General features: G+C 42.7%; 1 protein-coding gene across 5 annotated transcripts; it reads right to left on the bottom strand.

Moving 5' to 3' along the window:
- Positions 1–36648: 36648 nt before the first annotated feature.
- LOC147631500 (uncharacterized) lies at positions 36649–66542 on the bottom strand. 5 transcript variants are annotated; one of them, XM_086809893.1, is made up of 32 exons: positions 66003–66542; positions 65587–65652; positions 65459–65491; positions 65320–65355; positions 65131–65200; positions 64953–65028; positions 64681–64745; positions 54715–54759; positions 54496–54596; positions 54260–54401; positions 51936–51997; positions 51356–51435; positions 51197–51267; positions 50989–51076; positions 50814–50886; positions 50622–50717; positions 50407–50515; positions 50039–50132; positions 41787–41870; positions 41444–41600; positions 41144–41343; positions 41019–41063; positions 40611–40639; positions 40392–40513; positions 40195–40242; positions 39979–40103; positions 39063–39169; positions 37804–38965; positions 37653–37712; positions 37398–37499; positions 37185–37253; positions 36649–36786 (listed from the first exon to the last, which is right to left on the bottom strand). In XM_086809893.1, exons 1-31 carry the CDS (start codon positions 66379–66381, stop codon positions 37230–37232), a joined length of 3951 nt encoding a protein of 1316 aa, XP_086666019.1. In that variant the 5' UTR covers positions 66382–66542; the 3' UTR covers positions 36649–36786; positions 37185–37229. The 5 variants fall into 5 exon arrangements, with proteins under 5 accessions (XP_086666019.1, XP_086666018.1, XP_086666020.1 ...); XM_086809892.1 differs by lacking the exon at positions 36649–36786 and having other exon boundaries at positions 36837–37253; XM_086809894.1 differs by lacking the exons at positions 36649–36786; positions 37185–37253 and having other exon boundaries at positions 37398–37514.
- Positions 66543–72089: the final 5547 nt, after the last annotated feature.

Below are 72089 nucleotides of genomic sequence, written 5' to 3'. Positions count from 1 at the left end.
AGAGAAAAAACAGGTCTCTCATGGAAATGGCAAGATGTATGGTTAAGAGTCAAAGTCTACCACATGGTTTTTGGCTTGAGGCTGTCATGTGTGCCACTTATGTACTAAACAGGTGTCCCACCAAAGCATTACAGGTTGTCACTCCATATGAGGCTTGGCATAGCCGCAAGCCATCTGTTGGCCATTTACGTGTTTTTGGTTGCCTGGCATATGCATTAGTGCCTGTGCAACATCGCAGAAAATTGGATGACAAAGCTGTCAAATGTATTTTTGTTGGATATAGTGCTGAGAGCAAAGGCTATCGTTTGTATCATCCACAGACAAAGCGCATTTTGGTTAGCCGTGATGTTGTATTTGTGGAAGATGCAGTTCAGCCCTTGGTTTCATGTACTAAGGAGACAAATATCAGCTCACGTGATGTCTATGATACATTGTTGCCTCTTTTCAGTGGTGCACAGTCAAGTGCAATACCTCATGAGGCAGTTTTTCAGCCTATGCAGGTTTTAAATGATGGCACAGATCAGCCTATATCTGATGCAGATGTGCATGATGCACTTGAGGATGAGAGACAAGAGATTGAGGGCTCTAGGAATATGCCTAGATGGCTGGTGCAGACTTTGCGTGACAGCAAGTTGGATGCCCCTTTGTCTAGTCGCACTCGTTCTGGCTCTCATGGTGCCTCTTATGCGTCAGATTGTTATGCATTGGCTGTTTCTAGTATGTGCGATGAAAGTGAGCCTGTTTCATTTGATGAGGCACAAAGTTCAGAAAATTGGATGGCTGCTATGCAAGCAGAATACGATGCTATTATGAAGAATAGTACATGGTCTTTATGTGACTTGCCCCCTGGCAAGAAGGCCATTGGCACTAAGTGGGTTTACAAATTGAAGCGTAAGCCTGATGGCACAGTGGATCGCCATAAGGCTAGGCTTGTTGCAAAAGGTTATGCTCAAGAGAAGGGCATTGATTTTGATGAGACTTTTGCTCCCACATGTCGTATGACCACTGTTCGTAGCATCTGTGCATTAGCAGCTCATAATGGTTGGAATGTACATCAGCTGGACATAAAGACTGCGTTCTTAAATGGAGATTTGCATGAGGAGGTGTATATATCGCAGCCTCGTGGTTTTGTTCAAAGAGGGCAGGAAAACAAAGTGTGCAGGTTAAAAAAGGCTTTATATGGTTTAAAGCAAGCTCCACGAGCTTGGTATGAAAAAATACATGCATATTTGACTGCACATGGGTTTCAGAATAGTCCAACAGAAAGCACTTTGTATGTTAAACGTGTGGATGGTGTACATCTAATCATTGCTCTCTATGTCGATGACATGCTGCTCACAGGACCAAATGAGAGTCATATTGCTGATTTTAAGGCTGATTTGAATGCCTCTTTTGAGATGTCAGATTTGGGGCATTTGCATCATTATTTGGGGATACAATTTAAGCAGTGTGATGGAGGTATTGCTTTGTGTCAGACAAAGTATATTGAAACATTGTTGCGGAGATTTGGCCTTGAAGACTGCAAGCCTATTGCTACTCCAATGGAGACAGGTTTGAAGTTGAGTCTTCATGATGCTGGAGATCACTTTGATGTCACACTCTATCAGACAGCTGTTGGTTGCCTCATTTATGTATGCATTACCAGGCCAGACATTCAGTTTGCAGTCTCATAGGTGAGCAGATTTATGCATAGCCCAGGCATTAAGCATTGGCAGGCAGTGAAGCGTATCTTTCGCTATTTGAGTGGTACTCGGCATCTTGGGTTGTTTTATCCCAAGGGGGGATCATTGTCGCCAGATTTACATGTTTTTTCAGATTCTGACTGGGCTGGTTGTTATGACACACGCGTGTCCACGAGTGGTTTTTGCTTCATGCTTGGAAGCTCATGCATATCATGGTTGAGCAAGAAGCAGCCTACTGTGGCCACTTCTAGTTGTGAAGCTGAGTACAGGGCAGCTTTCACAGCTACGGTTGAGTGTGTGTGGCTCAGATGCCTTATGGCTGATTTGGGTGTTGGGCAGCCATCTGCCACCACCATCTTCACTGACAGTCAGAGCGCATTGGCAGTTGCGCGGAACCCAGTGTTCCATGCTCGTACGAAGCACATTGAGGTGCACTACCATTATGTCAGGGAGAGACTCTCTGCAGGAGAGATCAGTTTGGCTTATGTGCCAACACAGGATAACCTTGCAGACCTTTTCACAAAGGCTCTGCCTCGTGAGAAGTTCGAAGCTTTTCGCAAAGCTTTGGGCTTACTCCCTTTTGTGGATTCGTCCACATAGCTAGACACTTCCCTATACATGAGTGCTAGCTCTTGTTCACCGCATCACTCCAGGGGGGATTTGTTACCATATTATAGTAGTGATGTGTGTGAACACACTTAGGACCGCCGGGGCACTTTTTCCCTCACTAGGAGGTTTTTTCCCCCGTGCATTGTATATACGCCCATTATCTTCTAGGGCTTGTTATCTTTCATTTTTGGCACTCATAATACACTACTGTGTTGTGCTCAAGCTTCCTCATCTTCTTGAAGTTGTGTGTGCATTCCTGCAACCCTAATTCCAACAGCAATAGCTACTACTCATATTTTATAAATATTTATAAATAGTGGATCCAAATGGACAATTTGTATTGGAAATGGATGCTAGTAATTTTGTTTGTAGGAGCAATATTATTGCAAAAGGGAAGGCCAATTGCATTTGAACGTGAAAAGTTGGACAAAGATCAAAGTAACTATTCAACTTACAGAAAAGAACTATTTGAAAAAATAGCACCATTATTTGTATGGTGCTAATTTTGAAGTTTTTTCTAACCATGAAGGACTTAAATGGTTAAATACTCAAAAGGAGTTAAAAGGTAGGAAGGCTAGATGGGCTGAAATCCTACAAGAGTTTGCTTTTCAAAAATCAGATATAGAAAAGGAAAATTAATATTGTGGGCAGATTCTCTAACTCAAGCACCCATGATAAATGACTTAAGTTTTACCCAACTAGAAAGTGAGTTGCTGGCTCACTTAAAAGGAAAATGTGCTAATGACCCTAGCTATCAAGTAAAAAAGATAGTGGTTCAAAGGAATCACTCAATTTAAGTGAAAAATGTCATTGGAAAATTTTTTCCATCGATAATGGGTACCTGTTATACAAAGGTCACATTTGTGTACTTCAAGAAGAAAATATTCGTAAGAATATTTTACTAGAATGTCATGACAATCCAAATGTGAGGCACTAAGACCTATGCACTTGTTAAAAGATAGTTTTCTTGGGTAGGTTTAAAGAAGGACGTCCAGAATTATGTTATAAAATTCCCTAAGTGCCAAGTCAATAAAGCTGAGAGCCTAAAAGTAGGTGGAATATTAAAACCACTACAAACACCTAAGGGTAAGTGGGAAAGTATTTCTATGGATTTCATAGTAGAACTACCCCGAACAAGTAGAGGGCATGATTCAGTGTGGGTAGTAATGGATAGGTTAACCAAGTTGGTACAATTTATACAAACTAAAAAAAAAACACCAGAATTGGCTAGAATGTTTTTCCATCATCTATATAGATTATATGGATTGCCATCAGATATCATGTAAGCGCCTGAGATACAAAGTTTACAAGCCATTTTTGGAAAGAAGTGTTCAAAAAGTTAGACACCAAACTTAGTATAAGCACGTCTGAACATCCATAAAGCGATGGATAGACAGAAAGGGTTAATCAAGTCCTAGAAGATATGCTTCGAGCATATGTTAATCATAAGAAAAACAATTGGGGTGAGTATCTTCCATTATTAGAATTTGCTTATAATAGTGCTAAATATTCTGTCGATCGGTTTTAGTCCATTCGTGCTAATGTATTGATTCCAACCTGGAGCACCCATAGCAGTTGGGTTACCCCAAAAAAAAAACTACAGTGTAAAAGACTTTCTCAAAGACATGCTAAACATTGTAAGAAGCAATGTTAAAAGAGTGCAAGATCGTTTTATTAGTTATGAGAAAGGTAAAAGAAGACCAATTAATTTTGAGGAAGGTGATTTAGTTTATGTAAAAGTTTTTGAAAAGTTAGAAACTATAAAAAGTGGAAAAGTTCCAAAATAAGTCCAAGGTACTGTGGTCCTTATACAATACTTAAAAATTTGGAAGTGTAGCTTACAAGGTAACTTTACCTGAAGGATCGAGAGTACATCATGTGTTTCATGTTAGTAGGCTAAAATGCAAGATGGGAAACAATGACAAAATCATTCGAAAAGAAGCAATAGTTGATTTTATAGAACCACCTATTTTTCCACATGAGCCTGAAAAGATTCTCGAATATCAAAAAAAAGAAAAGAATGCTTAGTAAAGTGGAAAGATAGACCAATTATAGAAGGATCAACTAAAGGTTTCCTAAGTTTGTTTTTGAGGACGAAAACTTTTCTTTCAATGGGGAGGAAATGTTATGAGACTGACAGGAAACACTGAAAGGTAAGACTAGGGAAAGATTATTTATATGTAAAAGGTTTGCATATAAATAAGGTTCATAGGATTTCAAATAGGAAATACCTAAGCAATGGTTAATAGGCATTAAAGTTAAAGTAAAAAGGGAAGTAAATGGTGCACAATGGAAGCCCAAGGGACACAGAGGAGAAATCTAGGGGTAGTTGAAGAGGCATTAGTGAATGAAAAGGCAATGTTTAGCCAATGAAAGGTCAAGGGGCTGAAGTTAGAAGGGCATGCACTACTTAGGCCTATATAACCATGAGTTTAAAGTCTATTTGGCATATGGTTGGTTTTAGAATCAAAGTACTAGTCTTACAAGTCCTCAAGCATATAATGCAAGAAGAATTACACCATATAGCTTTTACATAAAATGATTAGCATAAAAACGAGTTACTTGAAGCGCATAACCACACTTAAGAATAATGTTAACCAATGTGGTTAACATACTCCCCTCCCTAATTCAAATCTGTCCTTGGAGTTAGCAAAGAGAATCGGGTAGTAGATAGAGTACGTCCGGACAAAGTTGTACCATAATTTTGGATATGGGGGGGATTTGTGAAAAGATTTGTAGCTCATCTAGAAGGCCGTCTCCATCATATCTTCGAATGTTTGAAGATGCTAGGAGGGCATCAATTGGATGCGCTCATAGTAACCGAAGAGCTGCTTCAAGGTGGGGTCTTTATTGAGGTGAAAGGTAAGGCCTTGAGTTCCCTCTCATGGTAGTGGTGCCAATGTGGAAAGGCCTCAAGAAGTGTAAGGATGAAGTTGAAAAATTGGATGGTGGCCACAATTGCTAGATCGGGAACCTAATCATGTCTAGTAATGAATGCATGCATCTTCGTGATCATGCTTATTAAGGGACTAAGGTTATGTAGAAGGGTGAGAGAAGGGTGTGAATGTGAATGGACTTGAGGTCCACTTGCTCACCTATTTAAAGGTGAAGCCATGAGGCATTTTGTATGAGAGCAAGGCCTAGTTGTATTCATAAACAACTTAATAAGCAAGAGTTTGTTCTTGTACTTTTTGAGTCTCTCCTCTCCACACACTTGATCTAGCATGAGCACCACGTTTTCTCAACATGGTATACAGGGTTCCTGATTGGTTGAGATCTCCACCTTGCTTGGTGTGAAATCTCCATTTTGAAAAAATAAAACTTAGTTAATAGAAGTCTCCTTTTACGAAAAAAAAAAAAGAAAAAAAGGGCATAGCATCTCAACAGCCAGTATCCCAATCGAGCTTGGTTGATTTGAACCACTTGTGGTGTAGAATAGGTCAAAAATATCCATTTTTGCTTATCTTTCTTGTGTGGAGCTCAACCCTCTTCCATTGGAGGCCTTCTACCAGCTTGTAGAGGCAAAATCTCTCAAAGCTTTCAACATGGGAGATGTTAAGGACTCGCTCGCGCATCATTTCGTACCATCAATGGTGTGATTCCTCCTGGCACTGCGACGACATTGCTCACGGAAGTCAATGCCTGCTGTTTTCTGCTTCGCCTGCTGGTCGTACAGCCATAGCCCGCCTATAAGCCACCACTAGGCAAGGGGCTTTAGGGATATGGTAGCCCATTGAGTGGAGATGCCACAACTCTAGTTTGAGCTTCAACAAACCTTCGAGGCACCGGCTACAGACGAAAAACTAGGCGGGGTTCACTTTCTCCTTCAAGCTTCCATTAAAGCTTCATTTTTGGAGTTTTTTCTTGCTCATATCATCACCTCCTTTGCTCTAATCAATCAAGTGATGAATTAAATGTTTGTTGCTGAGCTTTCTCTTGATTTTGAAGAGATTCCAACCACATGAGATATTCATAAATCTCATTCCCGTCAAGCTTCAACATCAACATCAACTTTAAAGCTTTCAAAGTGTGCTTTTAAGCACCAATTGTGTTGTTTAACACTAATTAATCTATTAATCCAGCAAAGGGAGGTTATTAAACGCTAATGGTGAACTAATCACCAAAATAAGTGTTATTTTACACTAAAAAATATGCTTTTTAGCACTAATTGTGTTTTATACACACTAATGGTGATATTAATCATCAACCAAAGTGTTGCTTAACACTAAGGTGGTCCTAACCATCAAAGGAGGAGGTCATCTACATTAAGAAGGCTCTTCTTCATCAATATTGGAGGCCGGGCACACACCATAAGTGCCACATTACAAGTCTTCATCGTCAACCCGTTTCTTCCAAGGAGAAATGGTGCAACCATGAACCATTGTCTTCATCACATAAGCCAAGAGGCTGAAGATTTCTAGTTTTTTATCATAAAACTTATTATTATGAGTGTTTTTAAAGATGGGAACATGTACATTAAGTGTTCATCTTCAATGTTTATGTGTATTACCCTTGAGGCTCTTCTTTGTAAGAGGCATAGGCATTTCATAAGCCATATGCTCTCACTTTCCAAGCCCAAGGCATTTCATTCCGCTGCATATTCTGCACTTTCATCATCTAAGATGAGTTGTAAGGTTGAGCATAGCATCCCTAAGTGCTCTACCTGATTGGTTGTCATGATTTTAAGCATCTTTTGGCATTACTTTTGTAAGAGGCATTGGCAACATTATGAGCCATGTCCTCTCCTTCTTGAGCCAAAGATGATAAACCTTGTTTGTTTGAGTATTTACCTCAACCAATTACTCATTAAGCTTGTAACTTCAAACCCTAAAGGGTATCATCATGCATAAAAGCTATTGTAATTGTGGAGTAGACACTGCCCTTGACCAATCCATAAGGCAAGTGGTAAGACCCTCCCTTTCCCTTCCCTATTTAAATCTACCTCATTACTCATGGAGGAGATATATTATTCAAGGAAGCATAAAGCATGTTGGAGGACCATCTAAAAGCAAACCACTTAAGCAAGGGTGGCATCCTTGTCATGATCATTGTGTGAGAATGGTCAAGGTGGAAAGCATGTGGTGGAAGCAATGGCATGTATGTCTCAATCATCTACAAGAAGTCAAGCAACTACAAAGAGTGGGGTGCACCATCATCGAGGTGTACATCTTCATCGACAACAAATAAAGACTTAGAAGGCAACATTGTATTAGCCTCTAAGGCTCTAGGAACACATTTGTAAATCCTAGATAACCACACCACCATGACATCCTTGTATGCCTAATGTTATGAAGGCAACCTATGTCCAATACCACCTATTCCAATTCTTTCATAGTTGGTATTGAGGGGGGGTATTAAGGGACTAAGGTTATGTAGAAGGGTGAGAGAAGGGTGTAAGTGTGAATGGACTTGAGGTCCACTTGCTCACCTATTTAAAGGTGAAGCCATGAGGCATTTTGTATGAGAACAACGCCTAGTTGTATTCATAAATAACTTAATAAGCAAGAGTTTGTTCTTGTACTTTTTGAGTCTCTCCTCTCCACAGACTTGATCTATAGCATGAGCACCACGTTTTCTCAACAATTCTAGCCTCCGTACATGGGCTCTGGGACATACGAACTAGAGGAAGTTGAACTGTAATTTGAGGTTCTCCTTTTTCTCTATTTAGAATAGGTCCCAGGCCCAATGTTTGTAGATGGGGAGGTACACTGGATTAATCCAAGGAGCCTTGTAGTACTCCATCCAAATGAAGGGTTTGAGGAGGAATGGGCATCGTCAAACTGGCTGCTCGCCCATGAGTTTGAAGGTGATGGGCCGAGCATCAGAGTGGGGCCTTTTGTAAACCGCTGCATTGTTGGTGTGGATGCTGGCACTTCCAAGCATCGCGTTTGGCATCGAGGTAGGACATGGATGTCCGGGCGGTCTGTAAGTTTGGTGATGGGCGCCTACTAGAGTTTGTCGGCTGAGTAGGATTCAAATGGCCTACTCAAACTCTATACGATCCAAAGGGTCGCGCCAGTGGGTTGAGGGGGATCCAACTCTTTGTGCTCCTGAGGGGGTTGGGTGAAGGGAGGCTAGGGAGGAGAGGTGTTGGAGGTGGAGCAACTGAGGAACAAGGAGCGATGCTGAGGGAGGCATCGTCGAGGAAAGGAGTGAGACGTGCTGATGGAGAGGGAAGATCTTTGGGGGGTACGGGCAATCCCAATCCTAGATGGAAGGATGAAGGTGGTGATGGTGGTGTGGGTGAGGGGGGTGGAGAGAGAACATGAGGAGCATTGTAGAAGGCAAGGGAAAAAGGGATAGGGTGGTGGTTGAAGAAGTCAAAGGAGGGAAACTGGTGCCTGAGAGGATTTTGGTGTAGAGGGTGGCAGGGGTTTCAACAAGGAGTGGTGGTGGGCACCAGTGTGGGGTGGGGGTTGAGAGCTAGGGCTGAAATGGGAGTAGGATGTGGTGGGTGTGGAGGGTGATCAAGAGGAGATTGGGAGGCAGGGGGGATTGGTTCCTGGCAGGTGGCTCATTGGTGTTGTCCCTGCCATCATCATTGTCATCCTTGTTCTCGTCGAGGTCGCAGGCCCACCAGCCGTTTGGAGAAGAAGCCTCCCGTGCCTCGTCTCGATGATGATGTATGGGAAGGCAATATGGGAGTGTTTAACTACATGATGTCGGTGGTGGCTATGACTTGTAGTTGGAGGTAGCAGCATTGGTAGAGGACTAAGAGCATATAGGGGGTATAAGTTGGGAGGTCTCGAGACGACGAAGTGCTTTGTAAGCATAGTATATTGTTGACTAGCCGAGCCTTTCCAAGGAGCCGAGGGTGGGGAGGGATTTGGAGGAGTCATATGGGTATGGGCAGAAGCCATGTGGAACAGAAAGATCAATGGTGGCATCATCATCGGTGGCATGACCATACTCTAGAAGGGGGGTCTAGATGAGGTTGTTTTTAAAAAACTCAGCGGTTTGGCGAAGGTCTTCCTCCTCTTCAACTTTGTGAAATGGGCTTCCTCTTCCTCTTTAGCTTTGCGACGAGCTTCCTCCTACTAATGAGTATCCATATGGTGGCATTTAGAGGGTGGCAAGGTTGGGGAGGGCTTGAGGTCTGGGATAGGAGGCAGAATGGAGGTGGTGCTATGTATATGCAGATGGGGTGCAGTAGTTCCTCCCAGTCCATGACATGATATATTACTTTGGTGATCAGGGATGATGTCTGTGAGATTTCTCAAGGGTTCGAGCATATGGCATGGAGCTCTTTATGTAGGTATTCTACCCAATTGACCTCTACGCCTTGGTGGACGTGGGCTAGTGTGGAAAGGTGGCACCGATTAAATCTATCCAACCAGCGAGTGGTGAGGAGGAATGTAAGGGCCCAAGCAGGCATCACGTCGGGGCGAGTCATGTTTTGCCATTCAAATCCATCTTTAGTGGTAGGCCCTTGGAAAGCATCATGCACATAATGCATGACATAGTTGTACCTGATATAAGCTTGCTCAAATCATGGGAGGTGGAGTGCATCCCTAATGAGATCGAGGCTAAGATGTACTTTATGTAGACCGCCCTCATTATCTAGCACTTGCCCCGTGGCTTGGTTAGTATCATAGGTTTCAAGGAAATATAAGCAACTAAGGAGGTCGGCAAGCCCCCAGGGCTACAGTGTGGGCAAGTCGTTGAGCCCTATTTTCTCCTAGTGGGTGACTATCTCGCAGGGTCTGCTATGGCCCGATAATAAGGTTCTATGTAGTAATAGAGCAGCTTATGCTTGACCTTGTGGGTATTCTTCATGAAGCTATGGATGGTGTGACCATCAACCTATGGATGGTGTGACCATCAACCTATTTCATGAGTGCCTCACCCAGGTGGGAAAGCTGAGTGGGATGGTTCCTATACTCCTCAAAGTGGGATGGTTCCTATACTCCTCAAAGTGGTGGCCAGCATGACTCCTTTTCTTCTGTGGGGTATAAGCAGTGACCTCATAGGCTGAGTCAGAATGCTCAGGGGCAGCCATGAGAGATGTGGGTGAGAATGCAAGCAGGAAGTTGTGATGAAAAATTGGGGGGAAAAACTGCAAGAATTCGGGTAGAGGGCAATAAGAAAAGTGAGTGAAATGAATGGGGGTGGACCCTTTTATAGATTTTCATGTACGGTCGTGGCTTTCGGAAGTGACAGGCACTTAAAGCGATTATTGTTTTGGCACCCTGTGAATAGGTTTTGTACCCTAAGACTACATGGTCAACACCCCATTACGGTTTTTGTACTAACTCATTGCCCAATTGGCGATAGCAAGAAGGTGACTCCAATTGGGTTTGGGCAAGGTTGGCAACTCGTTCGTGAAGATTTGGTGCTTCACAGGAGGGAGTAGCTATAGGATAAGGGGTTGGAGAGGTAAGAGGTTGAGCATGGGTGCACCGAGGGAGGCGGGTGATAAGGGCAAGTGGGGTAGTTGAGGTTGAGGGGATATCACTGGTGGAGACAGTGGGCAAGGGTTACATGGCCTTGGCTTTCGGAAATATCTTTGCTTTTCCTTTATCTCGGAGAGTGGTAACAGTGGCAACAATTGGGGCTTGCTTTGGCCTCCATTAAAATTGTTGCGGTGCAGGGAGCTTGAAAAGAGGGGGTGTATGTCAACGGCAGTCACGGTAACCAAATTTTCTAATCTCCCTTATATAACTTTTGGGCAGTGAGAAGAGGTTTAGGTACCCACCTATAGGTAGTTTCAGGCTGAGGATGATGAGGTGGGTGGGGGACGAGCTTTTTGCAGACGGTAAGGGTCTTTTCTAGAGGTTCCCACTATTTTTGTGGGCTTGTGGCTGCCTTATCGGAGGCCGCCGTGAGAGTCGGCCCATATGACGAGGAAAACGAGCATTTGGGTTCATCGAAGCTTTGGGTTTTGCCAAGGTTTGAGGGGAGAGATTGGATCTTCAAGGAATCCATAGAGTTTTAACACAATAACCCCAGGCAATGAGGATCTTCCTGGGCACCCAACAGTGAGAATCAGTGGGTTGGGTGCAATGAGGGTGAGTGGGTGTCTACTGTTGGAAATTAGCAGTGTTAGTAGAGTTAACAATGTTAGTGGACTTTATTGGCAAGGTTTGATTTGCCGACGGAGCTTGGTGCAGACAAGTCTCTTGGAATAGATGGGGTATGTTGGAAAAGGAGAGGCCTCTTTTTGGGTGGCATAGTCCTATGTTGGTCAGGAAGCAAGGTGATTGTGGCTGGTGAAAGGGATTGGTCACCTTGTGGGGCTGGTGAAAGGGATTGGTCACCTTGTGAAGGGGAATTGTGTGGCTCGAGATCTTCATGTGTCATAAGGACTGTAATTTGCCCTGAGGGCAGTTGTAGTATTGTCGTCCTTGTGTCCCAATCAATCTGACACCAGTTGTGTCCCATCCATCCATGTCCCAGAAGTGTTGAAATATACAAGTGAATAGGGTGTGTGTGGGAACAAGCTCTTGGATAGAGGCTGTAAAAGAGGAGATGTAATTGTGAAAGAACCTGTGAAAAGGTGAGAAGAATCTACTGGGAGAGAATAAAGGGTAGCATGAGAGAATTTAGGAGTGTGGAGTTATTCTGGGAGATATTCACGGAAAAGAGAAGAGGTGGAGAGAATCAGGCAAAAGGTGGAGATATTCTGGGAGTGAATCATGGAGAAATCAATGGGATTTGATGCTTGATGTAAACTCTATAAATTGAGGCATTGCCCTAATGAGAATTTGTTGGTTTTTGAGTATCCATGCCTACATTAATCTATTTGCTAATTATTCACTAATTACGTCTTAATCATTTGCTAATCACTTTGTTAATGATTTTGATTCTAGTGTTTGATCCACCATAGCTCATCATTATGCTCAAATTTCAACATGGTATCAGAGCCATGCCTAGAATCCATCAGACTTATGAGCCCATTAGTTAATTAATTAGGATTAGTAGGTAATTAGCAAAAAATCAAATTTTTAGTGAGTTTTCACTTCTCCCCTTCACCCCCAGCCAGTGGAGGACTCCATTCTCCTTGCACAGTCAAAATTAGGTCTTGTGCTTCTTCTAACACAAGCTAGTCAACATCCCTAGCTTCAAGCCCATCAACTCCATGCATCAAACCGCCAACAACGGTCGGATGCAGCCAGATTTACGAATTTTGCACGCACCGTTTTTCTGAAGGAGAATTGAGATTCCTACTTGCTCAGTTCAAATGTCTTCAATTCCTCTTCGCCCAAGGGGTAATTAAGCATGCTCTACAAGTTGGTGAATACAGAATTCAATTTCATCAAGTCTACATTGAGATCAAAGCTCTTCATCAAATTTGCAGGTGACTTTGGTAAAACAGAGATTAAGCTTTCATTATTTGGTCAAATCTTGTGTTTCTTGGCTTAATCCTCTACTAGACTCATTGTGCTATTGATGCCTTTGAAAGCATTTGAGCTCATTTGAAGTGGAAGGCACCAGATCTAGGCTCCCCGCATACTCTGTTTTTTGCACACAAACCAGAGCATTAATTTGCTAATCAATGATTAATCAATGCTAATCACTGTATTTTGGTGCAAATGAGGGTTCAAATTAACCATTAGGTATTTGATACAGATCCTTATAGCTTCAGATTGCAAATCGGAGTTGGTTTGATACTCCAACCATCCCGTACAAATTGGTTACCCTTAATTTAATGTAATTTCTGGTGATTTTATGCTGATAAAATTGTTGTAATCATCTATTAAACACCAGATTGAGTTGTAAAAGGGTAGACACTGCCCTTGAATCTTGAAATTGGATCAAGAGGTAAGACCCCCTTCACATCACCATGAGTTCAGCACAGGAAATAGCCAAATTTAATAGGGAACAGTTTTATACATGGCAAGCAAAAACCATGTATTTGCTGATGAGGAAAAATTTGTGGGGATTAGTTGAAGGGAGAGATGAATGCCCAGAGAGAGGGAAAAATGAGTGGAAGAGCAGGAATGAAAAAGCATTGGGATTTATTGCACTCAGTTTAAATGATGAAATCATTCATCATATCACAGGGATACAGTGGGCAAAAGATGCATGGGATGAACTCAATAAATTATTTGGTACACAAGCAAAAAATTCCAAGATAAATCTGTTAATGCAATTCTACAAATTGGACATGAAGGAAAGTGAACCTTTAATCACACACTTGAACAAATATAAAAGCATTAAGCAACAGCTAGCAGCTATTGGCAAAAAGGTAGAAGATGATGAAGCATTAGCTGTACTTCTGAAGAGTGTGGACAAAGGAGATTATGAAAACATTGTAGCAACACTAAAGAATGTACCTGAATTGAAGAGACACGAGATAGAAGCAGCTCTACTAGAGCAAGAGAGCAGAGGCAAAGAGAAGAAAGGGCTCGACTCAACAGCAGGAGAGGAAAAAGCATTCTTCACCCGAGGAGGATTCTCTCGAGGACGAGAACGAGGAAGAGGCAGAGTAGGAGGGAGGACCTTCACTTGCCACAAATGTAGAAAGCCAGGACACATGGCGAGAGACTGCTACAGCAAACCCAGTGAAGAAGGAACGACATCGGCAAACTTCATGGAGGCTCCAAGGGAAGTGGAGTCCGATCATCTTTTCTGAGAGAGAGAGAGAGACCCCACAACCCAATGTAACCTGCCCCAACAAAGTAAAACCACCTCTGAGCCACCGATGATGTAGGCCACGTGGTAGATGTATGTGCGAGCACTTTAGTCAAGGTCGTGGGCACTTATAGTAGCCTTGGACACATAGAGAGAGAGAGTGTCAAGGACTATGGAGTTTAGGGACTTGAGGCACTGGTCGCGGGCTATCAAGTAAGAGGGAAACTTGATACAGGGTCCAGGTGTGCTAGGATTATTCACTTGAGGGAAGGTGTTGAAATATACAAGTGAATAGGGTGTGTGTGGGAACAAGCTCTTGGATAGAGGCTGTAAAAGAGGAGATGTAATTGTGAAAGAGCCTGTGAAACGGTGAGAAGAATCTACTGGGAGAGAATAAAGGGTAGCATGAGAGAATTTAGGAGTGTGGAGTTATTCTGGAAGATATTCACGGAAAAGAGAAGAGGTGGAGAGAATCAGGCAAAAGGTGGAGATATTTTGGGAGTGAATCATGGAGAAATCAATGGGATTTGATGCTTGATGTAAACTCTATAAATTGAGGCATCGCCCTAATGAGAATTTGCTGGTTTTTGAGTATCCATGCCTACATTAATCTATTTGCTAATTATTCACTAATTACGTCTTAATCATTTGCTAATCACTTTGTTAATGATTTTGATTCTAGTGTTTGATCCACCATAGCTCATCATTATGCTCAAATTTCAACAAGAAGGTTCTCTTTGTGCATTGTTCTTTGCAGGCATAACATAGAACTTGCCTTCCAAGGGGTTATTCCCAATGGGAAACAGAATTGTAACAACACCTAAACATTGGACCGAATGCGAAGCAATAGTAGTAATAATGGTAGGGGTGTTTAATAAGGTTGGCCTCCCGAGAGAGTTCCATGTGCCATAGAACATAAAATTGTGCCTTGGCCCTAAGAATTCCATAGGCATAACCACTTTAGTGCCATAGGTTAAGCTGAAGGGTGTTCTATTAATGGCCACTTTATATGCGGTGCGATAAGCCCAGAGTGTTGCTGGCAACTTTTGTTCCCAGTCATTTTGGCTTGCCTCTACAGTCTTGGTCAGGATAGTACATAGGGTCTTATTTGTGCTTTCAGCTTGGCCATTGGCTTGGGGGTAGTAAGGAGAGGATTTTCGGTGTGTGACCAAGCATTCTTGTAACAAGAATTGTATAACTTCATTAATGAAGTGTGTACCATTGTCACTCACTAGCTCTAGAGGGCACCCAAAGCGAGTGATTACGCACTCGTAAAGGAATTTTACCATGGACCTTGCTCGGCTTTTTTGGTGGCCCTAGCTTCGACCCATTTTGTGCAATAGTCCATGGCCGCTATGATGTACCATGCTAGGGTGTGTCGGGCAGCTGGACTAATGGGCCTCCCAAAATCGATACCCCACTTCTCAAATGGTTGTAAGGACAATAGGATTTAAGGACATTCTGTCCTTATTACTCGTTTGGCATTCATTGCATCGTTTGATGTATTAAAAAATGTCTCCAAACAAAGTGGCCACCACAGTCATGCCAGTAGGATTTTTGAGCAGTGATTTATGCTACAAAGTGTTCTCTTGTGATTCCAGAGTGGGCTTGTTTCAAAAGAGAGACGTATTCATCCTTTCAGCCACATTGCTTCATGGTCCCATTTCTTCCTTGCCTATAGAGATTCCCTGCAAATCAACTGGTAGGGGGAAGCTTTTTGATGAGCATCTTGCTCAGTCTTTGTTAATTGGTGCTTTAATGGGGGTAGGCCATTAGCTAGGAAGTGTGCAACTTCTTCTCCTCATTAAGGAATCAAACATAGCTAGAACAAGGGGGCATATGGTAGGTCATCATCAACACCCACTAGTGGCTCTCCATTAGGGATGCGCGACATACGGTTGGCCAATACATGTTGTGCACCTTTTCATACCATGACAGTAGTCAAATTCTAGAAGAATTAGGAGCCATATGGCGATTCTTCCAGTGGTACAGGATTTATTCACCAGGTAAAGAAGAGCCTAATGGTCGACAAAGAAAATGAACTTGGTCGCCAAAAGGTAATGGTGGTGAAATTTTTAACAGTGTAGCAACCCTTCCCTTTCTGTGGTGGTATAGTTTTGTTCTACTTCATTTAATTGGTGTGATGACTAGCAAAGCTAACAAAGGAATCCCTAGTGTGTTCTCTGGGTTGAGCCAATACACACCCAATTGCAAAGGCAAAGGCATCTATGTGTACATGGAATATGATCTCCTAATTAGGGGATCTCAAGATGGGAGCGCTACTAATGCCTTTTTTAGGGTATCATATGCTTGTTGGCACTCCTTTGTCCATTCAAAAATTACTAGGAGTCCATAAAGAGGATGAGCAATGTCGGCATAGATGAAGATGAAGCGCCATTAATAACCAACATGTCCCATGAATTGCTGGACTCCTTTGAAATTGGTCAAGGGGTGGCAGCTCAAGAATGAGTCACACCTTGCTATCATCTATGGAGATTCCATGTTCTGAGAATGTGTCCCAAGATTACTCCATGCTTAACCTAGAATTGGTATTTTAGAGGGTTGAGAGAGATCTTGTAAAGCCGGCATCTCTCTAGACCTTTCCTTAGACACCACAAATGCGCTTTCCAAGTAGAGTTGACACAAAGGTCATCCATGAAGACTTCAAGGAATTTTCATAGATATTCCTTATAGGTTATGCACATTAGGAATTGGAAGGTTCATGGGCATTAGTTAGTCCAAATGGGATGATTTGATATGGATATATGCCCCATTCCATGGCAGAAGCTGTTTTATGTTGATCCTTTGGTCAATCAACACTTTCTTATAGCCAAAAAATCCGTCAAGAAAACTATAGGTTTCCTTTCCTCCGACTTGCTTGAGCACATGTTCCTCTATCGTGGTAGCATTTACCTTTTTGAGGTCTATACACAACACTCTCACTTTACCGTTCCTTTTGGGCACTATCACTAGGGGTGAAACCCATTCTATGTGCTCTATCTCATAGATGAATCTGACATCTAGTCGTTTAATTTATTCCCGGACCATCTTGGAGTATTTGAGGTTCATAGGGTAGGCTCTCTACTTTATTAGTCTTGCTCCCTCGACCATGGGAATGGTGTGTTTGACCACTTCGAGAATTATGTGAGAAGAGTGATAAGGGCTTTCTCGTCTTTTGCAAAGAGGTCTTCCCCTATGTAGATGGGTTTTGGATCTTCCCCTAGGCTTGCCAGGTTGATTTCCTTGACTTTGGTCGGACTAGTATAACATGTTCCTAGCTTCCCATCGTGGGTTCTTTGGGCCTTCTCATATTGTACAAAATAGTCTCCAAGCTTGTGGGCCCAGAAGTGTTTGGGAACTTGTTTAGTCTCCTCGGCTTTAGCTCTTTCTTCCTCCATTAGCTTTTTGGGTTCTTTTTTATTGTAGATTTCCTTTCCTCCGACTTGCTTGAGCACATGTTCCTATATCGTGGTAGCATTTACCTTTTTGAGGTCTATACACAATTTCACTTTACCGTTTCTTTTGGGCACTATCACTAGGGGTGAAACCCATTCTATGTGCTCTATCTCGTAGATGAATCTGACATCTAGTCATTTGATTTATTCCCAGACCATCTTGGAGTATTTAAGGTTCATAGGGTAGGCTCTCTACTTTATTAGTCTTGCTCCCTCGACCATGGGAATGGTGTATTTGACCACTTTGGGAATTATGTGAGAAGAGCCATAAGGTCTTTCTCTTCTTTTGCAGAGAGGTATTCCATGCAAAACAAACTTGGAATTCAATGAGAAGAGTGATAATGTCTTTCTCTTCTTCTACAGAGAGGTCTTCCCCTATGTAGATGGGTTTCGGATCTTCCCCTAGGCTTGCCAGGTTGATTTCCTTAACTTTGGTCGGACTATTATAGGATGTTCCTGGCTTCCTATCATGGGTTCTTTGGGCCTTCTCATATTGTACAAAATAGTCTCCAGCCTTGTGGGCCCAGAATTGTTTGGGGACTTGTTTAGTCTCCTCAGCTTTAGCGCTTTCTTCCTCCATTAGCTTTTTGGCTTCTTTTTTAGCTAGCGCTAGTTTTTTGTTTCAGGCTTTGTTCGCACAGTGGCAAAAATTTTGGGGTTTGGGCTAGGAATTAACTACTTCTTCTAGATTTGTGGGACTCGTCAAGCTCCTTTTGCTGCCAGACTTGGCAGAAGTAGGAATGTGTGTTAATAGCTTCGACATATCTCAGCCAATGTTCTTCTAACTCTATTAGGAAGACTTATGCCTCTATTCCTAGGAAGCCGTTGGATTTATGTGTTTTGCAAGGGTAGTTTCCCCGTAAAACGGTCTTTCCTTTCTGATGCTCATAGGCTCATGGCTTGTAGCATCAGGCATGCATGTGGCATTGAGCATGTAGAGGGATGTGATTTCCTGCCCATCAGCCATGGCAAATCTGTGCTCGTGTATTTTGAAAGTATATCGAAGGTAGCAAGGATATGCATCCAGTTCTCAAAGTCTTTCGACTCTGGGAGAGGGGTGAAAATTCCACACTATCATGTTCCTCATCCAACATTTTATGGCATGTTTGACACAAGTGGATCTGACCGTCGTTACTACAAAGGGTCTCCCACTCATAGGATGGATCTTGTAAGTGCATAGGTTGACCTTTAGCACTTGGCCTTTCTTTCGAATGTAGATATGATCCGTTTCCCATTCTTCACGGATCATTTTGGTTTCTCTCAAGAAGGAACATCCTAGGATACAATCATAAGAATCATGTTGTTGGCCAAAGTTCATCACCACAAAGGTGTCAAAAGTTGGTTCTGAGAATCTTAGTCTTCAAATCCTGCAAAAGACCTATGGTCTTTGTGGTGACTCCATCACCAGCAAGTTTCACGAGTAATGTTGTGTTATCCATGGGAAGTTCTCCCCATTTCTCCTAGCATTGGTAACAATGCTCACTCTTGCCCCTCTGTCTAGGATGGTGGTGACTTGAAGGTCATCAAAAGTTAAGTGCTGCATTAAGTTCATCTCCTTTAAAGTACTATCCTAACTTATTTACTTGGACCGTGGGAATGCCGGTGATTCTATTTGGTTCTATGAATCTGTCCTCATCAGTCTCATTGAAACTCCCTAGTTTGCCGGTTCTTCCATTCTTGCTCCAAGCCGTCCTTCCATCCACTTTCAAATCTTTCCATAAATTCAAGCTTCCTTGACATAAGGTACCAATGGGAATTTGGATTTGTGAAGAAAGGAAGGAGGAAAGACCTGCAATGTCTCTCAGAATGGATGCGGGTTCCTAAGTTGGATTATCCCTATTTGTGATTAGGCTTTTTTGGGTATAGGTTATCGGGATATGAGCTTCTATGTCCATTATTTTTGGGTGATCATCCCTCAGGTTTTTGAGATACTCAACAACAAGGCCTACCTAGTGTGGGGCTACCATGGCTTTTGGTTCTATCTTTCAAAAAGGAAGTTTCTTAGGGAGTGCTTAGTTGTTGGGATCTCTGTCAAGATCTTGGGTTTTCTCAGTTGGTTGAAAGTTTGGCATAGGGGAACCTTCCGCAACATGTACCACCTGGGATTCCTCCTCCAATTATGCTTGACACTCCATAACTAACTCCTTAGTGGCCTTTAGCCTTTCCTTCTCTTCGAGGGGGTTTGGGTATTCGGCTAACTTTCGGGGTAGCCAAAAGTTAGCTGAATTGAGATCTATTTGCCCTCTTGCTTGAGGGGTTGATAGTAGCATCTTCTCCTCATCAGATGAGGAAGATGACATATTGGTGGTTGTCCCCTCGTCAGACCTGCTCTTTGTGACCACACGGCTATCCCCTTTGCCGATCTTTGTGGCCTTTTTCTTTCGCGAGCACCTAGTTGCCCATGTATGATCAGGGACTTCTTTAGGGGATAAAATCCTTGCATGTCATGGAGTTTCCTGATTTTGCAATGTAGACACTTTGGTGACAGCATGAGCTACATCTCTTCTTCTGCTTTGCATTATGGTGATCGCATTTAGAGGCATCATGTGCATGAAGCCATCTCATACACTCAGCAAGTTAATGTTGGTGCTAGGGAGTTAAGTCAGAATTACTCACAAGAGTACTAGCCATCCCTTTCAAATGATAGCATTGCATAGGTGGTCATTTAGCCATGTTATTCAAGTCTTGTTTCTACAAGGTTGGCGCTGCTAGGTACACAAGGTACATGTGTTCACCCTCCATCATATAGTGACTTAGGATCTGCGAGGGTGGACTGCCTGACTCAATGGGTTCAAAAGTGGTATTTCTAATGGCTTCTCCCTCTCCTCACCTTATTCAAAGATCTTGATCAAGGTCAACTAGTGAACAGGGGTAATTCAAGGTAATGGTGGTTGCGGTGGTAGGATTGGGGATGGTAAGGGTACTTCGAGCACCCTCCTAAAGATTCCCCTCAGGGCCACTTCATGGCTTGTGGTTGAGGTGCATTGTGTTGTTCTGGGGCAAGGCCTAGGGTCTCGTGATTGCCCCACCTTTGGCAGTAAGCATGGTTTAGAGAGAGTCGGGGTCTCAAATGTGGACACTCCATACTAGTGTAGTTAGCTTGACAAATCGGGAACCATACTATTTCTCTCTTTGGGTAAAGATGGGGTTGCCCAACTTGGTCATGGCCTTGGCATGTTCTCCAGTAGTGTTGGGTCATTTGCTGTAGGAACCTTTTTCCTTTCCTTTAGATTTCGTGCTGGTAGTTTTGAAGGAAGCTTCAGAAGTTTTGTCGTGCAATTCTCGAAAACGAGCTCCCTTGAAATTGTCCTCAAAATCCATGGCACTTATGCAGCATTGCTTAAAGGAAGTGTGGGCTAGATCATACAGGCAGTTGTGCATGGCTACATCTTCGAGGCCCTCTAGGAATCGCTCGATCAGTCTTTCATCAGAGAACATGTCTCTATCATTATAGCGAGAGTGGAGATATCTCACCCGATTGATGTAATCCCAGATGGATTCTCCATCCTTTTGTCTTAAATTATGTAACTGTTTAATTGGACTCCATCGAGTTCCTTGTCTTGAATATCCCACTTTGAAAGCCTCTTTCAAGGCGTTAAAGGTAGCCTTGTCTTCCACCTTCAGTCTCATCAAAACCACCGTCCTGTTTTTCCATCCAAGGTGAGGCCAAATCATCTTAACTTGATCGTCCACATAGACAAATGCTTCACAAATCTGGTTGAACATTTCTAGATGAGGTATGGAATAGTCGATCCCATCGAACTTAGTGATAAGTTTAGAAATGTGGGCAGGTTTATTCCTCTCCTATCTTGGTCCTTAGACTTGGCTGAGCAGGTGATGGTGGTGCGATTCCATCGAACTTAGTGATAAGTTTAGAAATGTGGGCAGGTTTATTCCTCTCCTATCTTGGTCTTTAGACTGGCTGAGCAGGTGATGGTGGTGCGATTCCTGAAGCTACCCCCTCCCTATTTCCATGGCTATCCTCAACATCTCCAGTGTCAGTAGAGCCATGGCTGGTGCTGGTGTAAGTTGGGGTATGATGGGCAGGGGAGCTAGGCCTGGAGGATAGCATCCCATATGTGGCCCTTGCCTTAGTGGTGGGTCAACGTGTGCTTTTGTAGGGATCCACATGGTATCCAGGATACTCTTCATGAGGCGGATAGTGACTTTACATAGGTGCCGTGTGCTGGCTAAAATGTCCTAGGTTGACGAGGGTCTGTGGGCCTTGGTAAGTTGGCTCCTGACCTAGGTTTTGTGCTAGCCTATGATCAAGGTACGAATCTTCCATTACAGTAGTTGGCATGGCTCCGCAGATTCCTAAATAAGTCTGGATTGGGTTATTGAAACTCTATCCCAACTACAGTCTAGGGTCTAGGGCGGTATGATGGTTCTCTCTGGCTAACGTTCCATGCCTGAGTCTTTGGGATGAGGCTCTTCAGATTGCGTGTTTCCCAAGATAAAGTTTCTTAGTCTCGAAGCAAGGCTCCTTTGCGAATGTGCAGGGATTCCTAGGTCTTGTTCGAAAATAGGTGGTCTGTCCATGCAATGGGTAGCCAATCCTCTTACCTCTAGGTCAGGGGTAGTATGTCATGTGCTTGGATGCCGTTCACTTTCGCTGGTGCTATCAATGACTAACACCATTTGTCTCCACTCTATGTTGACCGAAGGATCAAATCTCACAAGTGATAGTGCATTGGATAGCTCAACGTCGTCAAACAGAGGGTTATTTCGCATCAATTTCCCTAAGCATAGGTGCATGAATGTGTCAAGTGACAATACACGATCAAGCTTTGGATAAGTTTTTTGGGCTTGGGTACGACCGTACGTCTATGAAGGTACGGGCATGGCTTAGTGGGAGGTACAAGCGTATGATGCAGTGAAGGAACGGTCATTTCATAGGCTAGAAGTGTACGGACATGGATATGCTAAGGAACACGCATACTCTTGGGAAGGTACAGTTATACGCTTGAAGTTGGTACGATCGTACTCTTGGGAAGGTACAGTCATACGCTTGAAGTTGGTGCGGTCGTACTCTAGGAAAGGTACGCCCGTATGCTTGAGGTTGGTGCAATCGTCGTGGATATGGAAGAGAATAGGCATACACTAGGGAAGGTATGGTCATTCACATCTGTAAAGGTAAGAGCGTACACTTACAAACACTGGTGGCATGTGGGTTGAATGCCTCGAAATGACATGTCTTTTAATAGCTACCCTCTGATATTCCCCTAACAGTACAACTGTACTCCCTTTATACTCTTTTTAATGCTCTTTATGCTCCCTTTAATGCACTTTCTTCCTTTTAAATGCTCACTGCTCTCATTGATGAGGTTGATATGGGAGGATCTTGACAGAAGAAGCATATGACCATATGTCTAAGAAGTGAATGACCGTTCACTTCTCAGAAGCATATGGCTGTACGTCTGAGAAGTGAACATTCGTTTACTTCTCATCATAAGCATACAACCATTTACTTTTCAGAAAAACTGGCCGAAAAGGAATGGGCCCATTTTCTCCTCTAGTTTCTCTATGATTTCAATCCCGCCTAGATGATTTTTAATGTTTTTCTTTCTATGGATGGCTTAGGCTAACCACAAGCTATCTAATGATACCTAAAATGCCTAATTAAATCTAATGACCTAAGATTAATTATGAGATTAAGCTACTATGCAGTTTTTTAATTAGTTAAAGAAAAACAAGAAATTAATGGACTCAAGAGCAAGATTAGGGCACTTACTTGGAGTTCGCGCTTTTGATATGGCTTCCCAAGCTTCTCATGCTCCAATTTCTCCATTGGATGAAGAAAAACAAGATCAAACCAAACGAGCATGCATATCATATAACATACTCCTACCAATGGATTTTCATTCCAACTATCAAGACTCTAGCAAGGGGTAGGATGTAGAGGACCCTAAGCTACATGCAATCCCTTGTAGTGGCACTAAATATGTTCACCAAAATGAACATGCTTCCTTGCAGAAGAGAGAGAGAGAGAGAGAAGAGAAGTGAAAGAAGACAATACAAGGGTCAATTCAGGAACTAGAATTTAGCCAACCCTAATGAGAGTTAACTCCTCGATGTAAGGCTGCTCTACAGGCTCACTCCACCACCACTTGTGTCACTCAAGTGGAGCTTTCCACAAGCTAGGTGTGGAGTAAAGAGAGAAGGAGCTATGGAGAGCTCAACTCTTATTCAATACCTTCATGTGTACACGAGTGAAGATGAGAAAGAAAGAGAGCAAGTAGAGGAAGAAGTGGCAAAGCAATGAGAACCTCATCTACACACACACACACACACACACACAATCAAGTGATGCACACAAGCTTACCACCATAGCCACAAGAGAGAGAGACAGACAGACAGACAGACAGACAGAGGGAAACTAAATTGTGCTAATGGGATTGTCCTTTTTCATATTTCATAAGTCACTTATATACATGAGCTCTCTTTTTTACAATGGCCAGCCGCCCATTCCACAATTAGGGGTCTAAAACTGGTTCTTCTTGCTCTCTATGTACACCTAGGCTTATGCTCATGGTTGGCATTACACAAGTCGTAAGCTCGGTCATCCCATATATCTTTTACATGAAGAGCTTAGTTCGGTTATATAAAAATGAGTCACATAAAGCATAACCGATAAATAAATCACATGGGAGAAATTGAAACTAACTACCCATAGAGTGTGCCAACTGCTACTGGAGACACGGTCTCGTCAATGTTATTGTCAATGTGCCACCGAAAATGCACGCGCGACTGGCGTGAGAGAGCGCACAAAGAGAGAGAGAGAGAGAGAGAGAGAGAGAGAGAGAGAGAGAGAAGCAGAAGAAAGAGGAGAAGAAGAAGAGGTTATCCCCCCGCCCCCCCTTTTCTATGTGTGTACTACGCTGCACAGCCCAAGGACTCTAGACCCCCCTTTGGGAGCTAGACATGAGACTGAGAGAGCTTTCTCTCCCCCCCTTTTTTGCTGTTTTGCTGGTTGTCGCCTATTGCATGCGACGGTCCCTTTAGTTGGCGAGAGAGAGAGAGAGAGATGATGACCTTATCCGCCGCGGCTGTAGCTACTCCCCCCCTCTGCTGATTTGAAAATGAGAGGGAGAGAGAGAGCTAAAGTGCACTAAGCTGCTTCTTTCTATACACACACTGTCACGCTTCCACGCACTTATGTGAGCGTTGCTCCCTAGTTAACGGCTTAATTGTGTCTCCTCCACAAACCCGAATATCACTTATGTGGGCTTGCCACCCAGCGCTAGTTGTGCCAATGTGGACTTTTGTGGGCAGCTGCCCGTGTCGGCGCCTATGCTATGCTATGGGTTGTTGCTGCTGTCAACGCACGGGAGAAACGCTTTGATATCCACGCTGAACTCCTTCCCTGGCTGTGCGCTGTGGACGAGACTCTACGCTACGCTTCTTCCTGTCCACACGGTCGTGTTCACCACAGGCAAAACAGATGATGAGATAGGAAGCCGCCTCCCTCCACACAGTCAAGATCTGCTCGCCTGCAAATAAGATGGTGATTCCTTTTTTTCCCCACGCGCTGATTAGAAGAAGAGCAAGAGTATGGCTATGTTTTCTCTCCACCACACAGTCAGTCCTACATACAAGATCCTCCTCCTCAGGCTGTCGATCCAATTTGGATAGGATTTTTTTTTGAATGGTTGAAAGACATTTTTGAGTGGGCCTAGCCCCTGGTCACACGCGAAGACAAGAACCCAAGCTTTGATACCAATGTCATGCAATTGTAACTATTACGCAGGGACGACAGGGATGAGAGCCCTGGATCACCACCGATCCATAGAGAGAATGAGGATAGAGATCCTCACCAAGCCAACATATATAGTGGCCGGTCTACCCACACATGTCCAACCGCTCGTGGGACTATGCCCGGGCGCCCTCTCCCCTGAACCCCGGCTCGCTCTTCATCCACGCTCCAGTGGATGATCTCAGAGGCCGGTCGAACTCCCCATTGTAGAAAAATATGGTGTCAAAGAGTACAAGGAAGAGATAAGGAGTGAGTTGAGTAAGCCAAGAAAGAGCAAAGTCTAGCATGGTGCCACATGAGCAAAGGGAGTTATCCCATATGTAAGAGAAAGGTAAAATTATACTCTCTTCATATAAAAAGGGGACATTTCAAGCAATGGAAACAATCACGACATCTTAAGTCTTTTTATGAGTACAAGTTTCCATTTTGTAACTAATCTGAACTTGAGTCTAATCTTAATTAGCACACATCCACAATGAATCTCTTTCGTTTCTATCCACCTTAGATTAGCAATGTCATTAGAGTAGATTAGTGTGTAATTAAGATGTGTAGTTAGAAGAGCTTGATCCATACTTTCAACATGGTATCAGAGCTTAGATTAGTGTGTGATTAGGATGTGTAGTTAGAAGAGCTTGATCCATACTTTCAACATGGTATCAAAGTCTAGGACTAGCTCTAGTTTAAGTTTAGCTCATTATAAAATGATTAGGGTTCAAAAGTTTTAAGATTTAAATGTTCTTTCCTCTTCTCCTCTCTCAAGCAATCTAGGCTCTTAGCAAGTGTTTAAGAGATTATACTCTTGTTTAGGTGTTTCTATCATCATTTGGAAGTCTATGATTAGGTTTATTTTGTTTGTAAGTTATCATTAGCTACTAGCTTAGCAATGTAAACTTTCTCTCCTTGACAAATAGCAAAATGGTGCTTCACTCAGATCTTCGTAAGTAGCAACAAGTTGATTCAGAAAATACAAGCATATCCATGCATCGACAGAAGGGTGCATAGCAAAGATACGAGGCAAATTCTAGCAGTTCTGGCCTGTAACAGTCTCACATAGTAGAGAGAGGTTTGAAGCACTTTATTATAGGAGAGGAGGTGAAGCAAGAAGAAGCGGCAACTTGAGCAAAAGAGCTGCACCATAGCCAAGAGAAATAAGAGCAGTGTTGAAGGAGCTAGCCCGCCATAGCTGATGTGTTTAGAGTGATAGAGAGAGAGGTGTTGCCGCCATAGCTGATGTGCTCAGAGTGATAGAGAGAGGTGCACCATATCCAAGAGAAATAAGAGCAGTGTTGAAGGAGCTGGCCCACCATAGCTGATGTGCTTAGAGTGATTGAGAGAGAGGCGGTGCCGCCAGCCAGCACACACAGAGAAGAATAGATAACAACTGCCAAACGCTAAAGGTAACCACATTGCACATCTTCAACTAGCAAGGTCAGCGTACGCGAGCAGTAAACGACATATTAGCAGTCGAGAGCGAAAGAAAGAAAATACAACAAGTGCAACAACAGCCGATCCGTCCGTCGCATACGCAACATTTCTTGTATCTTCAGTAAACAAGCGAGGACCTCTACAAAGCAACGCAACTAGTGCAAAGCAACCAAGACACAGCAAAGCTAGCCACCACGACCAACGACCACAAAAAAAAAAAAAAAAGCAATAAAAAAAACAAAAGATAAAGATTAAAAATCTTGATTCTTATTTTTTTTTAATATCTTTTAAGGGTATGTTCGCATGCCCTAAATAAAAACAATCTTATATGGCTTTAATGATATCATCATTAATGGAAACGAAGAGAAGAGTTGCACCTTGGGCAACATGGGCTTCCATACAACATTGGGCTTCACCAAGGGCTGCAACAACGACACCGACACGGGTCGCAACAACACCATCATTATCATCGACAAATTATTTCCATGTAACCCTTATAATCTTTTTCCGCCAAATGGGCAGTTATATGTGAGTAACTATAAATCAAAAGTGGATGTAAAATGCGGCCAATATGAGTACACAAGGGGGAGTTTGAAACTGAAGAGCAAAGTCTTTATAAAAACTTCCACTAACTTTCCTACCACAAACTTGGCACTCAGTGTTTCATAGGCAAACAGATCACGATGCTGAGGATCTTCAAAGGCAGTTGTTAGAGGATGCTGAGGATCTTCAAAGGCAGGCTGTTAGAGGATGCTCAGGATCTTCAAAAAAGAAGATAGCTGTTAGAGGATTCAAATTACATTAACGTAGATGATTGGTTTCATGGGCAAACAGATCAGGATGCTGAGGATCTTCAAAGGTAGCTGTTAGAGGATGTTAAGGATCTTCAAATGCAGTTGCTAGAGGATGCAAATTACATTAACGTAGATGATTGGTTTAAATAATATGGCAAAGGGTACACCAAAATCACCCACTCCCCTCCTATTACACATGAAATCCCACTTATAGATCCAGAGCCTAGTTAGTCAAGCCACAAGGAGAGAGTATGTCACAGATGCAAAGTAGTGATACATCATCCTAAAGATGACATCTTTGATAACCTATAATCTTAGGAACTTCATTACACTAGGAAAGATCCATCAAAGCAGGTAATCCTAAGATGACTTCAAAAGGATCCTCATGCCTTATGCACCACAAGTCATAAGATAGGATCTTATGGAGTTATGTCCCTCGTCAAGTGCAAAAGCACTATGGGATACAATGGCGAGATAGTGTCTAGGGATGCCAATCTCTGAAATCCTCATCTTGCAGAACATCAGATTTGTAACCTTCATAATTCACAAGTGTTTTAAAAGGTGGAGGAGAGAACATCATTCTAAGTAGTGGGGAAGTTTTTAAATCATAGAAGAAGACATGATTGCACAGAAAGGAGGATGGTCTGGTCCAACAGAATGGAGAGTCAAGTGGTTAGAAAAGAAATATTGTTCAAATATTTATGCTCAAGCATCACTCTATAGAATCGAACCTACACACATGCCATATAAAAGGTGGTGGTCGCGCTTGGAATTTTGTAAGCTCCAACACTAGGATCCTAACCATGTGTACAATTTTCCAAGGTTCCAAACCGGCACATCAATTTTCCTTCTTGGATTTAGAGCCTACATACTTTCACTCCTCTTACAATAGAAAGATATCTCTGACCCAAATTTTGTTTCGACATGGTGCTTCCTCAACCTCATCATCATTTTAATCGATTTCCAGACAGCCAACATCATGGGGTACATTTCACTTTATCTTTGATCTAAATCATATAGCTTTTTAGTACTACCATTACCTGCCTAGTCACTATCATATAACCTTTAAATATGTGATCCAAACTCACTTCTAGAAAACACATGCAATGTTGCTTACCCCATCCATACATGTATGTCCTTAATCATCGACAACTCAACTTTGAAAGGGATCAAAAATCATTTACTATGTGCAATCCAAATAATTTAGAGTCTACTCAAAGCCTAAAATACAATGGAGAGCTGTCAATCTTGCTCAATATTTGTAACATTTTTTATGTAATGGTTTTCTTTTTTTTCCCATTACTCAGCATTTTCCAAGTAGCATGTGTTAGAGAGACATGCATAAGAGTCTAAATCAAGTCGCTTGCATTGGATGGACAAGCATAAATTGTCAAAGAGTACTTATACAATGGAGGGAGGAGTATAGATTGCATAAAATATCTCATGGTTCTACATTACTCACACACAATACATTGACACTCACACATTATGTGCACTATGGTTAGAACCTCGACAACCAACACCCACACCTATAAATACTATTTCTTGCACCGTATATTGTTTTTATTTTACAATGTATATGGGCACTAATTAGGTGCTTGCACCATTCAAGCACATGCATTAAGCACCCTTACGTGTATCCACCCAGGCACATGCATTTGCACCAAACATCCATAACCTCACCATTGACAACCTCCATCAACATAATTCCTCTAAGATTCATTCACCTTGCCATATCAATACCTCCATCGCCTAGGCCCGAGGATGACCTGGAATCAGAAGGGAGAATGTTAAGCCAAGGTCAACGATCGAGTGCTTAACATCACTTCCACACTTATGGGCCACATCAACGCTAAAGTGAAGGGAGAAAAAGAAACCATCATCAAGCAGCAATAAAGAATGAACGAAGTCACACAAACCTAAGTAATCAAGGCCATGTAGGCTATGAAGTAGCTATGGAAATTGTCCTTTAAGTTATAACATGAGGGATGGTCGGGCCTTATGTGAATCCCGCATCCCATGCACCCACACTCTTATGTCTGCATTAGATAGAAATTAGACTAAGGTCTACTTGGGTGCCCCAAAAGTTAGTGAAGTGTCAATGCCCAAAACTAATAAGTGACTTGTATATAAGTAAACTTGTCTAATGAGAAAAGGGAATCTCCTTGGGTTGGATTAAGAATTAATCTCTTGGCTCTTGTGCTCTTGCTCTATCTAGCTCTATTCTCTTTAGCCTCTTGGTAGTTCTATTCTTGTGTGTGTGGGTGTGAGAGTGTGTGTCATTTCTTCTCTCCTATATGCCTTGCCATTGTTGGTGAGAGTGTGAGGGTGTGTTCAAAGAGAGGGATATTGTCTTGAAGCTACCTTGGAGCTCTTCAAGCCATGGGAGTCCCAAGCTCAACATAGACAACTTATGTGGTGTCAACGGAAGGCAGTCTTCTCAAGCACTAGCTTGCTATAATGCAGTTGTTTGCCTCTTCTCCAAGACATCATGTAAGCATCCAAGTTCCTCAGAACCCAAGAAAGGTAAGTACACTTCGCTTGGTTAGTCGTGTGGTGCATTTAAGCTTTTCACACATCTGGTTGGCTCTCTGAATGGAGATAAAAAATAGGCCCACATGGTTTTGTATAAAATAGGCTCATGCAAATTTGGTGAGCTTGGCATGCCATATGGGTTCAAGTCTTATCCGGTTTGCTCTCTGAATTTGGATGAAATAGGCTTACATGGATTTGTATAAAATTTCATGCATGGGTAGGCTCATGTCACGCAAGGGGAGCTCATGTCTAATGGGCTCACATTTGGGTGGGCTCATGACTAGCGTCCTCATGTTTGGGTAGACTTATGTCTGGTGGTGACATCACGTCGTATGAGCTCATGTCACGAGCTAGCTCATGTCATGTCACATTATGAATCTTTTATGAAATGGATCACACGAGTCTAGTGAGCTAAACTCATGTCACGAGCTAGCTCATGTCATGTCACATTATGAATCTTTTATGAAATGGATCACACGAGTCTAGTGAGCTAAACTCATGGCTCACAACTTGTGTCTGTTTGTTGGCTCTCCAAATTTGGATGAAATAGGACGCTCACATGATTTTGTATGAAATAGGCTCACAGCGTATGGTGAGCTAGACTCACACCATGCCTAGGTAGGCTCATGCCTAGTATCCTCATGCATAGACAGGCTCGTATCTAGTGGCCTCATGTCTTATGTGCTTCGATAGGCTCACACGATCTAGTGAGCTAGACCGATGTCATGCCTGGGCATGTACATGTCTAGTGGCCTCATGTCTTATGGGCTCTTATAGGCTCATGTCACGGCTAGTTGTCTTCTTATAAATCTTGTATGAAATGGCTCACTCGTGTAGGTTTAGTGAGCTATACTAATGACTCACATGTCACGGCTCATGTCTTTGGGCTCATGGAATTTTTAGAAATATAGGCTCACATGTTTCTTTTTTTTATCAAATAGGCATACCTCAGCTTCTAATTGGGGATCAGCGCCTATGTGAGAGGCTATGTGAGCAATCCATGAGCTTCAATGCTCATTATATTAAGAAGGATATTTCTTAGGAATTGATGTTGGTACTGATCGTATGACAAGAAAAACCTTTTAGGATGTGTAGGTCTATCTTCAAAGGCAATTTTAATTGATTGGGGTACAATATTACATTCAAATAGCCTAGGCTCTTGGCTCACCCTTCGGGTAGGTAGACTCATGTCACATCCTTGTAGACTTGCATCTACTAGGCTCACATTTGATTTTCGGCTCATGAAGTCCCCTCACGCGAGGGGTGTTTTGGCCTAGCTTTTTTAAGATTTCTTAGACTTGTATGTGTGGTGTTTTAAGGTTCCTTATCTTAATTATGGGTGTTTAAGTGATTAAGTGATTAAGTGTTTATGATTTTTTTGGTTGATTTTAGATACTTTTTGCTGCTAACTTCAATAACGTATGGACAAAATCAAAAGAAATAACATCCACACCCTAATCCCCACATAAGTGAAACTTAAAGCTTATATTTTCGAAGTGATAGTCACTCCTAATCACACTAGCTTAGCTACTTCTTTGCTCTATAAAACCAATCTAAGGTAGCAAATCACCAATGCCTCTATAGAGCCACTTCTTGGCTCTATAAAACCAATCTAAGCTAGCATCACCAATGCCTCTATAGAGCCACTTCTTGGCTCTATAAAACCAATCTAAGCCAGCAAACCAATCTTGTAAATAGAATGCCAAACCTAAAATAAAACAAGACAAATAACAAAAACAAAAGCAACCAATAGTCCAAAATCGGTTATCTTTTAGGGTGTGATCTCCTATTCGATTGCTGCCAATTCATCAAATTTCTCAATAAGCACATAAGGTTTCTCTATAGTGACTATTATTGAACCCAACATAATGCAAAATGATGCTCTGTGATAGGGGCGAGCATTCAAACACAAAATAAAGACTCAAAATTGTCAAGATTCCTCAAAATGTTCTTAAAACCTCTTTACCTCTTTTCAAATCCTCTTTCCAAAACCTTTGTTGTTGAAAAGATAGGTTTTGTTTCTTTTTTAAAAATGTACAATATGCATGTCTTCAATATATTAAAAAATCTTGAAAAAATAGGTTTTATGAATTTCTCAAAACTATTCTTCTCATTTTTTTTTTCTTTTTTTTTAAATGTACACTATGCATGTTTTCAATACAATAAATAATCTCAAAATTATAACGTTCCCCCAAAAATTTTGAGAGACCCTTCAAACCTTTTTTTGTAGAAAAGTATGCATGAGACAATTAAAAGTAAGAGAAACTTTCTTTAGATATGCAAATATTAATTATTTTTTCAAAAAAAAACCTTAAAAACATAATACAAGTTAAGTTTTATGTGAAGTTCTTTAGAGAAAACCAAGTTATTTCCATACAAAAAGGGTGGTATATTTTTTTATTTTCTATGAAGGTAATAAATACTAAGTGTGGATTCCAAAGAAATCCATAATATCTTGTAAGAGTGCACAAAGGAAGAAACCTCAACACCAATACAACTAACTCCCTATCCAAAAGGTTCATTGAGTAGTAGAGGAGTTAATTTTTGGGAGGAAAGAGGAGAGCTCTCTAGGGGAAAAGCTCCCTTGGGAAGAATAATGGAATCTTCAGAGAGAGCTATTGATGGAGAATGCATGTCATTAAGTAGAGGAGCTTTCTAGGAGAAAGCTAGACTTATACTTTTGCCTTGATCATCATAGAATTCGTTCAATGTTAGATCTTCATTGTCACAAGATGATACCACCAACTTTGTGTTGCTAATTTTCAAGGTGAATGTATTGCAACGAAGCAAACTTGAGCTTAGGCACCGTAACAATCCATTCATATCCAAGAATTAAATTTGCTTCAAGCACAAAGATGTGCAATTCAAGGAGTTAGTTTTCATATAGATTCTTTATTCAAACTACCCAAACATGGCATGTTCATGGCTGTTGTGAAGGGAATCCACTTAGGAAGACCTTGTAGTGTAGGACAACAAAGGTTATGAGATTATGTACACGCAATCGATAGATTTGGTGTATCATTTTGATTTTCATGGACACTTCAATTTCAATCTCTATTCTAGGAAGGTTTAGATCAAGGTCAAGTTAAGGCACTGGTTTCAAGTTATAAAATTCAAGCTCCATGGGTTCAACCTATGAAGACTTAAGCTCCATGGGGTTCAAGTTGTGAAGATTCCATTTCTATCGATGACTTCTATTCTCATGTAAGAGCTATGTGAATGTAAGAGCTATGTGAATGTAATCATTGGGTGTTCTAAGGTGATGGTTTGTAATGTTTAGTCAATAGAGTACATAAAACTACTTATCCAAAAGCCACCCAAGGATGATTTCCCTAAGGTCTCATCAAGAATAACATGAAACTCACATTCCATATTTATTCCTTCAATGATAATAGTGAAATGACCGTAAATTTGTAGAGATACATCACAAACTCAATTAAAACATATACATGGTGCAAAAGGAATCAAGTAGGGAGTTCTCAGGTGATGGATCATACACTAGGCCAAGCGTAAAAAAGATTTCCCTTCTACATCTCACTAGCGTCCCCCCATTTGGAGATGAACCTGAGTTTAGAGTCGAGGCTTCTTTTATGTATAGTGCATGGTTGTGAGGACTACTCTACCACTCCTTCAACTTGACTTAGACTTGATATTTATGCCTACCGCATCCCACGTAGGTGACTTGGCTTGACCTTTATGCTTGTCTCTCTAACACAAGTCACTCAATAGAAAAAGAACCTATGATAAGTATGAGTGTGTTGTGCTTAGGATTTACACAATGCACATTTTGGCCTTTAGGAGCCCAACTCCCGACTCTTACGTCCCCGGCACATTTTGACCTTTGGCGACTTAAAAATTTCACAGGTAGCCCTTGGGTCTTTTCTTTTTGCTTTCTTCTTCTTGATGTTATGAGGAGATGTCTGAGTCATTCTAATGTGAACAAAATATTTTAATAAAAGAAACTTTCAAGTGTGTTAGGTTTACGATAGACCAACACTTCAAATACCAGATAGATTATGAAGACACAATGAAAGAGCCATAAACAATAATTTAATAAAAGAAACTTTCAAGTGTGTTAGGTTTACGATAGACCAACACTTCAAATACCAGATAGATTATGAAGACACAATGAAAGAGCCATAAACAATATAATAACACCGCACTGAGCCGAAATGGTCGGCACCCCGTAAGAACTTTATTTAGAGAGAAGCTTTTATAATAAACCAAGGTGCGGATGCATATAACACCGGATTTTCCACAAAGCATTAGTAAATCTCTTGCCCAGATATCTATCAAGTGCCAAGATAAAACACAACACCAAAAACCATCCAAAAACTCTTATAACTTATGGCAAAAAGTCTTTGACTTGTTTCTATGTCATAACGTAATTCAGACTTATTCCAGACATTATTTCGCATCTTTAACAACAAACTCGAGAATGTATGATCAAAGATCTAGATGCACGATCATAAAGAGTGTTTTGTCATAATCCTTATTCACAACACTGGCATTTTTCCTTCCAATGTTCGATTTTATCAACTCATGAAAAACCACGAAATCATTTGAGAATATAATATCGAAGAGAATTCGACAATATACTTTCGTACTCAATTAAATTATCTTATATCTCACTTATCACCTAAAAAGATATTTATCATAACTCATACACATATTCTTAGAGAACTATAAAAAACAACTTTTACATTTCACTTTAAAGCACATAAATCATCCATTAAAGATAAGATTCATACTCCAATATTAATATTTACTTTTAATCTACCTTCTACAAATAACTTTTATTTAAACATTTGTTATTTAAATTTGATTCTAAGCATAAAGCTTCTTTATCATTTTTATTTCATAGTAAATAACTTTTTTTTCTCAAATATGCTCTTGTACTATTAACACTTTCTATCAAGACTTTTAACTACTACAAACAACAAGAATATAAAATATTTATCATAGATATTTAGTCAAAGATATAAGCCACTCCATTAAAGAGACTCAATGATTACATGATCATGTCCTTGCTACCTATCTATCCTTGATTGCATCTATACCTTCATACTAGTCCATCATAATTTTTTATTTTCTGACAACAACTGCCAACAAGTTAATTATCACCTCCAAAGCATGTTATGAAAAGTTTATTCATGGAATTTTATATTTACATGTTTCTCATTATTCGTGAATTCTCCAACACGAGTTTAGATTAAGAAACCTTTCTAAATCTTGACAATAGTAACTTTCTTTATGCATACATGAATGATTTTATACATGCGTAGAAGTATAGATTACATCATCTTGATTTTATGAGTTTCATATATTATTTATATTTTTAATCAATTAATTTACTAATTGATTAAAATAGTTGATGTAACTACAAATCTTTGGATTGAGTAATAAAGACTAGTTACTGATGATGGTCAAAAAGATTTTAAGACACACGAGTTTAGGTGTTGATAGAATACTAATTGTTGTTATTTCAACACATATCAAGTATTCCATTTCAAAATACTAGTTGTTGTATTATGCACAAGTTTTATTCTGTGCTATGTTGATTATTACTTTGCAATTTATTATTGAGTTGTTTTCCTCCAACACTATGAGCGAGAAATATAAATCATCTCATGATGTGATAAATCCTACAAGTGGACAATAAGAAGTACAAGATGAGACCTGAGGACAACGAGAGGTCAAAGGACAAGATAAAAGTATAAAGATATGGTCAACAAAACAAAGATGTAAATACACAAAAGAAAAAAGCGAAAGTTCCAATGCATCCAAGAGTCCGATTCAAATTGGACTTCTTCTCAAGATGTGCTTGGTGAATTCCAAATATAGAGGAACTTACCTCCGCTAATTCCACTTTACAAACTAATTCCCAGAGACCATTCATACAACTTCATCACATATTACAATCTTACGAGATAGTTCTGATCAATGTTTTACGTGGAAGCCTATTTAGAACCCGACTAAGTGATGACAAGAGTGATGAGTAGCAACATGTTCCCACTTGTATGAACTTTGAATATAATATTTACAATAGTAACTATTAAATCCTTGTCTTGTCCTTTATATCTAAATAGTCTTGTATATAATCACAAGCTCTCCTTGCTTGTGATGTCATTGGCTTCTAATCATGTTCTTCATGCTTATGATCATCGATTTTTATTTCTTTTCTAGGGTTTTGGCATCTGTTCACCTGGGAATCAAGAAGCGCCTGCAATAGCCATATTTTTAATTCCTCACATGTTTTAGTAATGTGACAATTCCTTCAATGGATTTCTACCTACCCTCATCGTTTCACATTTGAGAGAGTGGCTTTCTCGTGTTTCCTTCGTTGGACACTATTTTATGCTTTATTTTATGGGATTCTGAATTGGCAACATGATGCAACTTCTCAAGTACGAGCTTATTGGATTTTCTGGGTGTAGCTTGCATGGTTTGCTTGGTGCAATGGAGGCCATCTCGGAGTTATTGTTGGTGGTTAATAACATAAATGAGCGGTGGAGTTTGATCTTAAGAGAGGCAAAAGAAGGTGAGTCCCCCCCCCCCCCCAAAAAAAAAGAACTACAATATAAAAAAGGAGAATTTATGGAATTGTAAAAAGAGACTCGCGATAAAAAGCTTGCACGAAAATTACTCTCGGAGCAAGCCTTCTTTTGTAGCGCATTCCATTGTAACCTTGAGCTTATCCATCATTCTCCATTGTAACCTTTAGCTTCCAGCATAGCTATGTGCAAGAAGGTGTAGCTTTCTGATATGCTGGCCTCCTATTGTTGTAACCCCTCTAAACAATATTACAGCAGCATATTCCATCTCTTTGTGCATTCATTTCAGTGTTCATGTGTATTCTCGCTATCGCTTTGACACTGTCCATGTAGCCTCGAGACAGAATGTCATCCTTGCCAAATCTACTTTGCAGGCGGGCCATCATGAGTAACAGCATGGTCCTGAAATGAGCATCAAGACTCACACAACAGAGTAAAGTTATGGCATGATCTTCACATCAAAACACAGACTCTTCCATTATTTGATTGATTGTTTGATGACATTTTTGGGCTTCTACATTCTGCTTACATTAATCAACTTAAGGATATGTTCTCCATGCTCACTACAGCATGAAGGTTAGGGCTGGTTACACACGTCTTCTCGCAAATGGACAGGAAAGTAGGTGCTAGCTTACACTAGCAAAGGCAAAGACAAGCATAATGGTATGTACAATTTTCAGCACCAATTCAAAAAGCTCGGTAATGCGAAAGCCATCTGAGTGTATATAAACCTCTGGCTGAGGTCTCAGTGGCAAGTTGCTATCAAGCCTCAACCTCTTTCCTCATAAAATCCAGGGTACCTTATTCAATAGTTCTTCACATGTTCACATGGTATAGCCTCCAAATCAATCTCGCCTGGGAAGCTTCAACTGCAAACCACACAAAGCTGGAGCTTAAACAAGTAGGAAAAAGCATTTAGTGTGAATAAACCCCTCCAACTTGAATGCAGAATTGAAGGACTTCCAATAACAAATCTAATCAAATACTTAGCCATTGAATTGCATTTAAGAGACCTTGGGTCGAGGGGGTGTTTGGTTTCCTCTCTTTGTAGGAAAATTAGAAGATGGTCCAATCCATCTTTCTTCATAGGCTGGAGTCTCCTGGCATTCTGTTCCCTAATTGGCAGCAGACTAAGCACTTTCAACCAAAAATCAGAATGCCAACCCCAAAATAGAAGGTTAAGTTTGCTTATTTGCCTGCCCTGCAGGCAGCCAGTACATCTAAATAGGCATCTAAACTCGTCAAAAAAGTAGAATCTTAGCACATACCTGGACACACTTTCGAGGCCTTCCATCAGACACCTTGAGAGAATCACTAAGAAGTAGAGCCTGCAATATTAGAAATCCCACAACATTCGTGAAAATATTCTCCTTGTTTTGACTGATAATGAGGAATGGGCTGCCATCAGGTAATCCTTACCATGTCTACTAAATTCATGTTCATGCGATTAGCTGCTAGGACATGACCACCAATGCAGTGCTCATTCTTGCAGCAAGGGCAAAACAAGGGCTTAAATACACATCCATCCTCTTCAACCCAGACACCTTGTGAGGGTTGGTTGACATGATTCGTGTTGACAGTACAAACTTCAACACGTGGATCCAGCAACGACGTCTCACACACCAACACATCAATACAGTCAGCAGATTGGGTCCCTCTACATGCCTTAAAGGAATCCATGAGCCCTTGTAAAAACTTTTTCTTCAGTGTTGCCTTCTGGCAGTTACCATGGTTTGGGGTTCTCAACAAGGACCCTCCACACCTGGCGCACAAAATGCTCATTTCTGTTCCAATGTCCTCCAAGAGAGATCCTGTAATCCCATTGTCCTCCAGGAGAGATCCTGTAATCCCATTGTTCTCTTCAGAAGATTCCTCAACTTGATTTGATAGCTTCATACTAGCTGACAGATTGTAGTCTAACTTGAAACTATTAAAGTTGCCCTTGTTATCTAAGCTTGATTCTTTGCAAGCCATGAAGTCAGACGATAAACTCCTCACTAGAGGATCAAAATTTGGCCCTTCTTGAATACCAGAAGCACCAACAGTTTTAACTGCAGATGTCCCAGCTGCAGATATGAAGACCCTTTCACTATTCTTCCCAAACAAGTTGCATGACGTCACTGGTATCAGTTCATTCCGTAAGCACACAGTTCCAGGAATTTCATAAGAACTAGATGGAGCGTTCAGAAGGGTGGAGCCATTGACCTCTGGAGTGTTGCTGAGAGTTGAAGTTATTGGTGTCCACTGCTGGTGACGATCCAGACGATGTCTCTTGGCTGAAGAGGCTTCAGCGGCACCACTGTACAAGCTCCTAGCCAAAGACCATGGGGAAGCCATCGTTGGAGATTCCAGCAAAGTAACCATTGACCCAGATTCCGCAGGTTCAGAGTTCAAATTTTCTCTGGTTTGGAGTATAACTTGCAAGGGTGAGCGATGCTGATGTGGAGAGCAGCCTTGATTACATTCAGCTCTATTTGAATGCAGGCCTGCGAACCTTTTTTTATCATGGTTGTCACCTACAGGAAACGAGGGTTTGTCACCCGAATGCAAGGCTTTGGCTGATTGTGATTGCTTCAGAAATCTGCATGTATACACAAAAAGATCATTGGAATTGTTTATAACTGTCAACACCTTGGGTCACTGTCCCTGATAGTACCAAGAAAAAGAAATAAGCAAACCTTTCCTTTGCTGGAGCATATACAGCAGCTTGGGACATCATACTATTGCTCAAACATATGATGTTCTCGACGTCATTGATAGAAGAGATCTTCTGGTTCGATGTGTCCTATAAAAAACAGAGGGTTTTGAAATAGCCGTTAACCCTTTACTCAATTCACCTACCTTGCAGAAGCTTTGTTTGCTTGTCATCATATAGCACTCTTCATATTCATATGTCATATAGCCCTTTACTTTGTTTGCTTATCATATAGCACTCTTCATGTTCATATTTCAGATTAATTGTGTGAGCTTTTGAACACTTCTGCAAGAAGCATAACCTCAAGCTTGGTTTGTGACATTAAGGAACATAGATTTCTGCATGGTTATACCCTTAACCCCGTTAATAAAATCACCATCTCCACGGAAGGCATACCATGTGTCAACCAGAAGTGCATCTTACCAATGCAGAACATAGATAAGGCTCATAGATCTGCTAGTGGCAGCAGGTTCCTTTGGAACTAAAGTCCCTTGAGTCTCCCTAACTTAAGCCCCTTCTATCTCTGATGATTCATTAGTAGGTGCTGGCCAGTTTTTGTCTATAATTTCTACTTTCAATTATAAAAAGGTTCACTTCTAGGCCCCTATCTTGTCCCAACCATATATTTATGTGAAAGCACATTTCTAGCACCACTTTTCACTGCGTATAGCCAGTGTATGTTCCCTCACAGCAGTACATTCCTTTCTTTGGTCTGCAACCATGTGAACTAACCCAACTGACTGTCCCATCTTTCATCCCTTAAAACAAGACTCAATTACCTAGCCCTATCAAATGAAAGAAAATGTCTTACAAAATCCATTACATATCAGCATTTGGCTGCTATATCCATTTATTTTCTTCACACCTGTTGCGACCTATTTTAATATTTTTAAAGGTACCTTAAATTTTTGGAAAAAAGATTGCAGTCCTTTGAGGGAGTCCTCGAGACTTTCTACTTGCTGGATAGAACTTCGCAGCCATTTTGACATGTAATCTAGATTGCTTGCTCTTTTGTAGCGCTCATCTGCAAGTAAAAACTCCCGTGATCGCATGTAAAGCATTGACACATGCATAGTGACAACATGATAGCACCTCCTTTCACACTACACACATACCCAGCAAGATGATGGCTCCATAATCATGGCGATGCCTGATGCAGCGCCCTGCAAGCATGGACAAAGCTGACTTAGACAACTTTAGGTGGTCTGCTGCTTATCCCACACAAATACTTCTTGCTAATCAAAAACAAACTGCAAACTGTACAACATCCCCCCCCCCCCCCCCAAAAAAAAAAAAAAAAAAGCAGACTCACCCACTGCTTGGTTCAGAGCCCGAAAGGCCTGATAGCAATACCACTGGTCACCACTCAAAAGGTTCTTGGAGACCCTATTTTGAGAGTTGTACTGCTTTTTCATGTTCACCTGCAGATCCTTCCTATAATCGATTTTAAGGAACTTGATTAATTACCAAAAGCCATCCAACCTTCGCCAGCAGGCCAAATAGTGCAATGAAGTACAATTTAGATACTTACTGATTCGGAAAAGGGATGCCAACAACAATCTATGCCTTCAGTTAAGATTAACATGACTATGCTTTTAGTCAAGTTTGCTAAGACCGCACCAAATAACTGACATGTCCAGAGTCATAAATGCATGTATGTGTATGTATGTATGTATGTATGTACATATGTAAGAACGTGTATGTATGTACATATGTAAGAACGTATTTATGTAGGTATGTGTGTGGGTACGTACATACAAATGTATGAATGTACGTACATACCTACATATGTAGGTATGTATACATAATTAAGTAGGCATACATATGTGTATGCCTGTATGTATGCATATGAGTAATTTGTGTGTTTGTATGCATGCATGCATACATTAGAGAGAGAGAGAGCCATAACAAATTAATGGGTAGCACCAAAGTTAGATACAACTACACGAGCATTTCTGTCTGAAAAGTCTATTCCTTCTGAAACCTGCAGCAGCCAAATACAGGGAAGAATGAGAAACCTCTTGAGTTTTCCTACTGGTTACAAGGAGAAGAAGAAGCAATCACCTTTCCTCTGCACACAGCAAGAAACGCAGCTCCACTCTTTGACTGCCTCTTCATGCAAGAGTCGGCCAGTTGGTCTTTTGCATTCTTTTTGGCACCAACCCTTGACTTGCTCTTCTGAGCTACAGTTTTTGATTTACCATTCACTGCTCTGTAGTAATCCGCCAGCATCGCCTCAAAGGTTTCCAATTTACCACGAGGCTCTAGCAAATTTCATAGTTGAAAGAAGTAAATGCATAGATAAAGACAGGTAAAACATAGTTTGGCTCCAAATCAATGACAAGTAAGTTCATTTGTATATACCAGTAAAGAGTTGCTTCTCTTCATACAATCGCTTCCATTGGCCTGTAGCTTTCCAGCGATCACAAAGCTTTTCCAGAAGTTTGTAGCTTGGGAAGAATACCAAAGCACCATCAGGGGACACCTTAAAGACCTCTTCCAACGCACTTCCCAAAGCATCCTTCATCAACATCAACCAGAATGTACACTTCAGCTTCTTCACAGTACAACAAAGCTGATAGGAATGAAGAACAAAAGATGCACCAAAAACTTGACAAGATTTCCTTCAACTTTGCAGAGCTTGCCCTTAAACTTAAACATCTATAAAACCAACAGAAAATAGAACTTGAAAAAGAATTAAGTGTACCTGGAAAGCATATCCATCAGCATGTTTGTAGCTGGCATTCAATGGCACATTTCCCAGACCTTTTGGAACGGAAGCTGCCCACACCTGGAGGCCCAGCATGCACATTTTAAGATGACCAACAACAGAAGAGTTTCCCTAAAAAATGACAAAAATCAGGATACAACAGACAACAGAAACGAAAATTGACATCAACCTAGAACAGACAACATAAAAGACATCGATCTTCAACAGACAACAGGAAAAAACAAAAAAATAGGATTCATCCAATTAGTGAATTTTTATGAAATTGGACTGCTAGACTGAAAATCAATTATCAGACTATTCTGATTCTCAGACTGAAAATTGAAATCAACCTAGAACAGACAACATAAAAGACATCGATCTTCAACAGACAACAGGAAAAAACAAAGAATAGGATTCATCCAATTAGTGAATTTTTATGAAATTGGACTGCTAGACTGAAAATCAATTATTCAGACTATTCTGATTCCCGAAAAACTTGCTGCAATCAATGGGCAGCTTGCAGCCACTCTAGCTAAGTTTTGCTAACACATATGTCCAGCTGAATTGGCTCTGCTCGTGTTTGTTTCCAGCCCCTGTTCCTAAAACCAGTACCTTTTCCTAAGAGGAACTTCATATGCATCCTCAAAAGACATGCCAAGATGCCATGGTGTCCTGCCAATTGTGCAGTAAGAATCAACTTCCTTGATTATCTGCTCTAAGAGCCACAGCTGACAGACCTCAAGACATGGGGCGAACACATCCCCTCAATGTTGAGTTGGGGTTACATGAAAAGACGATTGTGCAATTTTGTTGATGAAGATGGTTTGCCTTGAATTACACCTAGCCGGTATGCTGGGGTTTGCCTTCAATTACACCTAGCTGATATTCTTAATTTATCCTTTAGAGATTCTGTGCACTTCAGGTAGTACTTGTAACATGGAAAATACAAGAACGAAAAGGCTCATGGTGTCCACTCATTCTCATCAATCTACTTTGAGTGTGAAGTTGTAAAACCCCCGCCCTCCCTTTACTCCATACAATGGTTAGAGTCACCAGAGGAATGTCTAGACTCACGAGGGCAAGCGACATACTCAGGGGCCAGGGCCTTACCTACACTATCATGATGGTGGGCTATCCTAGAATTCTCTCTCCTGGACTTGTCTAGGGAAAATCCTATCATCTGGAAACGTAGGCAAGTCCTCTAGGATATTCCTAACAATTTCCTACTTCCTTAAAGTTCATTTCTTAAATTTCCCGGATCCAACATTTGAGCCTTACCCCTTCCGGCCCCAAGGGGTTCCAACCCACCCAATCACTCAGGAAGAGAACCCGGGGTGTCTTCAAGAGCACACGCACGAGAGAGAGAGAGAGAGAGAGAGAGAGAGAGGGGGGGGGGGGGGGGGGGGGGGGGGGGAGAATGTTGTGGCTCGCACTAGTCTTGGGCACACTAGCGGTTGCGACCTGCCCGTGCCACTCCTAGGCTCGCTGCTCCTAGGGGTGAGGCACCTTTGGAGAGGAAATGGTGGGGTGTTTGGGGGGGGGGGGGGGGGGGGGGGGGGGAGGCTAGGCTAAGGGCGATGTCGATGTCGATGGCTCTATGCCTGAAGCATTGGCCGCCTCGGCGTTTGATTCCCGTGGTGCCACAATGTAGGATTAGGGCAAGCAAGGATGAGGTGTTCCATCTCGCTATAGATCAAGCATTTGCGCAAGAGCTCATAGAACTCCACCCATTGAAGAAAATGAGAGCCGATGAGGCGAGCATCGCCAACACCTCATGGGGTAGGTTCTTCAAGGAGGCTACAAGTATCCACAGCAAGGAGAGCCCAGCCACCCAAGCGACCCTGTCCGCCCCGACGATGACGAGGAAGGGGGGGGGGGGGGGGGGTCAAGTACCTGCCCCAAGGTACTTCCAATCGTTGGAAGAAGTGCCACGTACTCCATGCGGAGCCCGTAAAAGCGCACAATTGACTACGGGCTCGGTGACTCCGATCAAAGGGACTGCATCTAGAGAGAAATAGTGGTTCCATCTCGAACAAAAAGTTTGTCCCTCCAGAATCGTGATTGGGGTTTGCAATTGGTTATTGGCGAGAGGCTATGAGGCAAGCAAAGGGCTAGGCCAAGGTGGAGAGCTTGCATAAGTCCGAGGCAAAAAGTGTAACCGATAATGTACCCGGTGGAACGCCCGGTCTCCCTAGGAAAGGAACTTCTTTATTACATAGAAGCTTTTACAAAGAATCCAAGGTGAAGGTGCAATCAGCACCGGATTTTCCACTGTACTGGTCAACATCCCACGAAGCACAAAACCCTCTTCACAAAAGCCAAGCCAAGTCAGTGCCACAAAGCAGTCCCAAACAAGCTCCAACTCTGCCCCAAAACATCTCACTGTTTTCCACCTATTCTGAGGGAAGAAGAGAGAAGATTCACTCTGCAATTTGCATTCCTGAGAAATGAGAACAACCATTGTTCGGCCTATTCACAATCGGCCAGTAGACGGAAGAAACTCTCAGCTGTACGACCTATACACAACTTGCTGTTGTATAGCCAGTCCCTTGCGCGAGGCCTACTATACGACCAGCTTCTGCAGGCAAGCAGTCAAGAGAAGGTACCTCCGTCCAACACAAGAATACAATTGCTTCACCAAGGCAACTACCCTTCCATGAAGCCAAACATGTTCACTAGGTTTTCCCCTTCCACAAGACTTCACTCACCAGGACTACCACCCTTTCATGAGTTCATGTAAGATTCACCAGGGCCACCACCCTTCCATGAGTTCACAAAGTCACTCACCAGGACTACCACCCTTCCATGAGTTCACGAAATCACCAGGGTTACCACCCTTCCATGAGTGAATGTATACACGGTTGACGTAGACACAGTACCCTGCCAACGAGATGTTACATCCCACGACCCTTGGGGGTAGACATAAGTCCCTTGCCAACGAGGCATCATGTCCACTTTACCATGTGCACTCCATGTCGGTAGTCAAAGCACACACCTTGGAGGAGAGGTGGGCTCAAATTCACTCTACCATATACACTCCGTGTTTACTCTAACTACACACCTTGGAGGAGAGATGGACTCAAGTTCACTTTACCACATGCACTCTGTGGTAGTATTTTGACCACATAGACCTATCTGATAAAGTTGCAACAGCTGACGGAGAGCCAATGGAGGACATCTCGCGTAGCAAGGTCGGCCAAGGTCTTGTGGGGAACAGGGATTCCTAGGAACCAGGACGGGAAACGGGAAACGGCATGGAACGGCATACAAAATATGCAATTTTAAGTAAGTACTCATTTAAGAAGCTTAACAATACTAAAACAAAGTCACTTTACACTTCCAAAGCATCAATATTAAGTCATACTAGCAAAAAAATGGGTGTTACAAAAAAGGAGATCGAGCACCCAAGACCCAATTGCCAAAGGCTAAAGCAAAAGACAAGGGCAAAGGCCTAGGCCCTAACCACGTAAGTGGCATACAAAAAAGAGACCATCACTAGAGTAGTACAAATGTCAACTTACCCAATGCCACTTGAGCCTTGAGGCTTGAGACTTGAGGAGAGCTTGAGGTCCGAGCGACAAGGAGCCTTGCTTAAGTTGAGGAGCCTTGAGCCTTGAGGCTTGAGCTTGAAAGTTGAGCCTTGCTTGAGCCTTGAGGAGTGTTGCAAGTGCCAAGAGGCTAGAGCAAGTGCCAAGGAGGACCGAGGTGTGTCTTGAAGACTTGAAGACTTGAAGTTCCTATAGCATGTGCCAATGGGGGCTCTTCTTATAGGCTATAGCCATGGGCCAAGTAAGGAGGGCTGCTCAACAGCTAGGCACCCAACACTACAGGTAACGGCAAACTGCGCAACGGTCAGTTGACCGTCCCGTCCCACATGGCCAGCCATCCCGGCGTCCTAGATTCACCGTCCCCTTGTTACAGCGTGGACTCGCGTCCCCAGATGTCCCCAACCCGTTTCCGTTCCCGCGCGTTATGAAACGGCGTTCCCCCATCCCAGTGGTCCGTCCCCACGTCCCCTATGACTATGTACTATCCATCTCAATCATGGATTCCCGAACCCCTATCCAATCAGCAGCAAGGTTGTACCAAACATGTGTCCATTCCTGTACCCACTGCCTGCATGTGACCTGTCTCTTGGAGAAACCAAAAACATGTTTCCTCGAGAAACCTACGACCTGTTTCCACATGAAACCCTTAGGCCTGTTTCCCCTTGAAACCTTTCTCCTATTTCCACACAAAACCATACAAAGCACCATCCAAATACAGTGCCAACAACGACATACATCTAGTGACCTGTTTCCTCATGAAACATCTAGAAACATAGATATGCCCACAACTATAGGTCCCTCTTTTCCTTTCAAGCAAGAAGAAAGCAATCTGCTCTATGAACATGCACTCATGCGAGCTTTCATATCACTTCCATGCCAAGAAACACATCCAAGTGACCTGTACTTGCAGCCGGAAACCCATGCAGCCCATAAACAGTCTCAAAGTGGCCCTCTGGTCCTCTTGCAGTTCTGCCCGCCCCTCTTCCAAACAAAATAAGGAGAGAGAGAAAAGTCTGTTCAACTCTGTCAGTCCTCAAAAAGAGAGAGCGCATCTCCCCAGCCGCCAGTCCCCTTTCTTAAGAGAGCCAAAGCATGTATATATGCTGTCCGGCTCCTAGCCAGCCAAAGAGGGAGAGCAGTCCAGCCCCACTCCTGCTGAGCTGTGCACTGCCTGCTAGCTGTCCAAAGCGAGAGAGAGAGAGAGAGAGAGAGAGAGAGAGAGAGAGGGAGCAAACGTACTCCAGCCCCGCCTCCTGCTCACTGTGCAGTGCCTGCAATTTACCCGCCAGTAGCCATAAGGAGGAGAAAAACCTGTCGTACTGCACCTCCTGCAGCCAGCCCGCCAGTAGCCAAAAGGGAAAGTACACGTGCTGCAGCCCGACCTCCTCCCCAAAGGCGTGGACAGCCCTGTGTTTCCTGCAGCCCAAACCACCAGCCTTCCAAGGAGAGACAGGGAGAGAGAGAGAGAGAACCCCTCTGCAGCTGCCCCACTTTTTCCCCAAGATTGAAGCGCATCAGTCTGCTGGCCCGACCAGCCTGCCAGATTTTTTCCACGAGCCAAAAACCACACTCCCCCAATAATAGCGTAACCCCTCCAAAAAGCGCCACGATCTTCAAAAAGAGTGTTCTTTTATTTTATTGGATTTTTAACCCTTTTATCCCCTCTAACCTTTGTCCCCATGGGCTATGAGAAGGGACTTTAATCATTTGGCCCCCAAACTGGTGCCATTCACATTGTTCACCATGTCCCCATTGTGCACACTTGCAAAATGTCAAGAGAAAAACACAAGGTCATAACACTCCGACCCCCTAATGCATCACTCAGATGGATCACAACAACTACTTCAACCAACTCCAATGCACCCTAAAGAAAGAAAGCAAAACCAAGAGTAAAACTCCCTAGGAGAGCTGCTCTAAATCTTTATCAACCAAACCTATTCGACACTTCAGTGTCTAGACCTCCTTCTCCCTGTGGAACATACTCCAAGTAATACCTTCTCTGATACACTGAAGCAAAAACTCCAACTAGCATATCCTCCAAAGACGAAGACAAATCCGATGACATGTCCGCTTGTGGTGCCTCCATGACATCCGACACTGAAGATACTCCACCCAATGCAAACAGCAAGTGAGAAGAATCCTCTGTGCTCACCCACTAACAATGAACCCCTACTTAAACGAAAGATTCTACACCTAGTGGAGACAGCAACTATAAGGATGCTCCCACACAGACCTTGGTGAAAACTTTCTATGTTCGTACCTCGGTGAGACAGTTCTTTGGAAGAGATTCGACAGAACTTTCGGCACTCATTTAGATACAAGACAAATGTGAACAACTGTGATTTTAGTGGAGGAGAATGACACGCCTACTACCCCTACTTATCTGATTGACCAATCTAGCAACAGCCTGGGCAACATTTTGGATGGCCAGGTCAATAGATTGTGGGCGCCCTAGTGTGGATCAGCCATCAAACCTTATTGGGCAGCAAAGAGGAAATTTAGGTCGTGTGAAGTTGGCAAACCAACACTACAGGCCTAGCCCCTCAGCCCCTTTTTATAGAGAAGTTGGGTCCATTATTCATTATCCCAAGCACTCTCGAACAGAAACACAGCTGATTTGGGGAGCTGGAAGTTGATCTGTAGCAAATTCTTGGGCTGAGTACTTGCACCTAACAGCAGCATTTGGTTGAGATCAAGGAGATTCATTATGAGCTACTTTTTGTACTTGTACATGAAATATACAGTAGGTTTAGGTCTACCTATTGTGTTCTTGTTTTTTGTGTTCCGCTGCCCTCTTCACTCTCATAAACTTGTGCACATATCACGAGTATACAACAAACACATGATTTGAAGCATTGTCTTCGAGTATAGCTTGGCATATATGCCTGATAATATACTCCTAGTCCTTGGCACTGATGTATCAATCGTTCAAACAAATATGGTGTCTCTACATAACAAACAAGAAGGTTGTGCACATTTCTCCTCCTCACACCTGTTCCAAACCAACACAAAGCAAAAGTGCATCGATATTTCATCCACGTAGCCTTGAGAGGCTCCATCAGTTTCTCTACAACAGCCTTCTCTTTCCGAGGCTCTATAGTGCACACAAGGCCTCATAATAGGTGCCTTCCCACTCATAAAATATGCGTGAGACTGCTTTCATTGCCTCTCTGACAAGTCCACACAATGTGGAAAGACAAGGCACATTGAATAAATAACTTTGTTGACTCCTGTGTTGCCTCCTTTTTTCCTAACAGCCTTTTGGAATATTGCCTTTACATTTCTTTTATTGAACACCAGCGAAGAGGTTCTTTGGGTATGAGGTGCAAAGCTAGAACCAGCCCCAACAACACCCTCACTACCTGGCTTTGTATGTTGCCACTCCCATGATTACCCAACTGAGGTCTTTTCAATGATTCCTAGCTCTCTTAAGTGCCTATAACTTCAAGGCCAAGGGGCTATCATAAATGGAACTTGACACGGCAAAGCATGGTCCAATGCCAAAACCCTTAGCACCTGAAAAATGGGCCTTCAACCTTGTCAGGTTGTCATGATGCATTTCTGAATAGAAATCACATTTTCACTAGCCTAACCCTAAGCTACCATGCTCAATCACATTGTTCTGGAGGTGGTGCACGAGACACACTGCAGGCAACTAATTCAAGAACAGGCAAGTTGTAACTCAAATTGGTGACCAGAAAGCTTCTACATAGCAAAAAGAAATGCTATTACATTTTTAAAATCAGTACATTGTGGTTGAAATAAATTGGGCAAAAAGCCTTTGTTGCAGGAAAACAAAGCTGCAGCAAAGAAAATTACACAGAAAAAATGACATTAAAACAAACCAAAAAGTCATTATCCCAAATAGGCCCTGTACTTAAAAAATTAATCAAGGACAGCTGAACAGGAGCATGGGCAGCTGTACAGAAGCGTGCAGGCAAAGGTGTGGACAAGGTACAAAATAGGAAATGAGTCGAATCTGAACCAGGGACAATTTAGGGCCCTAATTTTTCAGTGATTAAAAAAACCTGCCAGAAACACGTTTCGATGCAGCTATGGCAAGTTGGCAACACCATAGGCTTTTACAAGCACCAAGAGCCTAGCTTTTGGCAGCTTATCATAACAACAAAACTCGACACCCAATCCTTTACTCCCTCACAACCCTCGGCCTGCTGTTAATGCATGCTTTTGCTGCTTTATTCCAAGCACTCAATCCAAAAGCCTTTGCTTGTTTCCAAGCACCATGAATCTTCCAAGCATTTGTAACTTCTGGCAACTTATCTTAACAGCAAAACCTGCCAATGGCCTCTGTAGTCAATGCCTATGTTATCGTTTTTAAGACTTCATTCTCACAAATTATTCCACATGTATAGGTAGCAGTAAGTACTGTTTACCTTCCATAACCCCAGGCATCTTTGTACATACCCTATCCTACCTCTACTCTATCTTGTACATACCCTACATACCCTATCCCACTCCTACTCTATCTTGTACATACCCTACATGCCCTACCTTTTGCTATCCTTTACCCCCTCCTTGCCTTTTTTGTTCAACCAGCCTAACTTCCTCCCTTTGTCCACCACCATCTCCTTTTATCCACCCAAAACTCTTACCTTATCTGCTATTACCTACTTTAAAATTATCAGTATCACACATACATCACTCCACAAAATATTGCATTAGAAATTCATAACAACTAACCTGTGATTTCATGTCAATAACATGAGGAGCCTCCATGCAAACCTCAAAGGGAACACCAAGCTCAGAGGCAAACGAGCCAATTGGAGACAAGGTCCTAAAACAAGGAAAGAAAATAGTTAGAATCTAATTATCAGAGCCCATGCGTGGACAGCAAACAGAAGCCCATGCGTGGACAGCAAATAGAAGCCTGGTAGTGGCTCTCATGACAATCATAGACAAGGTCACAAGCTCTTCCTATCCTAATACTATTGTCCCTTCAACATGATGCAGCACCACCCCCATCACTAACATCCAAACAAGAAGAATAAGACATTCTAATGCCAGGTATGTATAAAGAAACAGGGGATTGCTTACAATCAACTTTATACCCAGAAGTAAGAATGATAGATTGAGCCTTTGAGGCAACTTCTTCAAAAACCACAGCTGGATTGAGACACCAGAAACTAAGAGAGCTAACCCAACCAGTCACTCCAAGCTCTGCAAAACAATTCCCATGGTTCATGACGAGCAACTCCATTTCACATTATTTGTAGACTATCCTGGAATTTCAATTCGATGTGCACTGCGTTGATATGCAACACACCCTCATTTCTTTTGACATACTTCTGCACCACAAGCCGGTAGTCCAGCAGATGTTTACCATTATCCTTCAACATATAGTTTAAGACAGAAAACAGGCCTGCCACATTCAGAACACTTTTAGACCCCCCATATTAGTACGGAAACTTCCTTTATATGACATGCTGACAGCCATGCGCATCAAAATGTGAAGTACCTTCTAACATGCCTGCAGAAAAACCACTCAAATGGCTGCTATTTGCCTCTGCATCTGAGGCAGCTCCAATGGCCTGCAATGCAGAGGCATGCGTCAAAACCAAACAATGAAGAGCTGCAAAAACATGTAGATTTTATTAACAAATAGAAGAGTGCTAGTTGGTAAACCATGGAACCTTTTTGGCACATTCTGACAACATTGGAAAGCCTTGAGAGGATATTCCCGCTAATTCTAGCTCCTGAAGAGCACCCTCCCCAAACCAGCTGCAGCCAATCAGGGGTATAAGATTCTGAAACCTTAAGCAATGCATTTAACTTGCCTATTGAGAGTGCACTCAAGTGAGTAAAGTCTTGTTTAGAATGATTTATATATCATCAAATTACCAGGAGCTGTAACGTTCAAAGTCTTGTTTCTCCAAACAGTTGCTTTTCTGATAGATCCAACTCAGCATTTCCTGCACGAATCTATGGAGCTTCACTTAACAGCAAGATTTACAGTTGGTAGGGACACGCAGCAACTAAGAGCAGGGTGGCATCGCAAACCTGGACCATATCTAATAATGGATGATAAAAGTCAGCAGCAGGACCCAGAGCTGAGAGTTGCTCCAGTTCCATTCGCATACCTATCATCCAATAACACCTTAAATTAGATTATGAAGTATCCTTCATTTTTTACTTAGGCACTATCTGCCAGGTGGCCCTTGCCAAAGTGTCTATCATACCACGATAGCCAGAAGGGAGCGTGGCTTTGAACCCTAACATCTACCATAAAATATATATCCCACTTTTCTAGAAAAAAAAACTCTTTCTAGAAGTTTCAGCAGCAGGACCCAAAGCTGAGAGTTGCTCCAGTTCCATTCATATACCTATCATCCAATAACACCTTAAATTAGATTACGAAGTATCCTTCATTTTTATTTAGGCACTATCTGCCAGGTGGCCCTTGCTATAGTGGCTATCATACCATGCTAGCCAGAAGGGAGTGTGGCTTTGAACCCTGACATATACCATAAAATATGTATCCCACTTTTCTTGAAAAAACTCTTTCTACAAGTTTAACTTAAAAATATTTACATCAAAGTTTGTTGTAAGACATCAAAAAAGAAACAGACGTAGGGCAAACCTTCTAAAGTGCTCGTCTCCAGATCAATACTCCCAGCTTCTCGTGCAACATCCTCGATATTGCTTGAAAAGCACAGGTACTACAAATGAGCTTGAGAAAAACGTATGGGCTATGAAAAAGCTTTAAAAAACAGAGTAGACACACTAGTTTATGAAGAGCTTAAACATGTAGGGGCCAATTGTATCTGATAGGCTCCCCAGGTGGAGTATTTGATTTACTGATACAAGAGTGCAAAATTTTAAAAAGAGCCACAAAAGGATCAAATCAGTGCAGTGAGTTATTCAATCAGTTGCTGACTTCTGATGGATGAGACCACAAGTCCACTGCTAAGTTTCTAAGCTGATTCCAGCACTCCTCTATGGATGTACTGTGGGGATGAAGATCGACTCGCGAGAAGGGGGGGACCCCCCCCCCAACCCCTTTTTTTGCTCATCGGCTTGTTATTGGCAGCCCACAGAATGGATTTTTCCCATTTTTGGTCCTTCCTCTTTTTGCTGCTGGCCACACACTCATGGGCCAGATGCCTCTAGGTTCTAAAATTCTCTTACATGGGCTAGGTTTGGGTTGTTAAAAAAAACCAGAGAATGAGTATCGCATGGAAGGGCACAACCATGCATACTTCATGCAAATAGGGACTGGAATAAATGGTCTAAAGGCTTTTTTGTTGGGTAAACCTCTTTGCATCCTTGAGAGAGCCCTTCTTTAGCCCGCCACCGTCTTGCAGAACTTTAGTCCCCATCTCTTTTATCTTCCACTATCTCCTCTACTATTACACTCTAGTAGACAGATGTTGGGGGATTTACGCATACGTATTGATTAGATTGATGCAGCTATACCGCATGAGTGGCTCTCTGGGATCTTTCATGGAGATTATCATCCGAGATGCCTAGGAGTTTTTTCTAGGATAAGTGTACCTTTGCAGGTCATTGCTCTCCCGGGCTAGGAGGCTACAGATTGCATCATCTATTCTATCATGCCTGGATGGAGATTGAGGAGATGGAGCATGGAGGGGATCATGCCAGACACCAAGCTTTATCTAGAGAGGATTGTTGGTCGTTCGAGAAAGCATTGGTTCATTGATCCTTCTCCTTAGATGTGATTCATGGCTCTTGGTGTTTGTGGTTGTATGGTGGCTGTCCTATCAGGTATCTTTGGCAGGATCCAGGTGAGTGGGAGTGGGAGTGGACTGATGCCTCTGATCCATTGAAAATCCATCCCTTTTTCAGCTTCACTGTCCGGAATGCCAAGCTTCTCATCATTCGACAGATGCATAGGATCCCTACTCTCAAGCCTCATTGGAAGAGTTATGACATCACTCCAATGATACAGAGGAGATATTGGCATAGGCTGTGGCATTCATACAAAAGGAGCCAAATCTCTCATTTCTTTTGGTTGTTTTTAGATATGGTGGTTTCCCCACCAATCAATGGAGATCAGTTTTCGGTGTAGCACCTACCTGCCCGAGATGTGCAGCAAATTCTGAGACTGTACAGCATTGTTTATGGGGATGCAACACTACACGCCGTATTTGGGGTTCCATAGCCCAACTTATGGGCAAATTGAGTGACTGCACCATGTATGTTACTTGGGGGACAATTGCTTGGCTTTCCCAATCGGGTCCGCAGCTTTTCTATGAGAGTAGTGATACAAACATTGGTATTTCATTCGTATAGGTATTGCCCAGTATGGTTTGTTGTATGATGTCCCTCACTCACATTATACATCCCCAAGAGAGAGGATTGACACCTATTGGGAGATTGTTGCCAATATTACAGGCTACAGCATGGCAGATATGGAGAGCTGGATGCACGGAGGCAATTGAGGGTGTCCACATTTTGAGTCTCAGTGCATTAGTACTATATGGGGTGATATCACCCATACTCTCATGGCTACATGGGCTCGTATTCAGGGATCCTCTCATTTCACGTAGGCAAAGCGCGTTGTATTTATGCGGGAGTCGAACCATGGCATTTTCTTTTCCTCTAGTCCCACAAGTCTTTCATGGCACCATGATGCTCCTCGGTGGTTGAGATCACCTTACATATTGGGGTGATTCTATTCCAGCTTATAGCCGTGATTGTTGTATGCTTTCCTCATACTTAATAGAAGTCTCTTCCTTGAAAAAAAAAATACAAGGATGATGGGCTGCAAGCACTGACCTAAATAGCAATTCTCCATATACACATTAGCATAATCACAACAGTGAGCAAAAGACACTTCACCAATCACACCCCTGAAAATTTATTGGCAAACAAACCACACAATGCAATAAACGGACAATGCCCTACAGCAATATAAATCAAAATTAAACACAGAAATCTTACTGGGCTTCGTCCAAAATTATAATGGCACCCTGTAGGTTGATTTCCATTGCATTCCGAATGACTGGATTCAATAAATACCCATACGGGCAGAAGACAATTTCCGCATCAAGAGCCATAGATCTGGCTGCAAAGTAAGCACAACCTGCAAATGTAAACCCCATCTTATCAAAATGTAAACAATCCTTCGAAGTGAGAGCAAGTTGAACAACAAATGATGTAGATTAAAATCAAGCTACCTTTCACCAAGTTTCCAACACCCACAAGGTCTTCAACGTCATGGATCTCATGGGATGCCCCCTTCTGGAGAGATGTATGGTTTTTCACCTTGTGAAAATTCCTGAGAGCAACCGCAGCACTTGCTCAGTAAAGCACAACTCTGCACTTATCAAGTCATGATACATCACAAGAGCTTCTAAATTTGATCTTGTTGGAAAGGAGTGAGCAGAGAGACTCACTTGAACTGAAGGCATGACCGGTCAGGATCCTTCAGGAGAAGCTTGCTGGAAGCAGAGCCAAAATCCATCAATTCCTTTTTAGTTTTTTACACTATTGGTTTAAACCCACTAAACAGGATTAAGAAGAGGATAATGAATTGTTAATAAAACACTATTTACTTGTGCTTGCACGACACACATAAGAGAAAATGATCCAAAACCATCTGTACTTTCATTCCAAACATGGGGTTTATATACAATTCCAAGGGCCTCTTCACACCCACATTACCACTTTCATATGAGATATTTCCTCAAGCTTATAAACCCACATGAAGCCCTTAAATCAAAACCACAATCCACACTTAGGAAAACCGCCCTTGTACAGTTCCCCAGGTACTAAACATACATTGTCCCAAAAAATTATCATGCAAATAAGTTCCTAACTGATTCATATGTGTGTAGGCCATCCAATACAACCACATCCCAAGTACAAATAATGACCAAACTACACCTTCGTAAGAAACCACTCTAATGCACCAACTTCAAGTCATGCACCTCATGCTCACACACCTTGGCTCCTAGCCTAATGTACCGAGGGCGAGTCGCACCCTTGGCCCTCTAGGCTCCTAAAACTCACTCATGTGCTTTGATTCCTGAGGTCAACGCCCAACCATACAAGCTATCAATCCTTCCTACACATATATGTAGAAGTGACATAATTGCTCACAAACGAACTAACTCAAGAGATGAATATTAATGCTACAGGGTTGTTATCAAGCCCCAAAATGCCGAGGCCCACTATCGTGGAGGTCACATGTTCACATGGGACCAGTTCACCATCCCAAGTCCTGCACCTACTGTACAGAAATGTCTACGTGGCATCCAAGTGCGGGATGCACGTGACATCCCCTTCTGCTTAACTTGACGGAAGCTGCATAGCCTCCAAATAATCTGTCAATAATGCCGAATAGTCTTCGAAAAATTCTTTGTCGAGCCATACCGCTTCATGAGTTCCTCGGTCTTGAAACTTCGTGAGAAACTGTCGTAGTCTTCGGCCTGAGCCATGCTTGAAACGGTGCAAAAGGATCTGTTCTGGAACCATTACTTCTGCTTCATCAATAATGTCTGGTTCCGCTTCGTCTTTGACCTCTGAAGGGGGTGGACCTGCATATGGCTTTAACCAACTGACATGAAATACATCGTGCATAGTCCAACTCGGAGGTAGCTTTAACTGCATAGACACCTCATTAATCTTTTTCCCGATGGGAAATGGTCCGAAGCTCCTGAAAGACAACTTTGGGCATCGCTTGCCCACCTGCTTCAATCTTTGCTTCATAATCCGAAGATACATCCAATCCCCTTCTGAAAACTTCATGTCCCTTCGGTCTTTATTGGCCTGTCGAGTGTAGGCCTCTTGCGCTTTAGCCAATCTGTCTTTAACGGACTGTAGGATCTCCTGGTAAGACTCCGTCACTCTGTTCGCCTCCGGTATCGAAGACGAAGTCCTGGTTAACGACGACTCGAAAGGCCTTCCAAACGCTGCCTCATATGGAGTCCTGCCAATAGCTGAAGAAAAAGAGTCATTCAAAACAGCTTGAACTAAAGGCAAAAACGATTCCCACCTACCTTGCTGATCGTGGACATAACACTTCAGCACATCAAAGGCCAACTAGTTGTATATCTCTGTCTGGCCATTTGTCTGTGGGTGAAATGCACTGGAAAAATTCAACTTAGTACCAAAATTATCAAACAATGCCCTCCAAAAATGACTGGTAAACTTGACATCTCGGTCTGACACTATGGTCCTAGGAATCCCGCCAATCAGGTACCAATGCCGAATGAATAGCTGGGCAACATCCTCGGCGGTCACATTGGCCCTGCAAGGAATAAGCATAACAAATTTGCTGAACCTATCAACAATAGTTAAACACTGCGTATTACGCTTACTCGGACTGGGAGGCAGATTTGTGACAAAGTCCATCGAAATGTCCTGGAAAGGACCTTCAGGAATTGGCAAGGGCTGTAACAACCCTATCTTCTTTCCACGAGGAGCTTTCACCTTTTGACAAATGTCACAGCGTTGTACATATGTAAACACATCACGCCTCATCTTTGGCCAATAGTATTGCCGTTCTAATTTCTCCAGAGTCGAATGCATGCCCCTATGACCACCTGTAATGGCGTCATGGGCATCATGGAGAAGAGCTCCCCGGAATGATTTCATGACACATAGTCGGCCTTTGTAGAAAAGCCAACCATCGCGTATCAAAAAATGGCATGGTCCTGTGGCATCCAATGCCTGTTCCCACTGCGTACCGAATTCCTCGGAATCCGCATACGTGTGCTTCATGTCTTCTAGTCCTGTACCAACAAGGTCAAGTCTAGTGGTCTGAATCGCAAATACTTGTCCCTTCCTGCTCAAAGCATCGGCCACTGGATTGGCCTTTCCTGGAAGGTACTCAATCATACCACCGAACTGCTGGAATATCTGACTCCAACGGTGTTGTCGATCACTCCACTATGCACTTGGCATCGTCTGAATCCAACGCAATGCCTGATGGTCGGTGCAAACCTCGAAGTCACGGCCATACAGGAAATGTTTCCAATGTTTCAAGGCCTGTATAACTGCTAGGAGTTCACGATCATAGACCGAGTAATTCTTTTCGGCGGGCAGTAACTTACGAGACATGTAAGCTACCGGATGACCATTTTGTTGCAATACACCTCCAATTGCGATGTTACTCGCATCGGTGATCACTTGAAATGGTTCGTCCCACGAGGCAAGGGCTAAACAAGGCGCTTCTGATAAAGCCACCTTGAGGTTCTGGAATGCCTCCAACGCTCGTGGAGTCATTCGAATCTTTTGCCTTCTTGTTTTCACTCCCTTTAGCAGATCGGTGAGGTCTGCCGAGAGATCAGAAAACTTATCAATGTGGGTGGAATATGCCTGGCATATACCCACAAATGATCTAATGTCATAAGCGGTCTGAGGTACTTCCCAGTTAACAATCTCGGCCACTTTAGCCGGATCAAGTCGAATGCCTTCATCACTAATTATATATCCCAAGTAATGTACCTGGAACAGATAAAATTCTGACTTCTTTTCATTGACATAGAGCTCGTTGCTTTCCAGCAACTTAAGGACTTTCTCCACATCAATGTCGTGCTGCTCAACTGTAACTGAAAATATGAGTATGTCGTCCAGAAATATGAACACACACTCTCCAATCAACTCCCAGAAAATACGCATCATCATGCGGTTAAATGTAGCTGGGGCGTTCGTCAATCCAAATGGCATAACCACAAATTCATAGTGGGCTCGTTCTGTACGGAAGGCTGTCTTGGGAATGTCTCCCTCTACAATCCGTACCTGGTGGTACCCACTCTTTAAATCCAGTTTGAAGAACACCTTAGCTCCATTCAGCCTCTCGAGAATATAGTCAATTCGAGGCATCGGGAATCTGCTCTTGATAGCCAGCTTGTTGAGTGCACGATAATCGACACACAACCAAGAAGACCCATCTTTCTTCTTGACAAACAAGATCGGTGCTACAAATGGCGACACGCTGGGGCAGATGAAGCCAGCTTGCAACAATTCTTGGAGTTGGCGGTCCAACTCCGATTCCATTGCCTTAGAAAGGCGATACGGAAACTTGCTCGGGGGTTCCGAGCCTGGGAGAAGGTCAATCTTGTGATCCTCCGGTCTGGACGGGGGGAGCTGGGGAGAGAGACTGTCCCGAAGAAAAATCCTCTGGAACTTTTCATGGAGAACCGAGTACTTCTCGGAAGCACTGGCCACCGTCTGGGCTGTCTGGATGTAAATCATCGCACACTGTGCGCCTTTCCTGACTGCTCGCTTAGCCTGCAAGTGGCTTATGAGCGGAAAGTTTGAAATACCTAGCTCACACTTAATGGTCACCGGGGTGTTTGACACATTCCGATCGATCTGGAACGTGTGCTTGTCCCACTTGACATCAGGAAGAAACTTGTGAAACCACTGGATACCCAAAATTATGTCTGCTCCTACAAGAGGGGCAACCATAAAGTCACGCACAAACTCTATGCCCTGAATCACTAACTTAGCACCTAGAGCTTCATACTTGACGCTCGTTGTCATACTTGTGCTAAAACCCTCAACTTGTTTGTCCACCGGAGTCAGCTCGAAACGGGCACGCCTAGCGGCCTGTTTCGTTATCACATCCTCCGTGCTGCCGCTGTCAAACAAGACGACGACTCTCTGGCCACCTATGTAGCCAAAGGACTTGAGCAATTCGTTGCGCTCATACTCCTGGTCATGGGCGCCCTTCTGCTTATCTTCGAGCTCCCGGCTAATAATTGCTCCAACTGAAGCACCGGGGGTTGAAGAACTAGGGGTAGCCGCTGGGGTCTGTGGGGGAGCTGTGCTCACCACAGAAGCTGTGGAGGCGGCGGCGGCGGCGGCCTTTGGAGGCTTCTTCGGACAATCCCGAGAAGTATGTCCTTTTGTGTGACAAAAGAAACATCTACCCTCCTTGTACTAAGAAAGCTCCTCAGCACTCAACTTGCCACCTGTCTTACCTGCCTCCGCTTTCTGGTTTGGAGTAAGCTTAGACGCATTGTTCGAGTTCTTGGAGCCAGAGGCTCCCGGGCTCTGTCCTGGGAAAGACCCCGTCTGGTTCTGGTTTTTGCCCCCCGAGGCGTTAGCCTTGGGAGAAGCCGGCTGGGAAGTCTTGGACTTGCCACCATTGTGTTTCATTTCTGCACTCTGCGCAAGCGAGAGTGCGTCCTCAAAGGTGGCTAGCCTAAACATACGCACCTCCCATTGGATTTGCGTGTCCAGGCTATACAAAAACTACCCTTTCTTGTCCGTATCAGATAAGCCTAATTGCAGACACAAGGTCGAAATTTTATTGGCGAACTGAAGGACTGGTTGCGCGTTCTGACGCGATCCCCTGAACTTGTCTTCGAGTCGGTCGGTAGAAACCGCTGCTTAAGGTCGCGGACGAACTCGTCCCACACATAAGCTGCCATACCTGCTCTGGTGTGGGCATGAGCCCACTGAGTCCACCAAGGAATGGCCTCACCTTCCAAGTACCAACTAGCTAAGATCACTTTGTCAGTATCTGTCTTCCTAACTGCGGCAAAGTAAGCTTCAAATTGATGTAACCATGAATAAAGAGTAGTGGGATCGAGTTTACTATTATACTTACTGAAATTCATTTTCTCGGGAAAATGATTTGAGGGCGCCGCCGGTGTCAATCTGGCGTCCAAAGCTCTGAGGTAACGCTCGTGTTCCACTCGTCGCATGGCGTCGTCTTCTCGTTGTCGAATCTCCAATGCACGCATTTGCATCTCAAGCAAGGAGCTTGGCTGCGGCTGTGACCCCGCGAGAGGGTCCCTGTGACGAGGATCTGGTATCTCGGATACGAAAGGAGAGGGAGGAGGAGATGGAAAACGCGACGCTGGAGAGCGAGAACGCTCCTCCGGAGCCAAAATCCGCGCCTTCTGCTCATCCAACTTGGTTATCTGGTCTGCAATTGCTCGCATCATCTGCTGGAACATGTCTGTGACACTCAAGCCAGGTGCCCTAGCTGGGCTGTCTGGTGCACTCTGGTCCCATGGTTCTGGTTCTCTCTCGTCGCCGAAACTCACCATAGCGGGAAAATGCAATTCCTTTCCGGAACGCAATCTGACCATCCACTATCTGTGTGGGAGACTTCCGGAGGCTAAAAACCAACCGTCCTTCGAGGGACAGGAGTCACTCCGAAAGGGGTAGTCCACCAGCGTCTAAAAACCAACCACACGAGCGAAAAAAATTTCTGGTTTTCTTTGCTGAATCTTTGTCCTTGAAGTAGGCTCTGATACCACTGTAATATGCGAAAGCTTCGGAGAAGGATCAGTACTTCAAAACTCAGAAATCAGCACTCTTTTCGCGACGGAACTAACGCACAAACTGAAAGGAGATGTGCAAAAAATAGAGAGAGAAGGGGGAGATGGAGAGGACACAGTATTGGGTCCCAATTACCCTCTGTAGGGCCCCCACCACGGATGGTGTATTTGCTTTATTAGAATGATGTAAATCTGAAAACAAATACAAAAACTTGACCTTTTCTTGGCTGGAAAATCCTGCCCTTGACCTTCAGAAGTCCACCCCTTTGCTTGGCAATCTCCTTGGCTTGACTGGCCCTTGATTGGCTTAGTCGGCCAGCTGAAAAACAGTCCATGTCCCACGACTGAGTAAATTCAGCATTAAATGCTCAAATAAATCCTAATAAATTCTGCATAAATTTCCTAGCAAGCTGGGGAGGTAGGCGCTTGCTTCTAGAAGGCTGGGCATAGCCTTTGCCCACAATCTATGGGCTGGGCAGCCTGTATGGGCTGCCCCATACTTGCCCTACAGCCCTATGAAGGCTGTAACCTCCTAAAAATAGCCTTATTCTTGCCTTAGGTCTGTACTACAGCCCTTCCATGGCTGGTGGGTCCAACCTGAGCCTTACTGGCCCACATGGGGATGGTTTCACACCATTCCCATGCCCACACTCAGATCCGGGGTAGCCCTATGGGCTGGCCCCTTGTCCTAAACCTAATCTACTCAGTGATCTGGCATCCGATACCAAACCAGATACACAGAACCACTGACATCATTCTAGAGGGAGACTCAGCGCGGACTGGCACTGTTTCATGTGCAGGACAGTGCAGACCTGACCTTGGACTCATGTGCAGGACAATGCACACCTGACCTCGAACGACTGAGATGGATCCCTGGTTGACTCGTCCCGGACTGGGCTCACATGGGACCAATTCACCATCCCAGGTCCTGCACCTTCTGTACAGAAATGTCTACGTGGCATCCAAGTGTGGGATGCATGCTGGCCCTCAAGCAAGAGGAAGCCCAACTTAGGAAGCGGAACATCATAGTCCATGAAGACGAATTAGTGAATATTGTGTTTCATTCTCGCACGAAACACATTGAGATTCACTATCATTTTGTTCGGGAGAGACTCCAAGCAGAAGATATCAGTCTAATCTACTGTCCTACAGATCAGAATGTGGCAGACATCTTCACCAAGGCATTACCACGTCCGAAATTCGAAGCATTCCGCACTGCTTTGAAATTGTTTCCTTTTGGTGGATGATGTACAGTGATCACATATCACTCCAGGGGGGTTTGTTGGGTTTTATGCTGTGTATGCACCCAGAGGAGTGCTAGTGATCATCAGTAGATTACTGGGACACTTTTTACTTCAGTTAGTGGAGGTTTTTTCCCCCAGTTTAGCTTAGTTTCACTTATAAGCAGTTTATAGGTGTTTTGGTCCACCCGACACATTTTATGGCCGGACATGTGAACACATCTCTTTAGGTCACTTATTATGTGGCTATTGTACTTCACATTTTGATCAACTGAATACACTGAAGTCGTGTTCTCTCTCTCTTGCTCTCCACGCCTGTTTGCAGCATCTCTAAACCCTAACCCTAACTCTCCATTGGCCTTCATCTATGAGACCAAAAACCTGTTACATGTGATCCATGAGAAAACTAGGTGTCAATACAACATGAAAGAAGTAAAAGACTAACTGTCCCAAAAGGATAAACAAAGTTCAATGTACTACGCAGATGAACCTCACTTGAGAGAGAAAGAGGCACACTACACTTGAGAGAGATGAAGAGACTCGTCATACTAAAAGTGAGAGAGAGAGAGAGAGAGAGAGAGAGAGAGGTTTTTTTACGTTGTAGCAACTATGCCAAGAGCCCAGAAGGACTATCTGACGAAGCTGGACTCGAACCCAAGTGGATCCATGCCAACTTAAGGGCTTGCACTAGCCACTTCTACCCCACATCGGGGTGCAGAAGGGTAATGCGAGGGTCCCTTTTTATTACACACACCCACCCAAGAGAGGTTTTTTTACATCGTAGCAACTATGCCAAGAGCCGTAGAAGGACTATCCAACGAAGCTAGACTCGAACCCATGAGAGAGAGATCACACCATCATAGAGAGAGAGATCATATAAAAACAAGCCACACAAGGGTTAATAGAAAAAAAGCTAATAAATAAACCAAAAAGGGGTAAGGGAAGATAAGTAGGGTTAGGGTAACAATAATTTTCTGTTTCAAGCTTGTCGTGCGCAAGGCGGTAGGAGACTGACAGACGGCTTTATTGGGGACATGTTGCAAGCATCGCCACATTCCTCTACACCTTTGTTAATGTCTTGTGGCTGCCCGGCTCATTGGCAACGGCCGGGCAGCCACAAGACAGTAACAAAGGCGCAAAGGACTGGCGACACCTGTAACAGGGGCTACAAGGTAGCCATTGGCTCTGAGCTGCAACGATAGGCTATGGCAGACAGCAAGGAGAGAAGATGTTGCAGCAATGGTGAGCAACAGAGCTAGCATGGCAACATAGTGACGCAAATGAGCTGCCCAGGACACTGCACATGTGGGAGATATAGCAACAGGTGGCAACCATCGGCGCTACAACAGCAAGCTTGCAACATTGCAACGGTGGCTTCAGGAGAACAAAGGCAGTGAAAGGGCAGTTGCAGGCTCTATGGTGGTGCAAGGCGACAGTAAAGGAGTGTGGCCAGCTCATGGCATATACGGCATCCTTGGTCATTGCACAAGCATTGGGGGGTGGCTCTCGGCTCTATGGTGGCTCTGCAAGGTGGCACTGGGATCCGCAAGTTTGGTGAAAGGCACTCCCTGGCATTGCTACAGATGACAAGAAGGGCAGAGGCAACTGAGAGTTAGTCTCTATGATCCAAGTGCAATCTGTCCCTTGATCTGATTGTGGAACTTACGAGTTCGGTCAGATCAGTTCAGTTAGTTAAGACTTTTGACTACGTAAGAGAAAAGTTATCCGAGTGGAATCGCCGTGCTTTTCGAGCAAAGGAAGTTTTTTCGGGTTAGGTTTTGGAAAAATCAATGGATTAGTCTCTTGTCCGGATATCCGTGGGCGAGGCCCCGAGTGTGGGACCCTGCCCCGCGCAAGAAGTGCTACTTCCGCTGCTAGCACCCCCGTGAATTTGTTACGCGGTGGGAGACAAGGATCTTACAGTTGGTATCAGAGCTATTTGGGTAATGAGGATTAACCGAGAAGCCAAATATGTCAAAAATCTATCAAGAAGCAGTAAAAGGTTGTAATCGTGTGATAAAATTCATTCAATTTGATATTCAAACTGAAATCGTAAATAAGTAATTGGGTCTTCAGATGAAAGTACCGCAATTGTATAGAACCCCTGACTTACTTGAGGCCCAGACATGATAGTATTTACCTTATAATTCCAAGGATCATGAGTACCCATATATACCGAGGGTATAACTGCAGCTCTTTACTGGCAGTATATACGAGTAAATCTAAGACTTGAAATTATAAGCATTAATACTATCAAGATGATGAATTCGAGTGTGGTTGATATGATTTTAAATTCTGATTGATAAGAAATGATGAGTTGAATTGTTTTCTAATTGAAAAATGAAGATTTCTGAATTTTGGTGGTGAATTGTAATAACTAAGCAAAACCTCAATGAGGATGAATGGGACGAATCCCTGTGATAATGTTCGTAGAATGACGTTAATGACTGAAGAAAATCACTATGAGATTAGTGGATTGTGCTGGCAGATTGCTGCTGTTAACACTTGACCTAGTGGATCAAGTTAAAGGAGGTCAAATTGCTAAACTCACTAAACGAGATTAAGAAAAGACTAATGAATTGCTAATAAAACACTATTTACTAGAGCTTGTGCAACACAAATAAGAGAAAATGACCATGTATACTTTCATTCCAAATATGGGATTTATATATATATATAATTCCAAGGGCTTCTTCACACCCACATTCCCACTTTCATATGGGATATTTCCTCAAGCTTATAAACCCACATGAAGCCCTTAACCCTTAAAGCAAACCCACAATCCACACCAGAGGCCAACCGCCCTTCTACATCCTTCAATCTCTTCTGAGAGAGAAGAAAGTGAAATAAGAGAAGACATGAAAAAGTGACTACGAACCATTCCTCATCGATGTTCTTTTTCTTGCACACATGCTTGTTGGTGCAGTAATGTTTCCTTGCTGCCTGCAACATCAAGTATAATCTTATAATCCAGGAGATAAATGTGAAAATAGGATGCAGTGGAACTGCATCCTATCTTACAGACACTATATACGGCCATCAAAAGGGGACAGACATCCAGAAAAATAGTACATAAGCATAATTAAAATCTGGGATCTATATGCTCCTAGAGAAGGTTTAACCACTAAGGAGTTGTTGAAAAGCACTTACTAGAACAGCCATTGGAACCCTATAATTGGTCTTGCGATACTCCCGCAGGACTTGTGTGATTTGAGAATGGGTTCTCCTGTGAAATGCAGCAATGGGTTCTAACTGAGATTGGAATAGATGCAAACCAACTCAGAATTATTGAAGTACTTCCCAATGATGAAAGGGTTAGAGTACTGACGTTGCATAAAAAATTGTGGGCGATTTCCGCTTCTTTAAAGTTTTCTTGCTTCCATTGGTGGGCCTTTCTTCTGTAAAAAAAGATTTATCTACTGTTAAGCAAATAGTAAGAGAAAAGACTGTGACCAACCAGTGAAGAAAAAGAATGCAAATCCTGATGTAAAGGGCAGAGCAAATAGGGCTTTTTAACCTGTTGTGGCTGCATTCTCTGGGAGGAATCCTCCACCTGTTGCAAACACAAGTAGAAACATCAAGGGCAAGAGTTGCAGTATAAAATCTTGTTTTCTCTGAATTCTGATAAGGCAAGATCCGGTAGCTAGGGTTTCTACCTGATGAAAACTCCTCTGGAACAAATCCACCACCTGCGACAATGAACAGTAGAGTCAAACAAAGCCATCAATATTGAAATAATCAATGGATTAAAAGCTTCAACACATTTTGAAGGGTAGGGTTTAACCTGTTGCAGGGGTCTCTGACACATATCCACCGCCTGTGGGAATGTCCTCAGCAACAAATCCACTGCCTACAGAGAAATGCATGAACTACAGAATCAGGAATAAGAAATCAAAATAAGGTGATAATCAGAATCGAAGGCAATTGGAGTAATAGATTCACATGTATCTGAAGCGTTAGAAGGTAGGGTTTTGTCTGTGTTAAGGGTTTATTTAGAGGTTTTACTAACATGCATCCCTGTATGAAGCGATCAGAGCAGGAGTTTGATCTGTATGGATCAAATAGGTTAACGGATTAAACTGTGTTGAATGTAGAGCCAATAGAATTAAGGCTAGGGGTTTACCTGTACGAGAATGGAAACAATCTAGGGTTGTTTTAGGTTTTTATCCGTGCGACGCAAAGTTAGGGTTAGGGCTTCACCTGTCTCCGGAACGAATGCAACGCCTGCAGGGGTGGAATCGGGAAAAACTCCATGTGCAGGAGTTGCAGAAACTCTGGAAGGGGGGAGCGAGCGGGAGGAGGCTTTGAAGTGTTTGAGCCAAGCGAGAGTGGAGCAGAGAAGGGCGAGGGACTTGCCGGTGCCAGTGGGGGACTCGAGAAGGGCATGGCAGTGGGTGTTGTTGTTGGTGTTGGTGTTGTTGTTGATGAGGTCCCTGTGAGATCTCTCCAGGGTATTCACGACCTTGCCCATGAAGGCCAGCTGCGATGAGTATGCCTTGTAAGGGAACTCCACGCTGATGCCGCCGATCCTGTACACTGTCTGCGCGTTGCATGAGTTCTCTGTCTTCCCCCCCGCCATGCCTCTGCTTCTCCTGCCGCCAAAAAGAACCCTAGCACGGCCCTTTCTGCAGAGAAAGGGGGAGGTAGGTTTCTCCACTTCTGCAGAAATGGGAGTATCTGTTTCGCGCCATCATCTGTTCAAAGCTCCGTGTTAAAAATCGTACATACTTGTCCGCCCATAATTTTCAAACCCACCACCTTTATATATATATATTAAGAAAACCCAAAGAGGGCATGCTTCCATTGGGATCAATAATAATAATTTATATTAACTGTTCAAAATCTGGCATACATCAGCTCTCTACTCTTTTTTAACCTCATTCAAGATTTTACAAAAAAATTCCCATCTTTTATCCTCACACAAGAAACAAGACTGATCTCACGAGATCTGATACCCCAGCAATAAGCAAAGCCTCCATCATGGGCCTCAATAGTGTAGCCCCCCCAGGGACTGTTTTTCTAACATACCCCCATGCTTTGACCAAACCTTGACAGTAGAAAAGGCCTCCAAGATTTGGTCCTAAAACTCAGAGATGGTACCGCAAGGAAAAACAGACAAATCACACATTTGTTGCCTTTATTGAGAACCCGGTTGGCACTAGACCTCCACTAAGCTCTTATTTACATCAAAAAAAAGGGTTAAAAGGCATTGCATGTACTAATTTCTGGTTCATAAACAGAGCGACTTTGGCAAACAGTTCGGGAAGTACCTGACCTTTAATAAACAGAACATTAAAGAAGCCTTTTCCTAAGTAGAAAACCCGCAAAAAAAACTTTACCATGGAAGACCTCTTCATGTAACCATTCACCAACATCTGATTTCGACGGGGGCTTACCCAGGCAAAATAGAATAGCACTACAAAGCGAGAATAGACCAACTTGACCCTCCACCAAATCAGAGGAAACCTTTAGGCATACCTTGTTCCCCCTTGTTTGAGGTCTCTGAGGTTGTCCACCACTCTCTCGACTAACCACCCAGGCACTACCCTCTTCCGCTCTCTTTCTCTTCTTCCTGCTACTCATGCACACGCTTCATTTCTTCGGTATTTTCCTCCCCCCAGTCTCCCCATCCTCCTTCTTGTTCTTGCAAATCCGTTGTCCAAGTCGCCTCCATGCATGCAAACCGTCAGCATGTTGCCGTACTGAGGCATGCGCCTCACACGCATAAAGTGCGCACGTCGAAAGCCCTCTCGACTCAATGATAACTCGCTACCGTCACCTCCCCTCTCAGTGTAACGCTCTCTCAAACCCACCACCTTAACTAGCATCAACGCGGGATGACCAATTAAAAGAAAAATAATTGATTTAATCCATTAAGAAGTAAAGAATCTGTACTGTTATCCACGCCGCCGCCATATTGCCCTGATTTATATATGGGTTGTATGATCAAATAAAAGAAATATAATTGATTTAATCCATTAAAAGTAAAGAATGATCAAATAAAAGAAAAATAATTGATTTAATCCATTAAAAGTAAAGAATCCATGCTATCATAGACTGCCATGTGGCAACTTTATCCACACTAATACGTGATCGAGAACGAGGGCTCGTGGGTTGTATGACCAAATAAAAGAAAAATAAATGATTCAATCCATTAAAAAGTAGAGAATCTATACTATTATCCACACTAATCTGGATTCCCATGTGACAACTCCTCAAGCTCGTCCATCCATCCATACTATTATCCACACTAATCTAGGACTACCACGTGGCCGAATGAGGGCCCGATCACATGGCAACTCCCCTACTCGTCCATACTATTATCCACACTAATATGAGACTGCCACGTGGCTGAATGAAGGTTCAACCAAGTGGAAGCTCCCTGAGCTCTCCCGCTCAAGCATGATGGGGAGCGTGAGGGGAAACAGAGCACACAGAAGATCACCAAACTAGTGTGCTTTAAGGAAACAGCACAATTAAATTAGTAAAATCTTGATTACCCAATATTTTAAACACGTAAAGCTCCTTCATCCATGTGGCATCCTTCCATTGGTTCAACAAAATACATGTTACTATTTTTTTATCTTTTTATATGGGGTGCATTTTTTTGCTACAATACCCGCTTAAGGATACACACCTATATTTAAGCAGGCAATCGCTTCTTAAATGTGTTCAAATTCTAATCACACAAGGCCTCTTATTAGAGAAGAGAAAATCTTCTCTTCCGCCCGCTGTGTTGTCTTCTTTTTGAAAGGAGCTTGGTTCTCTGTATTAATGCCTCTCTACAAGGGACATGCACATGCACGTTGTTGCGGTCTCTCTCTCTATCTCTCTCCTTTATTGGAGGGAAGGAAGGGAGGTTGCTAAAGCACCTTCCCAATAGAAGGGAGGTTTAAAAGGTCAATTTCCCTTTCATGAAGTTAGAACACTTTGTAAAAGAGGGTTACTTCTTAGCTCGTAAATGCTATGCCTTGCAAGTTAAGGAGGGCGACATAGTCTGTCACATAAAGGGTCAGCCAAGGCCTTAGTTGAACTTTAGTGGTTCCAAGATCAATACTGAATTATTGATCGTGTAGAAACCCACAATTTAACTGTCAACTTTTCGAGCAAGTTGGAAGGATCTCAACATTTCCGCAAAGAGATGATGTTAAATCTAGGTATTGATCCTTCTTCTAATAGAGGATGGGCTATGGGTGGATACTTTACACAAAAATAGAGAACCCATATTTGATGAGAATGGGCTATGAGTGGATACTTTATGCAAAAAGATTATGGAAGAGCCTTCGGGTCAGCCAATCAATGAGTCCTATCGTTTCTATGTATAAGTCTTAGGTCAAAAGGATTGGGCAGAGGTAGGAGCTCGACTGAGAGGAGTGACACTGGACAGAGCATTCGAGCTATGCAAAGGTCGACAACCTCTCCACCCAGGGGCCCATGCCCACGTCACCATAGGAGGATCAGGGCCATCATTTTACACCATCTCACAGGACTCCCTCATGCTATCTCAACTTTACCACTCTTTGTTGCGCCCCATGCGGGATATCTTAGGATGATATGTGAGCATATGCTCGTTTGTACATGGATTAGCTCTAGCATTTTAGCTTTGTCATTTTCTTTCATTTCATTCTAGTAACCGTGCTAATGTATGATGCAATCCTTTTGGTCTCATAGGTCATTTTGGCCTTTTGTAAATGTTAGTATAACTTTCTTTCTTTCTTATTTCACCTTGCTTACTGAACCACAAGATGGGGAAGAAAGGGTGGTGAGGAGAAGTTGCCACCTCTTTCAAATCTAGTGCTAGCTCTCCTAAGTTACAGTATACAGAGAGGAAGGAATGAGCATATCCAACACATTGCCACAAGTCTTGCCTAGTCCACCTCCATAAAGTAGTGGCTCACATAGCTAGTGACCCCGCAAAGCTCGAGGCCCGAGTCGAAATAGCAAAACAAATAAGAAACATAACATATATAAATAAAGTTGAGAGCTTGACGCACAATCCCAATGATGATGAGTATGTTGCTCCTGGCCACCCCTGGTTGGGTTTTCCAACACAAAGTAAGTTTTTCCTAGCCCTGGGTCTTTTAGATTCAGGAGCTGATAAAAACCGTTTGTCCTATGAAACATGGGAAAGAATGGGAAAACCTAAACTTAAGGAAACAAATCTTGTGATTCCAAATCAAAGTTCATTTAATGGTTATGATTCCAAATGCCTTGGCATATTAACAACTTCCTACCATGTTACAAATGATCTTTTGGAAGGTAGTATTTATGTTATGAACGTAGGTGAGATGTCGAAAGATCATGCTCAGAGCCGAAACTGGATGGCCAAGTTCATATGCAACCCTAACTAGAAGGATCATACCATGAGCATGATGCTCCCCTCCTCGGGAGTAAACACTATATATCTGACTAATGATATGCCAATAGTATGGTCCAGCTCAATAAGGAAACCTAAGCACTACATGTTAGATACAGAAGGGAAGATTATAATAAGTATAGCAAAACCAAAGCCAGATATGATGTCATTGTTGCCCCTTGAAGCTGAAACCTTTCCAGAATCTGACCAAGTTCCCGCTAATGAATCTCTCGAAGTCTCAATTCTTCTAAATGCAGACATGCCCAATGCAGTGGTAAATGGATATCGATGGGAGTGGCACAAAAACATTTAGTGAATCCAGCTTCGCCAAAGCATAAACTTGCTTTTGGGCTCCCAAAAGGCACGTACATTCACTTGTCATCAAAGGATAAATGGAGCCCTATAGCAGTGAAACCTCAAAGAAATCAAAAGAGGCAGCAAAGTAACTCTACTCATCGCTATACTAAAGTTATACATGTCACTAATAATAGCAAGAGCTATTGGGGAACAATAGCTCTTGCTATTAACTCTACTCATCGCTATACTAAAGTTATACATGTCACTAATAATAGCAAGAGCTATTGGGGAACAATGTTAAAGTGGATGCCCACTAGGAAATTAGCTGTAGTTACATGGAAACCCACAAATACAGACTTATATGCAATCAATAAAAGAGGAATCCAAAGTGATAAGGGAAGTGGCTGGTGAAAAGCAGGCTACACTTCGGTTGGGAGAAGACAACTTGATCTCGTAAACGGAGATCCATTGGGAGGACGTGTGAACCTACATGGCTTTCCCCTGACAAAGACAAAGCTATAGCCACAATTCAAAAAGACAAAGGAAAAGGCATTGTGGATGCATAACTTTCTCTGGCAAATTTACAAGTCATTAAAGAGCTGATAAAAGCCTTACCCTCAAGCTCTAGACCAGCTTCTAGTAACCAGCACTTAATACTAGAGGCCTCAGCACAACAAATGCAAGTCCAATGCTTAAAATCATAGAAATCATCAAAAATATACTTGCAGTTAACTAGATATACATTCAAAAATGGCATTTTCGTAAATAGTTCTAACTTTTTCTAGAGAACCCAAATTTGCAAACTAATTGTAGAAATGGAAAGCTTGTTTTCTATAGATAACTTTTGACTATGAGAACACCCTAATTAGAGTTATGAGTCAAAAGTTATAATCTCGGCAAGTTAGGGCTATCCTAGCCAAGTTTTCTCACACAAATTGCAATTATGGCCAAACTAATGTCCATGCTTGGTAGTTTGAGCAACCGGATAAAGTTAGTATTAGATGAGCGTAAGTATGTGTTAGCAATAGAATGTACTTCAATCATACCAAACCCCATGGTCAATGGACATTGGGAACCATATTTTCCAAGCACTCCAAAACCCTCATGACAAATGCTCCATATACTGAGCGCTCTGAGCACAAATACATGGATAAAATTCTTTGAACAGTAATAAATTCTGCAAGAGTGCATCAATGGAAAGCTTGGAATCATTAGATAAATTTAGACTACAAGAACACCCCGATTGGAGCTTACAATTGTGTAAAAAACCACTCGGGTGGACAAAATTACAAAGTGATCCAAATTAATAAAACCTTTGATGTCAATCGCTTGTAATGACTATGAACGCTTCGAAGAAAATCTAATGGGGCCCGTTGAAGCCATACGGCTAGTTAACCTCCATAAATGGAGTTCACATTGCACATTTAGTGCCTCTGTTGAGTACTTAAACACAAATTTTCCTACATCCAGTTGGAACAAGGATATGATGAGCTCTGGATTTTCTCTGATGATTCTTTCCTCCTCGTCCTCTTCAATCCCTTCTAGCATGTTTAATCCTTCTACAGTGATCTGACAAAGGGATTCACTTTCCTTTTGGGGTTTGTGGAGATCTTTACTTTCTTCTTCCCCTTTCT

The sequence above is a fragment of the Cibotium barometz genome, chromosome 15 (genome assembly GCF_041138505.1).
Source record: "Cibotium barometz isolate CiBa-2024 chromosome 15, ASM4113850v1, whole genome shotgun sequence".
Lineage (NCBI taxonomy): Eukaryota > Viridiplantae > Streptophyta > Polypodiopsida > Cyatheales > Cibotiaceae > Cibotium > Cibotium barometz.
This window is presented reverse-complemented; position numbering and strand designations above follow the sequence as displayed.

Coding starts and splice junctions, on each gene's coding strand:
- LOC147631500 (XM_086809893.1), bottom strand. CDS start 66,381: ATGGCGGGGGGGAAGACAGAGAACTCATGCAACGCGCAGACAGTGTAC. Junction 54,760..64,680: donor AAGAACATCGATGAGGAATG/GTTCGTAGTCAC, acceptor CTCTGCTTCCAG/CAAGCTTCTCCTGAAGGATC. Junction 40,104..40,194: donor TGGAGCCATCATCTTGCTGG/GTATGTGTGTAG, acceptor TTTTACTTGCAG/ATGAGCGCTACAAAAGAGCA.